We start from the raw sequence: 72,089 nt of genomic DNA, 5'->3' as shown, positions 1-72,089 counted from the left end.
ATGAACCAGAAGGGACAATCTGGGCCAAACCTCTCATTTTACAGATAAATAAAGCAAATCCCAGGTCATCCAGGTAAATGATAACTGGCAGTCTGAGCTTCAAACCCAGGTGTCCCTTGACCCTAAATTCACTTCTCTCCATCCTTACTCCCAGTCAAACGAAGAAGTTAGATTCGATGATCTCTAAGTTTTCAAGCTATAATCTGAAAATGCTGACTGAGCTCCCATTCTCAGCTTGGTCAGATGGCCTTCTTCAAGGGCTTGAAGCAAATCCAGTAGGTGGAGCCAGAGTGCAGGAGCACACCCCCAGCCAGGTACCATTTGCCGAGTAAAGGCTATAGGATGCATTGTAGCCAATCAAAAGATGGGTGCAGTCCATCCATCATCATCAGAGATCCAGGATAAACAGCCCCTTCATTGAGTGCTTATGAAGTCTCTGCTGGAAATGCACTGGCCGCATCCACCCAAAACTGGGAACAGAGAGTGAGGAGGTCTCCCCGGGTCAGCTCTGAGCTCAGAAACTGAGTATACTCAGCTGTGGTTAACAAGCTCTTGGGAACCCACTTTTACCTTTGCCAAACTCCAGGGTCAGAGGTGGATGGAGCCTGCTCGGCTCATGATGCTGACCATGAAATAAAAGAACCTTTTAAAGTGTCTGATTACATCTGGGACCATGGCTCCACAGCTGGAAGGACCCACGTCCGCTATCATGGCCAACCTCCTTATTTTACAGATGAGGAAACTGAGGTCCAGGAAAATGAAGAGACTTGCCCAAGGTCATATAGGCAGTAAGCATCAGAGCCAGGCTCTGCCTTCAAAGACAATGACCTCTCCACTCTACTCTACTGCTTCCCATGGTAAACCTGAAAAGTACTATATCAATGCTAGTAATAAAAATATTGTATATCATATAATAATAATTAATATTATTGTTGTAGCTACTTAACCAACCAGGTGATCAGATCATCATAGAGATTGACATTTTTATAGTACTTTTATGGTTTGCAAAGCACTTTCTATGCATGAGGTCACTTGAAGCTAACCACAGTTCTGCTAGGTAGCTCTCAGAAGCATTGTTATCTCTCATTCCGAAGATGGAGAAGCTGAACCTCAAGGAAAAGGTTAGATCACTTAATAGCCCAGGATCACAAAGCTAGTATCAGTGGCAAGATTTGAACATAGGACTTCTTAGTTCCATCTATGCCATGTTGACGGTATAAATCCCATTCTTACCTCCAAGAATAAAAAGTCTCTACCTTCTTATAAACATGAAGATATCTTGAGTATTTAAGGAGAAAGGAGGGAATCAACTTGCAGCACCCTCAAAAGAATTAATGAGCAAATGCCAAGAGATCTAGGTTCTAATCAATTGATCAAGAAACACTTATTAAGTGCCTACTGTGTTCCAGGCACTGTGCCAAGCAATAAGGACAAAAAATGAAGCAAAAGACAATCCCTGCCCTCAAGGAGCTTATAATCTTTCTTATAAAAATCGTAATAATCCTATCTCTGCTGCTGTGTAACCTTGACCCTAATTCCGACTCTCTGAGCCTCAGTTTACTTATCTTCATAATGAGGGAGAGGGTTAAACCAGATGACCTGTGAGGCCCTTTTCAGGTCTGCGTCTATGATTCCTCTCCAGACCTCAGCTCCTTTTTCAGGATGAAGTTACTGGACCAAATCCATCAAGCAATCCTCATGTCCCCTATAACTAACAAAGGTTTTTGTGTTTTTTGATCTTTGTAATAATAACATCACTCACATTTCTATAACTCTACAAAATATTTTCTTTACAGCAACACTTGAAGGCAATGATTATTATCCCCTGCATTGATTTTGTTTGCTTTTTTGGTGAGGCAATCAGGATTGCCCAGTCACACAGCTAGTAAGGGTCAAATGTCTGAGGCCGGATTTGAACTCAAGTCCTCCTGACTCCAAGGCCAGAGCTCTGACCATTATGCCACCTAGCTGCCCCTCCCTGCATTGATTTTGTATCTACTGATATGAATACCTGTTGTATGTCTTATCTGCCCCGAAAGAATGGGAGCTCCTCGACAGACGGGATTGTTTCATTTTTGTCTTTACATAGTGTCTGGAGCATAGTATATACTTTTTGATTTATTGATTCATGAATGAATGAATGAAGATGAATCAAAAATTTAAAGTCTTGGTGAGGGGGAAGCTGGTGATGCCATCCACAGAAACATGGCAGTTGAGAGGAAGGGCAGGCTAAGAGAAAGACTTTGAGTTGAATTTGAGATGCCGCTGTGGGCCACCCATGTGAAGACATACAACAAACCTTTGGAAATGTGGGACTGGAATTCAGAAGAAGGGAGCAGGCTGCAGAGTCACGAAAGTGGGTAAGATTAGCTACGTTGAGAGTGAAAAGGGAGAAGAAATAGCTAAGGGCATTTATGGAGCACAAAGAAAAAGACGAGCTAGCTCAGGAGGCAGATGAAGACTGTCTGGAAAAGTGCCAGGAAATCCAACATGGAAGAATGCCTGAGAAGCTAAAGCTGGAGGTATGTCCTCAGGATACAAATGCTGCAGCAAGGATGAGAAGAGCAGAAGCTGAGAAAAGGCCACGAGGTCACTGGTGACCTCAAGAGAAGACCATCAACTTAAAGCTGGAAGGGAACTTGGAGGCCATTGAGTCTAATGACTTCAACTTACAGATTAGGAACAGAGGACCCAGAGAGAAGCAGAGTCAGAATTTGAACCCAGGTCCTCATACTTTAAATCCAGGCCTCTGATCTAGTTCTGTCCCTACTGCAATAGCCTTGAGACTGGTCTCCCTGCCTCCGGATGCTCCGCCCTCCGTACAGCCGCAGAGTGATAATCCTACAGCACAGGCCTGATCATTCTCACTCCCCTGCTCCATTAACTCAGACACTCTCTGCTTCCCCTAGGACCAAATACAAATTCTCCTGTTTGCTATTAGAAGCTCTCCAGCACCCATTCTAACCTCTGTTTTCAGGTTCATTCTTCACTAGGCTGAACTCCAGATTCTCCACAGGATTTTGTTGGCCATCCTCCAGAAATCTCTTCATCCTGGAGGCCACCTCCAGTCCTGAAATTCTCTCCCTTTGTGTTCTCTCAAGGGAATGTAAGCAGCTAGGTGCAGCAGGGGATGGAGCACTGGGCCTGGAGTCAGGAAGATGAGACCTCCTGAGCTCAAATCTTGCCTCAGACACTTACTGACTTTCTGGGCAAGTCACTTCACCCTGTTTGGCTTAGTTTCCTCATTTGTAAAATGAGCTGGAGCAGAAAATGGTGGGTGAAAGTCCCACCATTTTCTGCGCCCATCGGGGCCTGGCTCTCTGTCACAGGGCACCTGGCCTGAGTGGGTCCTAGAAGAGTCGTCCTCTCTGGTGGCATGGGCACCATTCTGGGGCCCTTGTGACCAGCTTCCATTCATTCCAACTTGGGTCTGACTCTGGAGAACCAGCTTTCTGCTGTAAGTCATCCCCTTAGCAGCCTCTCTCCTATAAGGCTGACTTTTTTGCATCTAATCCTTCCAGATGAATCACTAGGAGTCAGCACACAGCTTCCACTTGTCCATAAAAGACATTGAGACAATTACGACCATTCGACATGAAATCTCAGAAGTAGCAGTCTGCATTAAACAAGACCGCTCTTAGGAAGCTCTCTCCAAGTTGGGGAACAACTGGGCAGATGAAATCGCCATCCCTTTGTAAGGGGAAAAGTCCAAACCTCCCACCCTCTCTTGTTGCTATGAACTCAAATTTCTCTGTTTCAAAGATAACTTGCAGACTTTGGGCCTGACCAACATTCTTTAAAAATATCGTTTCTAGTTCTATTACCTTGTGTTTTTCAAGGCACTCACTTCCCATTAAGACTCCTAAAACCCATGAAGAAAAGGGAAGGATTAGGGGGACTGTTGTTTGTCTCTGAGTTTCAGAGACCAGACCCACAGCGGCAAGGTTAGGAAAAGATTTAGGGCCCTCACTCAAGTCTGTGTTTACTTTGAATGGACTGAGATTTATATCGCCCTGTACAAAGGACTTCAAAGAAATTATATTCCTCATAACCTTGCCAACCTGTCAAGAGTAGGGGAAGGGCAGGTAGGGGGGAACAAGAGAGGGAAGGGGGAGGAGGGGTTCAGCCCGGCCTGCTAATATCCCACAGTGGAGCTGCACCCTTCCCTATTCACAAAGGGCATACAGCCCCAGAGAGGAGTCAGGCTCATTCAAAGACTACTGGACTTGGACCCATTGGGAGACCTGGGTTCTAGTTTCCGCTCACTCATAGCTTTTGTGCGCTCTCAGGCAAATTACTGCTAACCTCTCAGGACCTGGCTTTGCTCACGTATAGAAGGAATTTATAGGACAGTCTCCAAAAGATCCTTTCTGTGTTTTAAGGTCCCTCCCACTTGACATGATACATTCTAACATCATTCTCAGCTCTGTGTTCTAACCCAGAGGCTCCCTTCTTGTAGCTAAGTGGTACAATGGATACAGCCTCCGGCCTAGAGTCAGAAAGACCTGAATTCAAATCCTGTCTCAGACCCTTACTAGTTTTCTGATCCTGGGGAAGGTACTTAACCTCTGTCTCCCTGTTTCTTCACCTGTAAAATGGTGATAATAATAGCACACACCTCCCAGGGTTGTTGAGAGAATAAAAGGAGATAGCTGTAAGGTGCTTATCAAACCTCAAAGCACTGTATAAATGTTGTTGTTGTTGTTATATTATTATTACTTTCTCTATTCTAAAATCATTGTCATCTCTAACCTTCAATGTTCTAATGTTCTATAGTCCAAGCTCCTTTCCAGTGCTAGCCTTTAACAGTCTAAGGTCACTCTGATCTCTAAACTTCTGGAAGCTTCCTTCTGCCTTCTGATGTTCTATGTTCTATGTTCTGAGATACCCTCCCAGCTCTATCCTTCTAGGTTCTCACAGTGCATATTCTAAAGCTCCATGCTCACATGTCCCGTTCTCTGTTCTAAGGACTCTCCCAGCTCTGATATTCTAAGTTCTAAAGCCCCTTTCAGCTCTAATGGTATACAAATCGGAGACTCATTTTCCTCATCTAAAAAACAGGGATAATAATAGCGATTTCCTCCCAGGGTTTTGAAGATGAAATAAAATCATGTATGTGTAATAGTGGGGGTTACCCACCTCATTCCAATTAACGTAAGCATAGAAGGCACTGGCACTTTCATAGAATCAATCAATCAGCAGCAAAGTAAACTAGGTATTCAGTGCAGTGATATTTTGGCCTCACTCTCAGCAAAGTTGAATACATTTCTTCAGGATTTTAAGGGTATCCCGGAGGCAACTTGTCTCTCCTATATGCTATTGGCTCAAACCTTCATTCTAGTGTTTCCTTCACTTGTTACCTGCAAGTGATTACTGTCCCAGTTCCATGTAACAAATTAACAAATTAGCTTTTATAAAAGGACATGCATTCTTTTTTCCTCTCTCATCTCATTTTTTTTCTCTGTCTCTTTCTCGCTCTCTCTCTCTCTCTCTCTCTCTCTCTCTCTCTCTCTCTTTCTCTCTCTCTCTCCTTCTTTCTAGTTCTCTCCCTCTATCTCTTTCTCTCTCTCCCTCCTCTTTCTATCTCTCTTCCTCTGTGTTTATCTCTTTCTCATTCTCTCTCTCTCCCTCTCTCTCTCCCTACTCTCTCCCTCTTTCTGTCTTTCTCTCTCTCTGTGTTTCTCTTTCTCATTATCTGTCTCTCATTATGTGTCTCTGTGTCTGTCTCTCTCTGTGTGTCTGTGTGTCTCTCCCTCCCTCTTTCCCTTCCTCCCTCCATACCCCACTGACCATGTTATCAGAGAGGTTGGAATGGTGGCAGCCATTGCATCCAGAAGAGACCCCTCAGTGGCAAACATGGACCCAACATGGTCCAGAATAACAGCCCCTGAGGACAGAAGCAGCTTCAAGCTCTCAGGGAGTGTGACCCCTTGTACCAGAAGAGAACTTACGGCTTCAGATTCCAAAAAGTCCTTTTGGGAAGCCAGAAAGTGTGAGTTTGCCCTTTATGAGCTACTTCCTCTCTCCAGCCTCAGTATTCTGATCTACAAAATAAAGGGCTTGGACAACACTGGTTTTGAAGTCAGAACACCTGGATTCAAATCCCAGCCCTGCCATTTGCTGCCTATACAACCCTGGACAAATCATGCCTATGGCCCTCAGCTTCCTTGTCAATGAAAGAAAATAAAAAGGTCCTATTCTGCTCTGAAGCTATGATCCCATGACTAGATGACCTTTAAGGGGTCTCCCAGTGATGACATTTTCAGCCTGCCAAGTGCCTTCGGCAGCTGCCCACCTAGACATATCACCCTCATCTGCTTTGTGCCACCCGACTGACCTCAAGTCTCTTCCCTTTGCCCTTAGATTTGTCCACTGGGGCCCCTTTTTTCCTTGTGATGGACTCCCTAGTTTCCCTGAACTACCAACCTCTGCTTCTATTTGGTTTCTTTCACCCTGGGTTCAGGTAACCTCAGCTCAGGAGCTGCTGGGGCACTCCCAGGTAAGCTTTGCCAAAGGTGGTCTCTGCTGCCCTCTATTGGTCTCGGCTGATAGCCCTGGTTCTTAATATAGGTTCTGGAGACCTGTATTACCCTCAGGTTTAACACAGACCAATCAGGAGAGGGCACTCTGTCGGGTTCTCACCCCGACCCAGCCAAGCTCCTTACACCCTGTGGAACCCAAACCCCTCTCCAGAGTATGAGAACAAAAGTGGTTTCAGATGATGAATAGGTCAACAAGGGCTAACTTTCCAGCATAGATTTCCCTTCCCTGTTATAGATTTTCCTTCTCTTCCTTCTTAATGAGATAGTAAATCAGTTTCTTACAGGGTCTGCTTTATGTTAAGCACGCTTCTTAAAACAGCTTTGAAAAGGAGGTAGGGAATTTGGGAGAATTACTCTCCTCATTTCAAAATAGAGCTATTTTCTGTTACTGATTAGCCTTTTCTACAGATTTGCTGTAGAAGACTTTCTTAAAATCATTGGCCTTTAGGGATGGAAGGAACCTTAGGGCTCATGAGTCCGACATTGGCATTTAAAGAAACCCCAGAGGTGAGAATGCATATGCCTGATCACAGTGAGTGCTTACCTCTAATTCCAAATCTGTGTGTCACACTGCCTCTTGCCTTTCTATTCCCACCTTATCCATAACATGTCTGAAGGATTCATTTCTTTAATTTATCTCGTTTTGGATATGGAGACTGAGATCCTTTCTGGCTCAGACATTGTCTACTCTAAGTTCCCTCCCAGCTCTGGTATTCCCTGTTCTAAGCTCCTTCCCAGCTCTAACATTCTATGTTCCAACATTCTATGCTCTAAGGTCATTCTCAGCCTTAATGTTCTATGTTTGAAATTCTATGTTCTAATATTTTGGGTTCTAAATGTCCTTTGACTCTAAACATTCTAAAGTCTAACATACTATGTTCTAAGATTGCTTCCAGATCTCATATTCTATGTTCTAAGGTCCTTCCTGTCTCTGATATTCTATGTCTAATATTCTATATGCTATGGTCACTTCTATCTGTAATGTTTTGTGATCTACATTCTAATATTTTGTATTCTAAATGACCTTCCAATTCTAATCATTCTAGGAGCCCACATTGTCAGTTGTATTACTTTAAATCAATTAAAAGGGACCTAGAGACAGGACTGTTAGGTGAGAGCTCTTCTTCTTACCCCCACTGCTAAACCAAGCATGTTAAGGTCCTAATGAGCCCTTGAGTTTTCTAATTAAAAAAAAAAAAGAGTTTCCAAAACAGATGGAGTGTACAGAAATCTCAGCCAACTCCAGAAAACTCAATACTTTCCATTTGCCATAGCTAAGTCACACGGCTCAAACCACTACCCTTGTCATGTTGAAATGAGATATTATTAACTCAGCTACCTCATGCAGTATGCCCTCTGCTCTAAGCCTGAGACATTCATTAGGCACACATGAAATCCATCTTTGTTTCATTTCCCCTAAGGAGAAATGTTTAGTTAGAGGCTAGATTTCTATTTCAACTTTGATATTCTTCCTCCTGAATAATAAATGATGAGATAGTTACAGGATTATAGAGCTTAGAGGCAGATCAATCATGTAGCCCAATACTTTCCCCCTCCCATTTTCCAGAGGAGGAAACCAAGGCTCAGAGAAATTGAATGAATTGCCCAGTGTCACACAAAGCAGCCCAGTGCTGGCAAGTGCATGGGATTTGTAATCAGAGGATGTCCATTTGAATCCTGACTCATCTATTTACTTCCTGTGTCATCTAAAAAAAGTCAATTTCCCTCGATGGGCCTCAGTTTCCACATCTATAAAAAGTAGATTTAAACTGGAAGATCTCCAAGGTACTTCTCAGCTCTGAATCCTTTAAGTAACAAAGCTGATATTCAAACTCAGGTCATGCAGTTTCAAATCGGAAGGGATGAGAGATTCCCAGAAATTCACGAGAAATTAAATCCAAGACAGCAGCCAGCAATGAAATGCACAGACTCAAATGTCCCTTTCTCCCTGTCCACAGGGCCACCACTCCAGCCCCCACTTTTATCAACTCCTGGCCGTAACCTCAGGGATGGCCGCTTGCTGAGTGTGTTAGAGCCCAGATTCCTCTCCTATATAGATCTGACTGCATTTACCTTCTGACTGAATTACCTTCAAAGTCTCAAATCTATGATTCTGAGACTTCCTGATCTGTCTGCCTCAGATCTCCCACTCCAATCCATCTTTCCACATGGCTGCTAATATTACTAAGGCACAGGTCTGACCATATCACCCTCTTGCCCAAGAAGTTCTAGTGGCTTTCTCTTATCTCTAGGACAAATATAAACTCTTTTGTTTGGCATTCAAAGGGTGGCATAATCTACCTTTCCAGTTCTATTGTATACTATTACTCTTCTTCACACACTCTGGTTCACCCAAGCCATCCCATTTCAGTGACAATCCATCTCCTGCCTCCAAACCTTTGCCCAGGCTGTGCCTTATACTTGGAATGCATGCCATCCTCATCCTCTCCTCATTGAATCCTTAGCTTCTTTCAAGACACAGATTAGGTCTCACCTCCTACAGAAAGTCTATCCTGATCCACCATACCCATTACTGGGGAGCAGTGTGGTATAGTGGAGCTGGAGCCAAGGAAGACTTGGGTTTGAATCATGCCTCTGGCACTCGCTAACTGTGTGGTCCAGGACAAGTCACTTGACCTCATTCAGGCTCAGCTTCTTCCTCTGCAAGATGGAGATAATAATAGCACTGACCTTATTTTGCCAAGAAGATCAAAAAAGATAATGCAGGTAAGTAGCCCTTTAAACCTTAGAGTGTTACGTAAGTGTGAACTATTGGTATTCATTTTACAGAAAAGGAAACTGAAGCCCAGAGAGATTAAGCCCAGCAAGTCAATGGATTGTTCTCCTGTCTTCCAGCCCTTATGGAGAGGCAGCATGGACTCTCCCTCTTCCATGCCATCTTCCTTTTTTACATCCATATGTGGGTTCCAGATTACTGAAACTCACCTTTAAGCAACAGAATGTTGTTCTTTTCCATTTTAACCAAATTAATGGAAATCTTTCTAAGTTGTATCATACACTTCCCTCTCTTCATGACTCAGGGGCCTCATTAGGAAGACCAATTAGTATATTGTATGGACATGCAGCTCTCTCCTGGGGGCTAGTCGTGACAGACCCTGCTGTTATGGGTGGGAGGGAAATGTTCTAGCAATGCATACTGTCTGTTTAAGGTTGCTTTCTAATTCTAAGTAGGGGTGGGGGTGGATTGTTAACAACCCCTTTAGGATCCAATGATTCTTCTCCTAAGAAGGACAGGAGGGAAAGCTGAGGGTAGCTAAGCTCAGCCAATCCCTGAGAGCAGACTGGTGGCCCAGAGTTCTGTGGCCCTGGGGGACAAGGGTGGAGGGAATCTGTCTTCTCCGCTCAGTCAGGGAAAGGGAAGCTAGGGGCAAGTCATAGAGAATCAAAATTAAAGCATCTCGTTGGGTTAGGAGGAAACTGGAAAGAGTACCTTGAGCAGATCTCTTAACCTCTCTGGGCCTCAGTTTCCTCATCTGTAAAAATGGATGAGTTGAACTTGGTGGCTTGAAGGCCTCTTCCTGCTCGTTGATGAATTTATTAATCTCCTGTTGGGAGGAGCTCGATGAAGGGTCAAGTCCTGTGGTTTTGGCCAGTCATCTGAGAAGGAAAATTAACCGACCCCAAGCAGACCCATCTGCTATAATCCAGAGAGGGGATTACAACAGTCGTCATAACAGGATCATGAGACATAGAGCGGTGAAGAACCTGGGACATGATCTAATCCGATGAGGAAACTGAGGCCCAGAGAAAGGAAGTGATTTGCCCAGAATCACTTAGAGAGCAAAGCCAGAATTGAAACCCATGCTGTATAGCTCCCAATTGAGGGACTCAAGGAAGCAGATTCCAGAAGAATGACCCACCAACAGCTTGGACAAACCGAGTCCACCAGCCAGAGAGGGCAAGAACTGAAGATGCACCCAAGGAGGCACCTGGCTGAAGAGAACCAGTAATGTAATAACAGAAAGAACACCAGACTTGGAGTCTACAGACTCAAGTTCAAGTCTCCCATCTAATTATAGTAATAGCTATTTAGCCATGTGACCTTGGACAAGTCCCTTTCCCTATATTGCTTTAGTATTTGACCTATAAAATAAGAGGCTTGGATTGATGATCTCCAAAGTCCTTTGTAGGCATGTAAGTCTATGAGGAAAGAAGAGTGGGCAAAGAAGAAAAACTAATTCCCTGTAGGTGTTACATAAGACAAGATTTACTCTTTCTTCTTATTACTTTTAGCATTCTTTTCTCTTTAAATGTTGAGTTCCAGATTCTCTTCCTCCTTCCCATCCCTCCCCCACCCACTGAGAAAGCAAACAATGACATGAAGTCGTGCAAAACATATTTCCATATTAGCCATACTGAAAAAAATAAAAAGGAAAGAAAGAAAAAGAAAATTTAAAGCAAGAACATTAAACTTCACTTTGCACTCAGGTTTCACCAGTTCTCTCTCTGAATGTGGATAGCATTTTTTCATTGAGTCTTTGAGACTGTCTTAGATCACTATCTTGATCAGAGTAACCAAGTCTTTAATATTGCTGTTACTGTATACAATGATTTTCAGGTTCTGCTCACTTCATTTGCATCAGTTCAAATAGGTCTTGCCAAGTTTTTTGTATTTTTTTTTGTTTTTCTGAAACAACCCTCCTCATCACTGTTTATAGCATAATAGTATTTTTTTTTTTGGTTTGGTTTAGTTTGGTTTAGTGAGGCAATTGGGGTTTAGTGACTTGTCCAGAGTCACACAGCTAGTGAGTGTTATATGTCTGAGGCCGGATTTGAAATCAGGTCCTCCTGAATCCAGGGCCAGTGCTCTATCCACTGCGCCACCTAGCTGCCCCCACCCCCACAGTAGTATTCTGTTGTTGTTGTTGTTGTTGTTACTTTTAGGCAATTGAGGTTAAGTGACTTGCCCAGGGTCACACAGATAGTAAGTGTCAAGTGTTTGGTCTGAGGCAGGATTTGAACTCAAGACCTCCTGACTTCAGGGCCAGTGCTCTATCCACTGCACCACCTAGCTTCCACTGCACCACCTAGCTGCCCCTGCCCACAGTAGTATTCTATAACAACCATATACCACAACTTGTTCAGCCATTCTCCAATTGATGAGCATCCCTTCAATTTCCAATTCTTTGTCACCACGAAAAGAGTTGCTATAAATATTTTTCTACATATAGGTCTTCTTTTCTTTGATCTCTTCGGGGTACAGATCTAGTAGTGAAATTGCTGGATCAAAGGGTATGCACAGTTTTATAGCCCTTTGGGCATAGTTCCAAATTGTTCTACAGAATGGTTGGACCAGTTTGCTTCTCCACCAATAGTTTATTAGTATACCTATTTTCCCTCATTCCCTCCATAAGTGTGAGGTGGTACCTCAGGGTTGTTCTACCTTGCCTTTCTCTAATCAAGAGTGATTTATAGCATTTTCATATGATTATAGATATCTTTTATTTCTTCTTCTAGAAGTGATCAGTAGTTTCCTTCAGTTTTTATTTTACGCTCTGGATCTAAGGTATCAGGACAGTTTTTTTCTTTATAATTTTTTGAAATATGATGTCTATGATCCTTTTTTGATCATGGTTTTCATGTAGTCCAATCATTTTTAAATTATCTTTCCTAGACCTATTATCCAGGTCAATTATTTTTCCAGTGAGATGTTTCACATTTTCATCTTTTCCCCCTTTATTTTGACTTTGTTGTATTGTTTCTTGAAATCTCATGGAGTCATTAGATTCTACTTGCCCAGTTCCAATTTTTAAGATATTATTTTCTTCAATGAGCTTTTGTACCTCTTTTGCCATTTAACCAATTCTACTTTTAAAGTTCTTTTCTTCGGAGAATTTCATAATTTTCTTGCATCTTTCTCATTTCTTCTCCTAATTTCCCCTCTATCACTCTTATCTCTTTCTTTAACTCTTTTTTTTTTGGCTAGGCAATGGGGTTAAGTGACTTGCCCAGGGTCACACAGCTAGTAAGTGTTATGTGTCTGAGGTTGTATTTGAACTCAGGTCCTCCTGAATCCAGGGCTGGTGCTCTATCCACTACACCACCTAGCTGCCTCTCTTTCTTTAACTCTTCCGGGAATTCTTGCTGGCCTTGGGTACAATTAGTATTTTTTTTTTGTCTTTGCTTTCACACAGTTGTCTTCTAAGTTTATGTCTTGGTCTTCCCTGTAGTCTACTCTTGCTGAGAGCCAAGTCCAGGTAAATAAATTGCAGAGTTCAGATAAGAGTGGCCAGCAATCAGATTTTGCCCTAGAGGACACCACTTTGAGAGCACTGAAAGTTTATAAGTCCCCAGACATAACACAGCTCTCAATGCCACAAGAAACCAGCAACAGGACTAGCTCAGACCTTCCCCCAAAGAAATGTGGCAAAACCCAGTCCTAACAGCAAGTCTGAGGTCAAGGAAGTAGAGTAGAAAAAAGGGCAAAGAATCCCACCATGATGAGTCATCATAATGGCAGGGATACTCAAGACACAGTCAGAAGAAGAAAATTACTCCAAAGTATCTACGAGCAATGCTTCATAGAAAAGCAGAGTTTGGTCACAAACTCAACTAGAATTCCTGGAAGAGATGAAGCAAGAGAGTTTTAAAATGTTCTGTAAATGAAATGAGAACACTTGAGGAAAAAAATTGGAAAAGAAATTAGAGCTATGAAAGAAAGAAATGGAATAGGAAAAGCTTGGTACAAGAAGTACACACCTCAAATTCTCAGGAAATTAGAATGGATCGGATAGAAGCCAATGATGCCATAAGACAACAAGAGCTATTAAAAACAAAGTGAAACGGTGAGAAAAAATAGAAGAAAATATAAGGTATGTTGTAGCAAAAGCAATTGACATGCAAAACAGAGCACAGAGAAACAACTTAAGAGTCACCGGACTATCTGAACGCCAGGACCAAAAAAAAGAAAAGGAAAAAAAAAAGAGAGTGCACGCTGTATATCAAGAAATCTTAAAAGAAAACTGCTCAGATAGATCTCTTAGAACCAGAGGACAAAGTGGAAATACAAAGAATCCGCTGGTCACCTCCTGAAAGAAACTCCAAAATGAAAGTCTCCGGGAACATCATAGACAAAACCAAAAAAAAATACTGTAAGCAGTTAAAAAGAAAGAATTCAAGTACTGAGGACCCACAAGGCAGGATCACATATAGTTTGGCAGCTAGAAAGGAATGGAGAGCTCATAATACTATACTCCAGATAGAAAAAGATATGGGCTTACAGCATTAATAATTTACTTAGCAAAATTGTGTATGAGGCTATAGGGGAATAAATGAAACTTTAATGAAGCAGAGGACTCCCAAACATTCTTGATGAAAGACAAGAGCTGTGTAGAAATTTCGAAGTGCAAACATGGGAGTGAAAAGAAACATAAAAAAGGTAAACAGGAATGAACAGAAATACTTTATAAGTACATGAATATTGAATTAAATATTATGAATATAAAATAATAAAACTTGAGAATTATGGGAACTCTGTTCAACACAATGAATGACCCACTACAGTTCCTGAGGACTCATGATGAGACATGTTGCTGACCTCTTGACAGAGACATTGATTGAGATGTATTTTTTTTTAGACAAGGTTGATGGGAAATTTTGTTTTGCTTGATTATACGTGCTTGTAACAGAGTTTTGCATTTCTTGCTTTCCAGTGGATCAGAGGGAGGGTTGTGAGAAGGAGAGAAGGCTGATCTTTGTTTGAAAATAAAATAATTTTTTTAAAAAAGAAGAAATGCCTATTCAGTTATCCCACTATATACTTTATATTTTAATATTTTAATTATCAACCTCCCAGGAGAGTAGTTATGCTACTACTTCATACTAAAGTCTTTGCCAGTGAGTTCCTCTGAGTTTTTTTGTTTGTTTATTTAAGCTTTTTGTTATATATGCAGAGGGAAATAATTAGTCATTCTATACCTGTGTCATACACTGAATGCCTTTCAACTTCACTTTTTTTTTTAAGAAGACTCTAGATATGAACTGAACTTAGCTGTAAGTGATTCCTTTCAGGAGTTCAGAAAGTTCTACTAAAGCAATATGACCCCTCTCTATAGGGGCCAGGCTCCCTGGGAACAGACCCCTGTCCCTGCAATCAAGTCCAGAGTTAGGAGCTCTTTGAGAGGGACGAGGTAAGCGCATTCAGTTCCTGGGCTACATTGTCACAAAAGTAACACTAGTAGCTCCCTTTTATATAACAGTTTTCTCCCAACCATCTCTATGAAATCATTAAAGGAAGTGTGGTACATTTAAAAGAATCCTGGATCTGAGTTCAAGACCAGTCTGCCGCTTAATAGATGTGTGACCAGAGAAAAGGGAGAGATATTGAAGAAAATAATATAATTTTATGAGTTCAGAACCTGCTGGATCACCAGATTCATAGAGTAATGGTTGTTAATGGTTAATGTCAAACTGCCAGGAGGTCCCCAGTGGAGGGTCCCAGGGATCAGTGCCTGGCCCTGTGCTGTTGAATATTTTTATCAATGACTTGGAGAAAAGCATAGGTGGTGTGTTTATCAACATTTCAGGTAACACAAAGCTGAGAGGGAGGCTAGAACCATGGACTGAATCTAATATGATGAAATCCATCAGGGATAGATGTAAAGTCTTACAGATGTGTTCTAACAAACATAGCTTCACAAGGTGAGAGAGGCATGGTAGGCAGCAGTGTTTCTCAAAAAGATCAGAGGTGTTAGCGGACAGCAAGCTCAATGAATAAGAAGGGAGGTGTTGTAGCCAAAAATAAGCTTGTGTTTCATTGACAGAGGCAAGAAATAAGGCGGTAACAATCCCTCTGTCCTCTTCCCTGATGAGAGCTCAAAAGCTCTTGTGCTTAGGGAAGAGAGATTAGATGTATTCTGCTTGGCCCCCAAAGTCAGAAGCAGGAGCCATGATTGAGAATGGCAAAAGAGGCAATGGTAAGTCTGACAGGGAAAACTTTGGTAACAAGGAGAGCTGACCAGGAGTGGTTGGGAGGTTTAGCTTTGCACACATTTATTTTATATTTATCCTCCAAATTGGAACACCAGAATCCATGCCTGGGAGGAGCTAAGACTTTGTACTCCCTGAGACAAGAAATGGTCATCTTTATCCCTGGCCATTCTCTTGCCAGCCTCCCAAATCTCTTTTTTTCCCTAAGATAGGGATAGAGATGGGGACTGAACCTATAGTCTACTGACTTATGGAACTCCCAGATAAGCTATCTCCCTCTACTAATGCAGATTGGGACTCTCTTAGAGGGTAAAGTGAGTCATCACAGTATACAGCCAATATGTGTTAAAGAGCAGACTTGAACCAGGTCTTCCCAACTCTGAGATCATCTACCATATTCCAAAGCCACTTCTCAGGAGAGGTGTAATCAAATTACCATCACCATTGCTTCTGGAAAGAGTGTGTTAATGGACTTCTCTGTTGAGACAGCTAGGACTCATCTTCCTGAGTTCAAATCTGGCTTCAGACACTTACAAGCTGTGTGACCCTGGGCAAGTCATTTAACCCTGTTTGTCTCAGTTTTCTCATCTGTAAAATGAGCTGGAGAAGGAAATGGCAAACCACTCCAATATCTTTGCCAAGAAAACTCCAAATGAGGTCACAAAGAGTCAGACACAACTGGAAAACCACTAAACAACAATTGTTCCACTCACCATGTTTGTGACTTCTTGGACCATGAATCCCTTCCTGGCTACTACTCCCCATCCATTCCCTGTCACTGAAGGATTTTGAGAAGAGAACAGATAACCGCTTGTCAAATGTCCAGTATAGAAAATTCTCTTTGAGGCTCATTCAATTTAGATGATGACTGAGGTCACATTCAGCTCCAAAAGTTCTGTGACCCTTGGGAAGATCACGAACCTCTCTTGTGCCTCAGTTTCCTCATCTATAAAGTACTCTTTCCAGGATAAATATAAATGCCTCTATTTGGCTTGAAAAGCCCTTCCAAATCTGGCTCTAACTTCTCTTTCCAATCTCATCAGACAGGACTCCTCTTCCCCACACTCTACATTAGGAATGAAATGACCTTCTTTCTGTTTCTCAGTCGTGGCACTCCATTCCTGCCTTAGATCCCCATGCTGGAATGCACTTCCCTCCCCCCACCTCATCTCCACCTATTAGAATCCGTTTTTTCTTTGAAAACTTTGCTGAAAATCCAAAGATCCCAGCTTCTGGGATAAGAACCCACTCTTTGAAAAAGACTGCTGGGAAAACTGGAAAAGGGTATGGCAGAAACTAGGCATAGACCCAAATCTCACACCATATACCAAAATAAAGTCAAAATGGGGTCATGACTTAGATATAAAGGCTGATACCATAAGTAAACTGGGAGAACAAGGAATAGTTTACCTATCAGATCTATGGAGAACAGAAGAATTCATGACCAAACAGGAGACAGAGAACATTATGAAAAGCAAAATAGATAATTTTGATTACATTAAATTGAAAAGTTTTTGCACAAACAAAGCCAATGCAACTAAGATTAGAAGGAAGGCAGAAAATTGGGAAAGAATTTTTACAACCAGTCTCTCTGATAAAGGCCTCATTTCTAAAATATATAGAGAATTAAGACAAATTTATAAGAACACAAGCCATTCCCCAATTGACAAGTGGTCAAAGGATATGAACAGACAGTTCTCAGATTAAGAAATTAAAGCCATCTATAGTCATATGAAAAAATGCTCTAAATCGTTATTGATTAGAGAAATGCAAATCAAAACAACTCTGAGGTACCACATCACACCTATCAGATTGGCCAACATGACAAAACAGGAAAATGATAAATGTTGGAGAAGATGTGGGAAAATTGGAACACTAATACATTGTTGGTGGAGTTGTGAAATGATCCAACCATTTTGGAGAACAATTTGGAACTATGCCCAAAGGGCTACAAAAATGTGCATACCCTTTGATCCAGCAATAGCACTTCTAGGGCTATATCCCAAAGAGATCAAACAAATGGGAAAAGGACCCACATGTACAAAAATATTCATAGCAGCTCTTTTTGTGGTGGCAAAGAATTGGAAATTGAGAGGATGCCCATCAATTGGGGAATGGCTGAGCAAGTTGTGGTATATGAATGTAATGGAATACTATTGTGCTATAAGAAATGATGAACAGGCTGACTTCAGAAAAACCTGGAAAGACTTATATGGTCTGATGCTGAGTGAAGTGAGCAGAACCAAGAGGACTTTGTACACAATAACAGCCACGTTACACAATGACTAAGATTGTTAAACTGAACCCTTCTCAGCATTACGAGGATCTAAGACATCTCCAGAGGCCTCAGGATGGAAAATGCTGTCCACATCCAAAGAAAGAACTATGGAAGTCGAATCGCTATCACTTATTTTTACCTTCTGTTGAGTTTTGTTTCATCTTTCTGATGGTTCCTCCTATTGGTTTTAATTTTTATTTACAACTTCACTAATGTGAAAACATGTTTAATGGGTATGTAAATGTAAAGCCTATATCAGATTGTGCACTGTCTTGGGGAGGGTGGGGGGGAGGAAGGGGGAGAAAAATTTTCAACTCAAAAGCATATGGAAGTGATTGTTGATAAATCAAAATAAATTAATAAAATTTAAAAAAAAACAAAGCAAAAAAAAAGAAAACTTTGCTGAAACAATATGGTGCTCCATCTCCCTGCCTTTTTACTGGCTGGTGTACTTGCTTGGAATGGACTTTCTCACCTTTGCCTCATAGAATTCCTCACTTCCTATAAGGTACATCTCAAGCAAGACTTCTACATGAAGTCTTTCCTGATCCTTCTCATGCCTAGAGCCCTTCCTCTCAAACCACTGTGTAGTGATTTTACACATATTCTGTACATAATTGTATAAAGAAGGCCAACCCATAGCTTGTGCTTAGAGTTACTTTTCTGGGTTTTAGGAACCATGTGGAAGCTCTGGAGACTGCTTCTGGTGTGATTCATTGCTAAAGGCTTGCACTTTGAGATGATGAAGTAATTCCCTCATTGGTGACTGGGCCAGAAGAGCCAAGGATTCATTGGACCTTTTAAAAACAGAAGGTGTCCAGCTCACTCTCTGGCTTTACTTTTCCCACTAATCAATCAATAAACATGTATTAAATACCTATTTTGTATCAGGCACTGTGCTAAACAGTGGGGATACATAAAGAAGCAAAAGATAGTCCTTGCCCTTAAGGAGTTTACAATCTAATGGTAATAAACAGTGCTTATATTCTGTCTTCTCCAGGCGGAGACTAATGGTGGAGGGTAAGGATTAGATATTCTTTTCTTCCCCCACCCTGCTACCATTCCAACTGCCTAGAATGAGGAATGAATTAGGCAAGCTTGATCTCTTTGTCTCCTTTCCTGAGTAGGTGATGGTGATATCAGCCTCACAAAGGGCATGTCCTAGGTAAGAGGTGACCTGGGGAGCTCAAGAAATCCAGAAGTCCTGGGTACAGAGAAGAGAGTCTGGCAGGTAGCAGGGGAAAGCTTCTGCACTGAAGTAGACAGATGCAGAAAAGAGGATTAATGCAATCCTGGTCATTTTGCCAGTCGACAGGAGCTGGGAATTGTTTGGACAGTACAGAGCCAAGGTGATACGTTAAAATGCCTAACCAGCAATCCCACAAACTTCCTTATATATTCAGATGACATTTAAGTATCAATCTCCCAGAAGATTATAACAGTAATTAGAAGTTACTGAATCCTAATTTAAATCTGTGTGCTCTATGTTTAGCATTCCTTTTGTGTGTTGGAAATAAATATTTGTCCCAGATTGATTTATATTGTATAATGAATACAGTTTGATTTTATCTTTTGAGGAAATCCTAGGCAAGAGTCTAAACCTAAGTTCTAAATAATTTGCCTCCAGTATTCCAGGATGGGGGTTCAATGGAAGAAAAAGGATCTTAACCTTACTCATTAGAGGCCAGGCTCCCCCAGGACTGAACCCAGTCAAAATCCTAAGTCTGGATCCAGAGTAGAAGGAGGGGAGGAGAGAATGGCTACAGAACCCTCACCCCAGCAGAAGTTCCTCGATGTTACACTGAGATTCTATACATGGTCTTCCCTGATTAATGCAAGCTCCTTGACACAAGGAATGATTTTTCTTTTTTCTTTTAATGATAACACCTAACACAGTGCCTGGCACAAGATTAATAAATATTAGTTGAGTGATTAATTGATACTAACTTCCTTGGACTATGTAAAACCACTCCATAAATTGCAGCGGTTATTAGAAACCTAGTGAGTGAAGTGCTTTGTAAACCTCAAAGTGCTATAAAAATGTAAATTTTTGATAGCTATCTCCATTCTATAGATGAGTAAACTGGGGCTCAGAGATTAAATGACTTGCCTTGGGTTACACAGAAAATAAATATCAGAGGAGGGCTGTGAACCTCAGCCTTCTCACACCCAGTGCAGCATCTGTGTTAGCCAGATGTTAAAATTATACTTATTTGTGGTGGAGGGCTCCCATATAAACCAGGGGGTTCCTCAGAGTTGGGGGTGGGAGCAGGAGCTAAGGAAGAAAAGAAGAAATGGGATAGAAACCACTTCCTTGGAAATGTTTTCTACATGGAGAGCCCAGATGGAGCAGGCTGGTTTCCTGTCCATAATATCCCAAACTCCTTTCTTGTGAATCACAAACATGACACTCCAGCCCTGGGTCTGACATGGTGGCCACAGAGCAGAAGGTTTCTCTTTCAGAACTGCATACTCTGTAGGTGACAGATCTCTGCTCACGCGGCTCCACAGCCCCTGACCAAACGTGACTTCTGGGGCTCCCTGCTGGGGGCAGGAGGAATGAGGCCAAGGCATCTGCCTCCCTAGGTTGGAGGTGACTCACAGGAAACCCTTCCCTCCTGTCCTTTGTTCAGGACTGGTTGTTGGTGCCAGGGGAGAGAAGGGTTCACAAACCTGGCACGAGCCCACTGTGTAAAGGCGAGTCACGTCCTCTGCGTGTAAACGGCTGGGAAGTGTGTGTGTTGGGGGGTGTGGGGGGAGATGAGGAATGAAGCATCAGCTCGAACCAGTTCTGAGAGAAAGCCAGTCCGCTGCTATTCTGCAGGTCAGAGGGACAGCTGACAGGACCAGGATTTGTCCAGAAGGCAAACACATGCTGTCAGAACCGTGTCTGAGCAATGGACAGATTCGTGGGAGCCACAAATCAGGCTGAGCCCAGGGAGTCTTGAGCTTGAGGGTAACATCTGACCAGCTCAGCACTGTGGACCTCATTAAAGGATTAACTCCTCCTGAAGTTTAAGGCTTCCTTTAACCCTTGGGAGACACCAGGCAGAGCTCAAGGGTGAAGACGTAAGCATGCCAGGCAAGCCTCTGCTTTTATCTTTGCATCAGAGGATTTGGGCTTTGTCAAGGATGGATCAGGGCATCACACAAAGGGGGGGAAAAGGATGCATGGTCCAGAGTAGAAGGCAGAGATCTGGGTTCCAATCCTGCCTCTGATTCTTACTAGCTGTATGACTCCCGTCACTCCAACTCTCTGGGGCTCAGTTTCTTTGTCTGTAAAATGGGGATAAGAATAGCATAGTGCTATTCTGGGGGATACAAAGCTTAAAGCACTGCATAGACATCAAGCATTATTATTACTAAGAGGCACATTATGAAAGGCAGTGTGGTATAGTGGTCAGAGAGGTGGCCTTGGAGTCACAAAACTCTAGTTCAAGTCACACCTCTGACAAGTGCTAGCCATAGGCACAAAATGGTGATAATAACCTCCCTGGTTGTTGTGAGAATCCAGTGAGATGACATTTGTAAAACACTAAGCACATGCCTGGTACATAGTAAGTACTACTTAAATGTTAGCTATCATCACCATCATCACCATCATCATTATTATTATTAAGCACCCCAGGTAATAGTAATAGCAATGACTAGCATTACAGGGCTCTTTAAGGCTTGCAGAACACTTTACATAGTTTCTCCTACTTGATTCTCACAACCAAGTGAGGTGCATGTTATCATTACCCCTGTTTCACAGATGAGAAAACTTGAGGCTTTTCCTCCTAGCACAGAGTAGGTGTTAACATGCCTTGGTAGAAGGAGCTGTCCTCATAGGGAATTCCATACATTACTACATTATTACTACAATATATATTATCTTATATTCCATAAATTACTATACTATATTACTGTATTATAAAATGTCGTGAATGAAGATACTCTCATCTACACTTTTTATAACACTGCCTTCTGCATCTAGCTTTTCATCTTCCTTCTTTCTAAAATTAACCCTTTTGCCAGTATTCACTTCCTCTTGGGGCAGCTAGGTGATGCAGCAGAAAGAGTGCCAGGCCTGGAGTCAGGAGGACCTGAGTTCAAATCTGAACTCAGACACTTACTAGCTGTGTGACCCTGGGCAAGTCACCTAACCTTGTTGGTCTCGGTTTCCTCATCTGTCAAATGAACTGGAGAAGGAAATGGCAAATCACTCCAGTATCTTTGCCAAGAAACCCCAAATGGGATCATGAAGAGTCAGACACAACTGAAAATGATTGAATGACAAAAAGCACAGAACCCAGCACACTCAATAGGTATTGGAAAAATGCTTATGCCCTTCTCCCCCCGTAGGTGAGAACACCAACCGAGGGAACAAGTCGTGGGTTAGCTCCCCCACACCCAGGATATTTCGTAATGACCATTTTAAGGCTGAACTAACTCTTCTCCAGGACCAATCTGTGCAGAGAAGAGTGTTCTTGGTTTGGGATGTTTTGCCTTTCTGTTCTTGCTATCCTTTCTCAGTAAATTTGTCTAATTCTTTGTGAGCCCATTTGGGGTTTTCTTGGCAAACATACTGGAGTGGTTTGCCATTTCCTTCTCCAGCTCAGGAAATGTATCTTTGTAAAAGCCAATTTGGGTTCATTGGTTAAATGATATTGGAGAGATATTAACTGGCAGTTAATACTGGATGAAATATACCTGAAAGGGTTTCATGATTAATAGTACTTAAAAAGGAAAAAAAAATGTCTTTAAGGGTTACCCTTAAAATCACAAAGGGAGATGATGTAACTTAGCTTTTGGGACCTGACCTGCCTATGGAATAGGGGTTGGGAAAGTGGGTCTAGACTCTATGCTGTATGTGTGATATAATCTATCAAAGGGGAAAGAGCCTTGAACTTAGAGTCAACAGACTCAGGGTCCAGTTCTGTCTTAGTCACTTACTAGCTGTGTGACCACAGGTAGGTGTATCCCTTAACCACTCAGCCTCAGTTTCTTCATCTGTAAGATAGAGAGCACAATTATTGGGATCAATTCAATTCAGCATGCAACTACTATGTTCCTGAAGCTAGAGGACAATCACTTTCATCTCGGAAGACTAGAGTTAGAGTATACATGGATACAGATAAATAAATAAAAGGTATTCTAAGGGGAACAGTAATAATTGGAGGAGAGCGAGGAAACTAAGAAAGACTTCATGTAGGTGGTGGCACTTGACCTGTGTTTTTGGGAAAAACACATAAAAAAAATTCTAAAAAATGAAGGAAAGAAGAGTTCATTCCAGGCAGGCTATACAGAGAAGGGAGATAGAGGATTATACTTCCTGAGCACAAGAGGACAGCTCATTGATTTAACAAATTTCCAGTATCTATGGACAAAGCATTGTACTTCTATTCAGTGGGGATCTCAAAGATGTATAAGACATGGGCCCTGCCTCCTAGAAGATGACCTAGGGTTGTTATGAGGAGCTGAAGTGACAGTGAACATGGAAGCATTCTGCACTATGCAAATCTAAAGGATTATTGTCAACACCACCAACACTGCCATTTTAATTATTGATGATGGGAACCTGCTTTGTGTTCCCTTGCCTTCAGTCTTTATTCAGAAATCTCTCCCCACCTCTAACTCCATGGGCAACCTCTGTATCTACAATTTGGGCAAAGGGTAGGAATTTTCACTTGCTGCATGCCTTGCACCACTGCAAGCTTTGCATTACTCATGGAAGTGTTTAATGATGAAAAGAGACTGACAATGAGACATCCAAGTAAGCCAATGCAACCAAAATCAGAAGGAAAGCAGAAAGCTTTTGGAAAGTTTGGGGAGTTTTGGTGGTAGAGCCTGTTAATCTAATTTCAGTTTCAATTCACAGACTATCAGCTCACTCTGGCTTTTTAAAGAAAGGGTTCAACTGAAGGTCTGATCTTTTTTTTAATCTTTTTCAATAGTATTTTATTTTCTCCCCAGTTACACTTCAAGAAAATTTTAGCATTCATCTTCTGAAAATGGTAGGCAGATTGATATAGTTTATACATGTGCTATCATGTAAAAAATATTTCCATATTAGTCACAGTTGTGAAAGAAGAACCAGATCAAAAGGAAAAAAAAAACACGAGAAAGAATAAAGTTAAAAAACATGCTTTCGATCTGCGTTCAGAATCCATCAGTTCTTTATCTGAATATGGAGAGCACTTTCCTTCATGAGTTCTTTGTACTTGTCTTGGATCATTATGTTACTGAGAAGAGCTAAGTCACTCATGGTTTCTTATCACACAATGTTGCTGATACTTGCGTACAATGTTTTCCTGGTTCTGTTCATTTCACTTTGCATCAGTTTGTGCAAGTCTTTTCAAGATTTCCTGAAATCTGCGTGTTCATCATTTCTTATTGCACAATAAGAAATTACATGCACATTGCATTCATATCCCACAGCTTATTCAGCCATTCCCCACTTAATGGGCATCCTCTCAATTTCCAATATTTTGCCACCATGAAAAGGGCTGCTATAAATATTTTTGCACATGTAGGTCCTTTTCCCTTTTTATCATCTCTTTGGGATACAGACCTAACAGTGGTATTGCTGGATCAAAGGATGTGCACCTTTAGGCATAGTTCCAAATTGCTCTCCAGAATGGTTGGATCAGTTCACAACTCCACCAACAATGCATTAGTGTTCCAATTTTCTCATATCCTCTCTAACATTTATGTTTTTCCTTTTCTGCCATTAGCTGATTTGAGAGGTATGAGGTGGTACCTCAGAGTCAAATTAATTTGCATTTCTCTAATCAAAAGTGATTTAGAGTACTTCTTCATATGCTTATATAGACAGCTTTGGTTTCTTCACCTGAAAATTGCCTGTTCATATCTTTCATATCCCCATTTATCAGTTGGGGAATGTCTTGTATTCTTATAAATTTGACTCAGTTCTCTAAATATCTGAGAGACACTTTATCAGAGAAACTTTATCAGAGACACTTGCTGTAAAGATTGCTTCCCAGCTTTCTGCTTTCCTTCTAAAATCTTGGTTGAATTGGTTTTGTTTGTACAAAAGCTTTTTAATTTAATATAATCAAAATTATATATTTTACATTTTGTAATGTTCTCTGTCTCTTGTGTGGTCATGGATTCTTCTCCTCCCCATAAATCCGACAAGTAGACTATTCCTTGCTCCTTCTAATTTGCTTATGGTATCACCCCTTACACCTCACCATACATTCATTTTGATCTTATCTAGGTACATGATGTGAGATGCTGATCTATACCTAGTTTGTGTGCTATTGTTTTCCAGTTTTCCCAGTAGTTTTTGTCAAATAGTGAATTCTTATCCCAAAAGCTGGGGTCTTTGGATTTATCAAACACCAGGTTACTATGGTCATTGACTACCATGTATTGTGTGTCTAATCTATTCCGCTGATCCACCACTCTGTTTCTTATCCAGTACCAGATAGTTTTGGTGATTATTGCTTTATAAAATAGTTTGAGATCTGGTATTGCTAGGCCACCTTCCTTCATATTTTTTTAATTGATTCCCTTGATATTATTGACCTTTTGTTCTTCCAGATGAATTTTGTTGTTATTTTTTCCAGCTCTGCAAAATAATTTTTGGTAGTTTGATTGGTATGGCACTGAATAGGTAAATTAGTTTAGGCAGAATTGTCATTTTGATTATATTGGCTCAGCCTACCCATGAGCAACTGATATTTATCCAATTGTTTAGATCTGACTTCATTTGTGTGAAAAGTGTTTTGTAATCATGTTCATATAGTTCCTGGGTTTGTTTTGGCAGGTAGATACCTTCCTTTGATCTTTTAAAATATATTTTAATGCCCCAACCAAACATATACACCAACATGCTGGATGAGGAACAGGTATTACCTTCTCTGATGCTGAATACAATCTCCTAAGCCTGTAAAAGAACATTCTCTTGAGTTACAGGGGACATACAAGGTCTCCCAGTGACCAACCCTAAAGCGATGAGTTTCCCTTAACTTACTTCAGAGGGATTCAGACAAATAACTCCCCGTATTAAAAAGTCACCATTTTTCAGCACATGCTTGAAATTAACAATTCTACAAACCAGTAATCTTTTGAGTCATTCACAGAAATGCTGTGTCCAGAGATGGTCATCCTTCCCAGGATGCTTCATCCACAGCCAAGGGAATTGTTTCCATGTATTCTTCCCTCATGTAGACAACTGTGCACATTAGCTGATAGTACTTTGGCGGGTGAGTAGGAGACAAGATCACTTGATTGGGTAAAGAAAAGCAGGTTTGGGTTCTCCTCCTGGCTTGACCACTGTAGCTAGCCATACAGCCTAAGAATATCAGAACACTAGAACCTAGAACAAAGAATATCAGTTCTTAAAGGGTACTTATATCAGAGAATGTCACAGCTGGGAGGGACCTCAGAACAGGGGCTATCAGAGCTGGGAAAGTTCCTAGCACACTGAGTGCTAGAGCTGGCTCTTAGAATACAGAATGTCAGAACTAGAAGGGACCTTAAAACATAGAACCTTAGTTATAAAGTATAGAAACCCCTTTTTGACAGGTGAAGAAACTGAGCCCTAGAAGAGGAAAGTGACTTGTGTGGGGTCACATGGTTGATTTGGGGTATTCAAGGAGGACTAGCCCCTTTAGTAGCGGAGCTTGCCGAGCCCTTTTCAGGGCTGTTCATCCCTCTTGGGTGTCTACCTAGTACCTCACTCTCACCGGTGGCTCCAAGAAGCTGTAGCATGCACAGCACCACAATAAACTGGCCTGGAAGACAGGCTAAACCAGGTTGAGGATAACCGACAGGCCATGAACCCATTGGTGAGGTTGGGGGATGTCTACCTCAAGCATGTGAAGACTTCCTGGAGGAATGGGCAGATAAGAACACTTTGTTTCAATGGCCAGGAAAGCAGTAGAAGTAGGTGCTGTGGAGTATTAAAAGCTTGGTCAGACGTCGAAGACACCAAGGTCATCCACCGCATCCCAGGCCCATCACCAGTCATCCCAGTCATCCTCGTCTTGCCGCTGGACTTAGCTGAATTTGGAAGAGAGAGTGAGGCTGATGGCTTTGCATGGCTCTGCCTTACTTAAGTCCAATTCACAAACGGTTCAAGATGTCACCCCATGACATCACTGGTCCTTTTCAAAAACAAAAGACAAACAACAATAAAAAGCAGCCAAGCTGAGATTAGAGGACTTGTCCTCTCAGCACGGTGCTTTTTCCCCCTTTCACATTAGGCCTCTCTGTGCCTCAGTTTCCCCAACAATAAAATGGAGTTGTACTAGATGATTCCCCAAGGTCTCTTTGGACCCTAACATTCTATAAACTAACATTTTTCATTCTCAACTCTCTTCCAGCTCTGACACTGTATTATAATATTCCATAGTCCAATGACCCTTCTTTGTCTGACATTCAATGTTCCCACTTTCTGTAGTCTAACATCCTACATTCTCATCTTCTCTAGTCTGACGATCGATGAATTAATCTTCCCTGTTCTAACAATCTATGGTCTAACCACCTGTAGTCTAATGATCTATGTTCTAGGATCCTGTGTTCCAAAGCTCCTTTTAGCTTTAACATTTGGTGATTCTGTGATTCATTTCCAAAACATGACGTTTGTTTTCCTTCGTTTTTCAGTTTCGTGTTTTCCCCTCTCTTCATTTTGGGGGGGATGAATCCCCCACCCCCTCTCCGTATCTCAGCAACAACATTTCAAGAGTAGAATGCTCTGAAACAGCCCTCAAGTTGTGTGACCTGGCAGCTGGTAATTATTTTGTGTACTCTAATATTATCATTTCAGCATCCTACTCTGCTCTCACTCCTCAGGCCTCCTGCTCATCATGACATGTGAAATTCCACTCCTAACTCGGAGCTGAAAACACAGCCCGATGCCTCCTACTAGAATAAGGCCAAGTTGACATCGGGAGGTTGGCTTCGTGATTTTGAGGGGACAACAGCAGATTGAACACAGCAAAGGAAGGAACATGTTTTTTATAGAAGCGCATGGTTCCAGGTGAGTGTTAAAGAGTGGGTTTGGTCAAATCCTTCACCATACTCCCTCTCTGATGTTTATAGAGTAGAGGTGATTTTGAACTCTATGAGGCTATGCCAGCAGAACATAATCAATGGAGAGAAGTTGCAAAGTGGTGGCTTAAACATTCCTGGCAATAGCCACTGTCAAACATGGAATGGTAGCCACCCTGATAGGTAGTGAGCTCCCTGTCACTGGGAGTATTCAAGTGGAGAAGCATTCACTTCTCAGAGATGTTATGAAAATGATTCCTATTCAGTTTAGATGACATAACAAGTAGGTCTGAGGCCCAACTCTCTCTGTTTATTATCATGGTAGTTTTAAGCTGAATATGACTGGTGAGGCCACCACAGCCACTGAGGCAAACACAGATGACCCAGCATGGCAAGACAGGATGGGGATTTATTGCTCTTTGGCCAGAGTCACGAGTTGGGCCCCACTTTGCTCACTAGCCAATAAAAGCAGAGACCAAGCACAGACTCCTATCTAATATCTCCTTTCCTGTGTTGCACAGAGTTGTTTTCAGTTGTTTTCAGTCATGTCTGATGATTTTTTTGTGACCATTCAGTTTTAGATTTTCTTGGCAAAGACAATGGAGTGGTTTGGCTTTTCCTTCTCCAGCTCACTTTACAGATGAGGAAACTGAGGCAAACAGGGTAAAGTGACTTGCCCAGGGTCACACAGCTAGTAAGTATGTGAGGCCAGAATCAAACTGAAGAAGATGAGTCTTCCTGACTTCAGGCCCGGTGCTCTATCCACTGCACTACCTAGCTGCCCCATTGCATGTAAATGTCTTCCTGGTATATCCCTTCATTCTATGCCCCGAATTTCTTCCCTGTATATCTGACCACAGTCTGGAGACTGCCACTCTTCCCACACAGATATATAGTCTGTGAATTCTGTTCCCTCTAGATTCCACTCTCTCTCTCTCTCTCTCTCTCTGTGTCTCTCTCTCTTTCTCTCTTTCTCTCTTTCCTTCCTCCACCTGGTCTCTGTCTCTATCTCTCTCTGTCTCTGTCTCTCACTCTGTCTCTCTCTTTCTCTTTATCTCTGTCTCTCCCCCCCACCTCCATCTCTGTCTCTTTCTTCTCTCTGTCTCTCTTTCTGTCTCTCTCTTTCTCTCTATCTCTGTCTCTCCCCCCCACCTCTGTCTCTGTCTTTGTCTTCTCTGTCTCTCTTTAAAGCAATAGTTCACCACCATTATTCTTTTCTGATGTCTTCTTTCCCCCTCCCCTACACCAAAGCCACCAATCTTCCCAGCCCTAGTTAAACAGACATTGTAGGGTGGGCCTGACTCAGGATCATGTGGTTGTTCAAGTCCAAGATTGGAAGAAAGTGAGCCTCCCTAGACAATTTAGCAGCTAATAAAATGAAGTTTGTTTAGCCATCACAAGGGAAAGCTATTCAGCAGAGATACAGCGTTGATTCAGTTGGGCCACTGGGTTGTCGGTACTGGTTTGCTAGTCAGTCATGATGTAAGAGTTGCTGGTTCCTTATGTACTGACTTTCAGGGGCAGGGGACAGCAAGTAAAGACCAGAGCCTAGCTTTGTAATGTCTGTGGTTGATTACAGTTAATCAGATCCCACTAGGGGTGTGTGTGTGTGTGTGCTCTGTGTGTGTGTGTGTGTGTGTGTATGTGTGTGTGTGTGTGTGTGTGTTGGCAAAACGCATTTGAGGCTTTAATAAAAATGTTACAAAACTAAATTTCCCCCTCAAAAAAACTATTAAAACAACCACCTGCAGTTTTTACTGATGGTTGGATTCCAAGATATGGCTGGTGTTTTTAAAAAGAAAACCTTTATCCAGTGGCTCGGATCAACACCACTTCTCCTGAGTGATTACTGGGGCCTAGGATTACAGAACCAGGGCATCTCAGACCTAGAAGGGAGCTCAGATACCTTCGAGGGAGACCAGGGCTTACCTGAGCGAAAACCCCCTGTTCATCATCAGTCAGTAACAAGCACGCATTAAATGGTTACTGTGGGTCAGACACTGTGCTGGGTGCTGGGGCTACAAAGCCAAAAATAAAACAGTCCTGCCCTCAAGGAGCTTACATACATCCCGTCGACCGCAACAAGTAGTCAAAGCGGTCTTCGCTTGAAGACCTCCAGACTGCCCCCAAAATGAAAGTCATTGTGCTTCCTGATAGCGATCATTGTTAGGAAGTTCTAGCTGCCATCCAGCTGAAATCTGCCCCTCTGCATCTTGCCCACCCTCACCCTGTTAGTCCTAGTTGTCAAGGGTCTTCCACAGAACAGTCCTTTCAAACCCTGAAGCCGGCCATCGACCAGAGCCCTGGCCTCTCCAGGCTAACTACTTTGTAACCACAAAGGATCATAGACTTGGGGCCGGAAAGGACCTTCAAGGCCATCTTGTCCACCCCCCTCGTTGTATGGGTGAGGGAGCCCAGGGTGGAAGAAGTGACCCCCCCCATACTCACAAAGCCACCCAGTGCTGGTAGCAGATCCATCATAAGAGCTCTTTACTCCTGACTCCCCCATCAGCTTCTGAAGATAAGCTTCCAGCAACGGGCCAGGAAGCCGCAGGAGGCAGTAGGAGTGGAGATGAACTTGGGATCAGAGGACCCCAGCTCAAAACCCAGGTCTGCCACCTGGTAGCCCTGTGGCCTCAGCCAAGTAATTCCACTTTTCTAAACCTCAGTTTCCTCCTGTGGAAAATGAAGCAGTTGTATGAGAGAGCCTCAAACATTCCTTCCAGCTAAATCTAAGATGGCCCATGACCCTCCCCAGGGACTTGATTCTGGGAGGGAAGGAGGGGAAGGGGAAGTCCATCATGATGAAAGAAAGCAGGAGCCATTCTTCCTGCTGATGCCCCATAGTCAGTAACTTTAAATCAGATTTATGAAGATGATTTCAGCTCTCCTCTCTGAGACCAAAGAAAACTCAGCAGACTTTAGGTCACCTGCCTGCTGGTGCCTGAAATTCATCTGACAAGTGGGCAGGGCTTTCGTGTTTGTAAAGCCCGGACAGCGGTGCATAGAATATCATAGGCACCATTTCAGCCTTGTTAGGATCATCCATTATTTCATCCCCATAGGTACTCCCCTCCCCACAAATTGGAGCCTGTGACATGGCCCAGTTGACAGCCTTCATGAGTTGCTATAAAAGGCCTCCTGGTTGAGGCCTGCTCACCTTTCACCTGGACTGCAGAGAAGCCATTCCTCATTCCTGGCTCCTGTTCTTTCTCCTCTCCTTTCCGCCACCCAACAGCCCCCAGAGCACTTCTGTGCAGTTGGGGCCTGGGTCTGACCATCCTGTCTGTCCTGCAGACTCTTTAGCTCATCTCAGCTCGGGGGCCACCTGCTCTGTGAGGTATTTCTTAGTCATTTCTTGCCCCACAAATTATACATGAATTTGTCCATTTAAATTCTGTTTCCCTGGGAAAATGAAGCATCTTGAAGAGTTTTTTGTTGTTGCTGAGGAGTCTTTTCAACAGTGTCCGATTCTTGGTGAGCCTGTTTGGGGTTTTCTTGGCAAAGATACTAGAGCAGTTTGTCATTTTCTTCTCCAGCTCATTTTGCAGACGAGGAAACTGAGGCAAATAGGGTGAAGCGACGTGCCCAGGGTCACACAGTTAATAAGTGTATGAGGCTAGATTTGAACTCAATAAGGTAAGTCTTCCTGACTCCAGGTCCTTCACTCTATCCACTGGGACATCTAGAAGAGTAGAGATTGGCTTTTCCCCCCATTTCTTCTCGTCTTTGTATCCCTAGCACTCATAATAGCATCTACTGCTTTTTTTTTTAAGTTTGTTATATTGAATTAAATGGAAAAGAAATGAACTGAAATAAATTTAAGTGAAATGAAATGAATTGAATTGAATGGAAAGGAATTTCATGGAATGGAAAGGAGTGAACCTGATCAGAAATCCCATCACACTTTAGCTGGGCTGATCCTCAGACAAAAGGTACCTGCCTTACACTCATACTGCTCACCAAAGCCCTTCTAGCTTGGAAGAAGGGGTCAAAGCTTAGGTTTCCCACCCCAATCCATAGGGATCACAAGAGGTGGATAACTACCTGCCAGGTCTATTATAGGGGAATGTTCATTTGTCTGTTTTCCAATTACAGATTAGACAAAATGGCCTTTGGGGTCCCTTCCAATGCTAAGATTCTAGGAGTATGTTTGATCCTCACAAGCAAATTCTGTACGCAAATTAGCCCATGTGACAGAAGATGAAACAGGGTTGAAAGGTTACATCATTTGTGTAACCTAATACAGATTATATGAGGAAAACCCTGAATTTGAACCCAGGTCTTCTGAATGCAAGTTCAGAGTCCTTCCTACCACATTTCTTAAGCAGAAAGGATGAAGTCATCAGCTGAATCTGCACTCTCCAGCTTTCCTGTAGCATGCCATGTGCACAGTCTGGTATTTCTTCTTGGCACTTTCAAAGGGTCACAGTTAACAATATTACTTGAAAGGGAGTGTGATATAGTGGATACTGTACTTGGAGTCAGGAAGACCTGAATTCAAATCTCACTGCAGGTACTTCGCAGCTGGGAGCTCTAGGGCAGATCTCTCCCCACTCTGTGGCAACCTTCTCGTCTATAAAATGAAAGGTTAGCCTGGCTTCTAAGGTCCCTTCCGGCTCTCCTACAACCTTTTTTGCTAGAAAGACCAAGGCTTAGTGGGCCAGGCTTATCCTATTGGATTTGATTTAAAATCCCCTTATTAAGTGCCTGTTACATGCCAGACAGTGTGAGCCCATGAAATAGAGGAGCCAGAGAGGCCACACTTCTGACCAATACTGGCTGTCTGACACTGAAGAGTGACAAACTCTCAGTACTCCAAGCAGCTCTCTCTGACTGGTAGAGTACCTGTATTGGTGGATGGAGTTCTCCCCGGGAGTTCCTCATTCCAATGAAATCATAGATTTAGATTTTATCCCTTGTCCCTATGTGCCTGGTACTGTGCTACCCCTGAGGATACAAAAAAAAAAAACAGTTCCTGCCCTCAGATACATTACAGTCTACTGTAGAGAAACATGTGCACGTATAAGCTGAAGGAGCCAGCTTGTACCGGCTCACAAAAGTCACTTGTTAAATTTTCATTGTGAAAATTTCATACTTCAGAAATTGGGCAAACATTACAAACAAGGGCTTGATTTATTGTTGATTTCTAGACTTAAGAGAGTGAAGGAGAAAATGCTAATAATGCAGATTAAACTTAAAAGTTTGTTGTGGATACATTTTTCCTGGAGAGTTGATTGTTAAACATTTACCAGCATATGATTGAACTACTTTGTTGTTGTTCAGTCATTTCAGTTGTGTCTGACTCTTCATGACCCCATTTGGAGTTTTCTTGGCAGAGATACTGAAGTGGTTGGCCATTTCCTTCTCCAGCTCATTTTACAGATGAGGAAACTGAGGCAAACAAGTTTAAGTGACTTGCCCAGCATCACATAGCTAGTCACGTCTGAGGCTAAATTTGAACTGAGGAAGATGAGTCTTCCTGACTACAGGCTGAGTGCGCCTTCTACTGCACCACCCGGCTGCCCAAGACTATAAGTAAAAAAAAAAATGCCTAAATTGAATTCAGAGTGAATTTTAGTGGTTTTAGGGGAAGAGAACTAACAAATAGAAGGCTCAGTGAAGACCCCATTTGGAAGGTGTTATTAAGCTGAACTAAGAGATTCCAGGAGTTGGAGCTGACACAGGGAAGTCTGGTAGGCAGAAAGGAAGCCTGGGCAGAGGCACAAAGGTGGAGATGAGATTCTATGACTCCTAGTCGGTTAGCTAAGGCAGTAAACACCTCCTTTTGGGTGCTATGGGGGCTCTTAGGGCTGACCTAGTCCAATATCTCTGATGGGCAGAAACTCATCCTTAGCATCCCAGCGGGTCATTCTAGTCCTCCACAACAACATTCACTGTCTCAAGAAGGGGAAGGGTTGTTTTTGTTGTTTTTTTTTTGCTTAGCTCTCATTGTAAGGGGGTTGTCTTTGAATTCTGTCTTCTGGTAACTATCATGCATTGGTCCTGCTTCAATTCAGCTCAACAAGAACTTTTTTTTAAGGCAATTGGGGTTAAGTGACTGGCCCAGGGTCACACAGCTAGTAAGTGTCAAGTGTTTGGTCTGAAGCTGGATTTGAACTCAGGTTCTCCTGACTTCAGGGCCAGTGCTCTATCCACTGTACCACCTAGCTGCCCCAACAAGAACTTATTAAACACCTTCTATGTACAAGGCACAGAGGCAGCATGGCATGGTGGAGAGGGAGCTGGGCTCCAAGTCAGGGATAACAAGGTTTAAGGCCCACCTCCAAGCCATCCTGGATCAGTGACCCTGGGCAAGTCATTTTACTTTCTCAGCACTCCCAGATGGACACACTGGTCTTCATTCATAGAGGGGGTTTCCTCAATAGGGGTTCTCCACCCTGATGAAATCACAGGTTGGGTACAAAATAAAATGTGCAAGGAGGTCAGCTGGGCTCTGGGGACACAGAGACAAAAGTGAAAAACATGCCCTATCCTCAAAGCGCTTATATCCTACAGAGATTAGTTCTGCCTCTGGAGCCAAGCAGAGCTTAATCTGGAACCTCAAAATCTATGATCTCGGGGCCTAAATCTAAACACTTTCCGACATGGCAACTCTGCAAATATGACCAGCCTTGCTGGATTGCTAGGGGGAAAGGAATGTGCAAACCTCAAAATAGTCACTATGTGTGAGTGCACAAAAGCTGTAGGGCCGCTAGGTGGCGCCATGGTGCATAGAGCGCGGGGGGGGGGGGGGACTTCAGTTAGGAAGACTGAGGGCAAATCAAGCTTCAGACATGTACTAACTGTGTGACTCTGGGCAAGTCACTTAATCCTGTTTGCCTCGGTTCCCTTAGCTGTAAAATGAGCTGGAGAGGAAAACGACCACTCCAGTATCTTTGCCAAGATAACCACAAACAGGATCAGGAAGAATAGAGTGCTGCTGAAATTTCTCAGCAACATGAAATCTAATCCTTGAAGGCAGCTGTCATATGTCCCCCTGAGCCTTCTCTTTTCCACTCTAAACATCCCCAGTTCCAGTAATAACAATAACTAGAATTTGTATAATGCTTCCTATGTGCCAGACGTTGTGCCAAGTGCTTTATAATTATCTGATCCTCACAACAATCCTGGAAGGTAGGTGCTGTTGTTTTCTTCATTTTACAGATGAGGAAACTGAGGCAAACAGGTGAAATGACTTTCTCAGGGTCAAATATCAAGTGAGTTTCTGAAGCCGGATTTAAATTCTAGTCTTCCTAACTCCCATCCCAGATCTCTCCCAACTCTACCACCCAGCTTCCTCTCCCTAATCCTCACAGGACAAGAACTCAAGGCTTTTTACCATCCCAGGCATTTTTTTCTGGGCATGTTCTCAGTTGTTAAGCTCCCTCCAAAAAATGTGGCACCTAAAACTGAACACAATACTCAAATGTTGTTCCATCAGCACCCTCCATTCCACCCTGTGAGAAGTGGAAAAAAGAATGACTCCAGGCAGAAAATGACTGCTTGTATTTAGGAACGTGAATAGAAAATGGATGATGGCATCAAAATGAGGATCAGAGCCTAAGATAAGCCACGCTCTGGTGCTGGTTTCTTCCATTTCAATATAGTACCATTAGATTATAAGCTCCTTGAGGGTAGAGACTCTCTTTCGTCTCTTTTTGTACCCCTACCTTCTTAGTACAATGGCTAGCATATAGGAGGAGCTTAATAAATTTTGACTGATTGATTGATTACCAGCACATTTGAGTGATACTTGGCCCTACCTACTCTGCATTTCCTAAAATGAATTCATGCCTTAACCTATGGATGGCCAACTCTACACACCATGGAGGCATTTGACCAAAAAAGGTTCTTTGAAAGAACTGAGCAGCTCCAGTCTCCTTCCCTTCCCCTGGCTCCATCCCCTCCCACCCCTTCAGATTTGACACTCTCCCCAGGAAACCAATTTAGAGTAAATTGCAAGGGAGTTTTATTTATCCTGTCGAAAGAATGTGGAAGCAGCTGTTTTTATTAGTGCCACAGCTGGTTCTTCAGTCATTGGAGAAAAACAATTATTGGTCTTCACACAGCTGAACAAAGAAAGTCATGGCCCCATTATTGATTCTGGGGAGAAGCAGAGTTTTATGAGCCCAGAAAAAAATGCAAAGAGTGCCCCTTCATCAAGGGAGGCAATTGGAGCTTCCAGGAAGGACCTCACCATCACCCACAGAGCAAGGCTTTGGTTACATAATTGGGGGAGCTGGCATTCACTGGAGAACCAAGAGGTTCTTTCTCTTTCCAACTTAATCATTAATGGAATCCAAGAAGCTTTGAGCACAGCCTGTCAGACTGGGGCATGAATGGCAAAGAGAAACCAGGAGCAAGAACGCAGCTAGGATGGGGGAGCTTGGCAGGAGCTTTCTCCTGGGTCTCCAATGCTTGCCCTTCTGATGGTCCTGATGGACCCCCAAGGTCCCTTCAGGATTCGGCTGTAATGCCACCTCCTCATCTCCCAGTTCTTAGAACTTCTAACCTCCTTCTATGAAAAAAAATTATTTTGTATTTTCTTTGTCTCAATATATTTTGATTTTTGTACATTTGTATGTATTGTATATTTGTGTATGGTTTTTATATATTTACTATTTTTGTGTATTTGTAGTGTATGTCTTGGATTGATTTAGCTGTATTCACACTATTTCCCCATACGGAGAAGGGAAGGGAACCACAATTTGTTAAATGCCTGTTATGCGCTAGGCACTGTGCTAAGCACTTCACAAACGCCTCATTTTATCTTCTCAACCTTTAGGGGCAGGCGCAACAATTATCCCCATTTTCCAGTTGAGGAAACTGACAGAAGAGAAGAGACTTTTCCAAGGTCATACAGCTAGGAAGTATCTGAGGTTGGATTTGAACTCAGGTCTTCTTGCCTCCAGTCCCACCTAGCTGCCTTACGACAACACAGAATGCAGGCTGGAGGGCTTCAAACAGAAGGGTGGAGACCGCTTTGGGCCAGGCTACACAGGGGATTCTTGTTGAGATGTGGATCTCTGACGTCTTCTCCAAATGTCAGTTGCTGTGATTGTGTCTCTATCACTCCTCTTCCACAACCTTCCGAATTGACTGGAGGAAGCCTGAATCGGTGGAATGGAGGCTGAATTTGGATTCCTCACCTGGGGTTCTCTGCTACCTGTATGACCTCACTTAATCCATCTGGGCCTAGTTCATCATTTGTAAAATGAGGGACTGGACCAGATAGCCTCTGAGGACCCTTCAAGCTCCAAATCTAGGGTGGGAGGCAGCCTAGACAATTATTCCCATCTCACCAAAAATAAATAAGATGCTATGACAATCTACAGCAAACAGATCTTTACTGCTGACTACTTTAATAGGGGAAGCTAGGTGGCACAGTGGATAGAGTGCTGGGCCTAGAATCAGGAGGACCTGAGTTCAAATCTGACCTCATACACTTTTACCAGCTGTGTAACCCTGGAGAAGTCACTTCACCCAGTTGGCTTCAGTTTCCTTATCTGGAGAAGGAAATGACAAATCACTCCAGTATCCTTGCCAAGAAAACCCCAACTGGGTCACAAAAAGTAGGACACAACTGAAACAGCTGAACAACAACATTTGAATAAAGCCTGGCTATCTCTCTTAATAGGTTAATAGGGAGTCTTCACATTGGCTCAGGGACTTGTTCACATCCTCTGGAACCTGTATAAATTCATTAGGGTAGTTGGAATTGGGAGTAGAGTTCCTGGAAACAGAAAGGAGCTAAATCCTCGAGAAGCAATTGATTGGGAAGGACCAGATCCCAACTCCCCTTGGCTGGAGGCACCTCATGAATTTCCAAGGGTTTGAGGATTTGAGACCATTCCTCAGATTCATGAGCCCAGGACAGACTAGACGCAATGAGGAAAACAATTTCAAGGCTCTACAAAGAGCCCAGCAGAAAAGGAGAATGCCACCCCAGAGGGGAATGCTTTGAGGACTCCAGCAATGACTTCCAAGAGCTGCTAAACTTGAACCCCATTCCCCACCTGGACTCTGTAGGTACAGGTAGAAGAATGTGTCACAGTCTTTGGTTGAGTGGGAGGTAGGGAGAAGGATTTGTTATTGTTCAATTGTTTCGTCATGATCAACTCTTCTTGAACCCATTTGGGGTTTTCTTGGTAAAGATTCTAGAGTGGTTTGCCATTTCCTTCTCTAGCTCATTTTGCAGATGAGGAAACTGAGGCAAATGGGGTTAAGTGAGTTGCTCAGAGTTACACTACTAGTAAGTGGCTAAGGCCAGATTTGGACTCTTGAAGATGAGTCTTTATTATTCCAAGTCCAGTGCTTTATGCACTATGGTGCCCCCTAGCCATCTCTAGATGCCATCTTTGTCAACATCAAACTCTAGTGATAAGCACAGAGTAAGCATTCGTATATAAGGCAGTGGTTGGGTGAACCTTCCCCTACCCCCAACCCCAGTCATCTGCTGGAATGAGATGTGCCCCATGGAGCTAAGACTGAAACTTGACCCCTTCCAATGGGCCCTATGTGCATCCAAGAGAAGCCAGAGCAGGGAGGCCCACCCAAAGAAGCCCGACTCAGTTCCATGGGCAGAGATGGAGGAGGATTCCCTGAGTCTGTTCCATTTGGAGCCTTAAGACCATCCATGGATCAAGAGCTGGAAGGGACCCCAGAAGCCACCTATTTTAAAGCCCCCTTATTCTCAAGTTGAAGAAGCCAAAGCCTAGAAGGGTTCAGTAACTTGCCCAAGATTACTCAGAAAGCAAGTGCCAGAGGTGGGATTTGAGCTCAGGTTCCCAGCTCTAGGGCACCTCGTCTTTCTGCCATAACTAACACTACACAGCTCTTTAAAGACCGCAAAGGATTTGACAAATATTATGCCATTTGAACCTTCTGCCAAGCCTGTGAGGTGGACGCCACAATTAATAATATCGATCACAATCAGAGCCCATTTTACAGATGGGGAAAATAATTCTAAGAGAAGTTAAGTGACTTACCCAAGGTTACATAGTGAGGAACTGTCCAAAGTGGGATATGAATCCAAATTTCCCTGACTCCAAGTTTAACACGCTGCCACCTCCACAGAATTTAGAGCTGGATGGAATCTAGAGAGCACAGTGGAAAGAATGTTGGGCTTGAAGTCAGGAAGACTCATCTTCTTGAGTTCAAATCTGGCCTCAAACTCTTACTAGCTGTGTGACCCTGGACAAGTCACTTAAACTTGTTTGCCTCAGTTTCCTCATCTATAAAAGAACTGGAGAAGGAAATGGCAAACCACTCCAGTATCTCTGCCAAGAAAACCCCAAATGGGGTCACAAAGAGTTGAACATGACTAAAAAATGACTTGAACAACAACTCCCCCATGGAATTTAGAGCTGGAAAGGACCTTTGAGATCATGGATACCAAACCCCATATTTTACAGATGAGGAAACTTGAAGTCCAAAGAGTGGACTTGACTTGGCCAGAATCACATGGTGAATTAGTGGCAGAGCCATAAAGGAATCCATTGCTCCTGACTCTTGGTCTGGTGCTCTGTGCACTGCACCAGACAAAATATTGCTGATTAGTCATCTACTGGTTAGAGAGTCTGAGGTGGGTTTCAAAGGCTTGGATGTGGTCCCAGCATTTCCAGCCTCACTCTGTCACTGTCAACCCCCTTCACCTCTCTGTGTCTCTAGTTCCCCACCTGGTGAAATGAAATTAATATTCTTTCTCTCTGTGTGACTAGTGGTCTGAAGATTAATGAATTTTAAATCCACTGGAGATCCTAGGATAAGTGATCATCCATCTGTCCCCTGGGGTGGTGTCTTTTCTTAAAAAATTAATTTGATAATTACCCCATATTGTTTAAATGGAAACAGATCCATTAAAATTGGCTGCTTAGAAATGATAAATGGAAGGTTTGAGAACTCTCTCATTAATTTAATTAGCCATGACAAAATACAACACTCCACCTTCCCAGGCCCCAAATGGATTCAAAGAAGATTTGGGGGTGAGGGGAGGGTGCTGTCACCGGGAAGAGGGATTAGCTTTGTTCTGCTCGCCCCAGAGGGCAGAGCCAGGAACAATGGAGGAAAGCTGCAAAGAAGCAAATTTAGATTTGAGATTGGGGAAAAAACCTCCTCGCAGTCAGTGGTGTCCCTAAGTGGAGTGGGTTGCCTCGACAGGTGGGGAGTTACGGTGTTCAAGCAAATATGGGAAAACCACTTGGCCAAGGGAGCTCGCATTTGAGTTGGACTAGAGGGAATCTCCAAGCCCTCCTGGTTCTGAATTCAAAATCTAAAACTAACCAGAAAACAAGGAGAGTCTTTACCATCACTGAGGCTGATGGGGTACCTGTTGGGTACACATTCATCCTTCACCTGTTACCTGGCCACAATGGCCATAGTGGTACTCAGGAGGCAGCTCCCGTGTCAGCAGAACTTAAGGCAATGCCACGTGGAACAGGGGAAAGAAAAATGGCTCTGGAGTCAGAGAATAGGATGGGGATAGGACCAGACCTGTGATGTCATCACTATAGGGAACTCCCAGGTGGAGAAATTCCCTCTACCAAAGCAGATTAGCACCTTTTCTACAACTTTACAATCTTGCCTGGAGCCCTGAGAAGTTGTGTCTTACCCAGGGTCACACACCAGTATGTGTCAGAGGTACCCAGCTCTTCCTGGCTTCTAGGGCATCTTTCTAGTAACTGTGCCATAAGAGTCCAAGGACCGGGGTTCAAATCTCATCTCTGGTGCTAACCGCATGATCTTCCTTAAATCAATGATCTCCCTGGGCCTCCATTTCCTTATTTTTAAAATGTGTGTGTGTGTGTGTGTGTGTGTGTGTGTGTGTGTGTGTGTGTGTGTGTGTGTGTTGTGTGTGCCTGGACTGCCTCAAATCTCCCTTCCAGTCCTAGCTCTACGAGTCTATGTTTCTTTACTCACATCTCCATATGTGGTCATGGGGGTTCTCTGAAGCTGCCTAGCACATCGGTTCATTGTGGTCAAAGTGCCTCACAGGTCCACAAAAAAACAAAGGACACTGTCGTCGTAGCTCTGGTGACTGGTCCTCTCTCCCCTTGGTGGTGCGGAATTTGAACAGGACTCCTCCAGAGTCTGGACTTCTATTCACTGTCTCAGAATAGGGCTGACTAACGCTTAAAATGAGAGCATGTCTTGTGGGGCCCAGCAGATTCAAGCAGACTATTTGGGGATGATGGGGTTATGTCCATTCCCAACTGTCCTCGGCTGAGAATGAGGACAGCAGGAAAGATACACCAAGTCTTTTTTAAGTCTTATAAATATAAAGACTCAGAACACAAGGCATTGATCAAAAGGGTAAAACCAAAACCATGCACTCAATAAGCAGGGATGCTAAAGGCGATGATGGAGATTTTGTTAGAATACAAAGTGTCTTCAGATAAGGTAGGAAACAATGTTTAAATGCATACAACCAGTAAAACTCTGCTTCCTCAAAGAGTGTTACTTTTTGAACAAGAGGAAGTGATTTCTGATTGGCTGAGAGAATACCAAAATAAGGTATTGCAAGAAGGAAGAAGGTTTAACTTGTTGAACACTCTTAAAGAGGAGGCTTCTAGAGAGACCAGACACAGATTTTTAAATGACAGACTAGAGCCTTGGCATCATAGATTTTTAGAGGAAGCCAACCCTCCATCACGTCTTAACTTCCAGCGCCTGTAGCCGCCATCCCCTCTCCCCATCCCCCAGCCTTCTCTTCTCCAAGCTAAAAATGCCCGGGTCTTTCCCCTAATCCACACGTGACCCAGACTCCAGGTCCGTCACCACCCTGTTTCTCTCCTCTGGAAGCTCTCCAGCTTAACGACATCCTTCCTAAAATACTCATAACTCATGGTGTAGATTTTGTGAGCTCCGAAGAATTTTATGACTGGAAAACGGAACCAAATGAAATCCATTAACGTATTTGGGGTTGGAAGAGGAGGAAAAGGAAAAAATGGAGGAAAGGGAGGAGTGTGGTGTGGTGTGGTTGCTGAAAACCAAAGAGTAAATAGGGAAAGAAAATAAACATCAAAATTTTGGATTCAGAGTCAGGAGTCTGAGTTTCTTACTTCAATAATAACAACAATAATATATGACTTTATATAGCATTGTAAAGTTTACAATTCTTCAAAGATCCATTATTTTACTCATAACTTCCTCTACCAAGATTGGTGGTGATGCCGCAGTAGAAAAAGCAGTGCATTTGGAGTCTAGAGTTGTCGCTGTTCGGTCATTTCAGTAACATCTAACTCTCTGTGACCCTATGTGGGGTTTTCTTGGCAGAGATACTGGAGTGGTTTGCCATTTCCTTCTCCAGTTCTTTTATAGATGAGGAAACTGAGGGAAAAAGGGTGAAGTGACTTGCCCAGGGTCACACAGCTAATAAGTGTCTGAGGCCACATTTGAATTCAGACCTTCCTGACTCCAGGCTCTATCCACTCTATCCACTGTGACACCTAGCAGCTCTTGGAGCACAAAGACCCAAGTTAAAATACAGATCTATGTGATTTTGAACAAGTCACTTCTGTCCTGTTTCCTGAGGTTAGAAGAAATGTTTTCTAGGCTCTTTTATTACTGAATTCTACATGCTGAAGAGCCCTCTGTGCCTCAAGAAATGCTTCTCTGGGTCTCAGTTTCCCTCGGTTTCTCAGCTCAATGAGAAAAAAAAAAATCCTCCCCTAGTTGCCAAGCCTCTGGTAGTCAGCCTCTTGACATTCAGCAAGGCTGCAACCTATCTTACTTTTTAGGGAATTGCAGGCAAAATTGCTGAGATCTTCACTCTAAGGTTGTTGGAAGGTAGGGGATCTTTGGCTTCACTTGGAGGTGCTGCTCATGGCCACTCTGGATCAGAAACTCTGGCCTATCATCGATAGAAAATTATTCCTGCCCATGTAATACATATTAACTGATTAATACTAGTAGCTCACACTTCCATATAGTGCTTTAAGATTCCTGGAATATTTTACACACATTTTCTCAGGGTTCTAAACCCAAGGTCTGTGATTTCAGGGCATTCTAGGGGGAAAGGGAATAATACATACAAAAATACTTATTTTGTGGTGGCAAAGAACTAGAAACTAGTGAGGTTGGATGTCCATCAATTGGACAATAGCCGGATGTAATGGAATACTATTTGGGCTGTAAAAAATTAGGAAAGGAATGGTTTCAGAGAAACCTGATTAACTGATGAAGAGTGAAGTGAACAGAAACAGAGGCACACTTTATATAATAACAGTATCAGAAAAACAATTTTGAAAAGACTTAATAACTCCAATCAACACAGTGACCAACCATGATTCCAGAAGAATCATGATGGAACATGCTACCCACTTCCTGATAGAGAAATGATAGATTCAGAGTGAAGATTGAGACATATGTTTTTTGGGTACAGGAATTTGTTTTCCTTGACTACGCATTTTGATTAGATTTTTTATTGTGCCTTTTTTTCAATGGGGAAAGGAAATAGGTAGGAAAGAAAATACATTTTTATTGATTGAAAAAATTTTATTTAATTAAAAAAAATTATGCAGTGCTCTTAACAATCCTTTAAACAAATACACTCTTCCAGGATGCCGCATGTTTATACATTTTGGATTCTTCTTTGAAGAATCAAAACAGTGGCTGACCCAGAATGCAATGGAGAAATGCACCTAGGGGGCTCAAACAGTTTAAGTGAAGTTTCAGTTATGGCCTGTGCTCAAGTTGTAGCACACATCTTATCAACAAGAACTTGGAGGCTGAGAAGGGGACAGAAAGGTGTGAAGGATGAGAAATGGAGGGCTTCACTGGAACCCACAAAATTAAACAATGTGAAAAAGTAGATGAAGACCTCCGTCCCATTGACTGGATATTCTGAGAAGCAGAGGAGAAACAAGGCTTACAGTGGCGGAGACGGTAAGACTGGGCTCCCTTGGACACTGACGGCCATAGAACACTCCTGTGTGGAAGTCTAGTGCACAAAGCACTAGAAATCCAAAGGTCCTTATAGCTCAGACCCTGCTCTCAAGAAGCTTACAATCTTATCTCCCCTTGTATCTGCTCCCGAGCCAGCCCAAGGGTCTGTGCACAGTGGGCATTTTACACGAGTTTATTGCTTTGGCTGAACGGGAATGAATAGCAAAGAGTAGTTCTGATGCCTCCTTCGGGAGGGTGGGCGGCTGTGCAGAGAAACAGTGACCTCTGCTGGCGATTCTGGCAAAAGGAGGTTTTCGGAAGGGAGAATCACAAATTTCAATTACACCCAGATCTATACTTGAAGAGGAATCCGTAGTACAACATCTCCCTTCTACAAGTAATCATCCAGCCATTTCTGGAAGAGTGCCAATGAGAGGGAAACCCCCGGCCACTCCCCCCAGGCAGCCCATTCCACTTTGGGACAGCTCTCCTTGGTGTGATGTTTTCCTGGACATCCCGCTGAAATCTGCCGCCTTAGCTTCCTCTGATTCCTTCTGGCTCTTCCCTCTGAGAATGTTTAAGATAATTAAGCATTTACAAAATAAGAGTTTGCTTTTCTTTGAAATAGAATTGGTAAAGAAAAAATAAATACAGTTTAAAGATAAGTGGTGATAGACGGATGGAGGGATGGATGGATGGACGGATGGAGATAGAGATGGATGGATAGATAGATAGATAGATAATAGATATAGACAGGCAGATAGTCTGATATATGCTACACAGCAACTGAGGATTCAAAAGCACATTTATTTCTCATTTTTTCCACGGCAGAAGCCATGGTGGAGAGATTAGGTACTAACTAGTAGCTTACTATGAGAAGTGTATATATTTGGTTTCCTTTAAAATCTAGTGTGTTTTATTTTAGGTATTTAAAAATATTACTTTATTATGGGGTCCATAGGATTCACCAGAACAACTGTCCAAGAGGGTCCAGGATATGAAAAAACATTTAAGAACCCCCATGCTAAAAGACAATTAATATTTAGTGGCATAATAGAAAGAGCCCTAATCAGGAAGTCAATCAATCAATGCACATTTATTAAGTGCCTACTATATGCCAGGCACTGTGCTAAACACTGGATTCTAATCCAAGCTCTTCTGCTAACTAATTCACTATATTATGTAAGGCAATCAACTGTCATTAAGCATTTATTAAGCACCTATTCTGTGCCAGCCACCGTGCTTGGTGCCAGAATACAAAAACACACATTAAATTGCCCTCAAGGAACTTACAATCTATTTGGGAAAAATTATAGAAATATGTGTACATACATACATATAAACATATTATACTCAAAATCATTTTTTGTGCCAAGAAGACACTAGGAGCTGGGGGAGTCAGAAAAGGCTTCATGTAAAAGGTGACACAAGGGGCAAGTCACTTAACCCTGATCGCCTCACCAAATAAATAAACAGATAAATAAATAAACAGTGACACAACCTAAACTTGAAAGGAAATAGGTGATTCCAAGAGGCAGAGGTGAGGAGGGAGGGCATTCTAGGTGTGGCGCACAGCCTGGGCAAAGGTACAGAGAATGGAGATGGAGCACAATTTTTTTTTTTTTGGTTAGGCAATGGGGTTAAGTGACTTGCCCAGGGTCACACAGCTAGTAAGTGTTATGTGTCTGAGGCCGGATTTGAACTTAGGTCCTCCTGAATCCAGGGCTGGTGCTCTATCCACTACACCATCTAGCTGCCCCTAGATGGAGTATAATTTGAGAGAAACAGCAAAGTTCTCTTTCTTGTCTGGGCCTTATTTTCCTCATCTATAAAACAGAGAGATTGGGCTAGAGGATCTCTAAGGTTTCTGCTTCTAGCTCTGACATCCGATGACCTGGGTTCTACTCCTCTATTTTCTAAGATCTTTTTCAATTTATGGTCTGCATTCTAAACTTCTATTTTTCTACATTTTACATTCTGTGTTCTCTTTTGAACTAGAGATCACAAGACCATGGTTAAAGAAGTGGGAGGAACAGCACCAGAATGCCTATGAAGATCTGAGGGAGAGACGGAGACAGAGTGTTATGGTATCATGGAGGGGCTTGACTCCCCTATTTCCATGGATCGAAATGATTAGGTTTTTTAAGCGGCTAAACAAGGTACCCTGTGACCCTTTCCTCGGGCTCCAAATCCTCTACCATTGGATCTAGAAGGAAACCGATTAGTTAATCAAACAATCTAACCGCACACCCGATGGCTTTAAATAGCGGGACTCCTACTAGGGGAGTTCAGTCAAGGGGTGGACAAGGCCAGCAGTGAAGGGTCTACAGGTTGAGACTGCTGGGGCTCAGGGGGGGAATTCTCTCCTACCCCATCGATTGAAGACGTCACCTGAGAGAAGGAACCAGCGGGAGACAAGGCATCCAGCCAACAGCAGAGAGGGACATCCTGAGCACAAACACAAAGCAAGATGGAGATAGAAGGATGGTCGGCCGCCCAATGAGAAATCAGCTTCATAGAGAAGGACTCTGCACTGGAGAGGAGAGAACTCAAAGGCACTGACTGACTGAGCCCAGCAGAGAGCTACACCTCAGGGGAATTTCATGGAGACTCTACGAAGGGAGGAAAGGCTCCCCAGTCACCAGGAGCTGGGAGATAACCCTTTGCCACATTTGTTCTGTAAATGTTGGCCTTTGCACTTTAATTATCAGCCCACTTTCCTCAGAGACATTGTGTGTTTAAAACATTACTCCAATTTGGGGGATAACTTTTTTTTTAATTACTACTGCTATATCTTCTTGGTAAATACATTTTTTAAAAGATCATTTTCTGTCCATTGGAAGCACATTGGTGGAGACTCATGAGCAGCACTACTAGAAACCTAGCCCTTTGGGGTTACCCCTAAAAGCCTGAGGTTCAGCCACTTTCTAGGGACCTGGCTACCAATGCAAATGCATTGGGGGGGCTGGGGGAGTAACCCTGGAGGGGGCATTTGGGTATCATGAAAAGATCATTGACACCAGCACAGCCCTAGCACAGGTGTTCATCACCCTTAGCCTGGACTCGGGAAACAGTCTCCTCATCAGGTTCTAGGCTTCTTGTTTCTTCCCATTCCATTCTGTCCTCCACACAGCTGCCAAAATGTCCTTCCTAAAGCACAAAGCTGACCCTGTCACCCCCTCTACTTTCAGTGTCTTTTTGTTTTCTCTCAGGTAAAACACACACTCCTGTGTTTGGGATTTAAAGCCTTTCCCAATCCAACTCTAACCTAATTTCCAGGCTTATTGCACATTACTTATTTGCTGTGTCCCAAACTCAGCATCCCCTCTGCCATCCATGAGCCTTTGCCCAGGTCATGCCCAGGGCTGGAACACACTTCTCTTTGTCTCCACTCCTTGGAACACCCGGCTTCCTTCAAGACTTGGTTCATGGGCCACCTCCTATCGGGGAAGTCTGAAACTTGGACTCCCCAGTCTGCCCGCTGGGAAAAGCCAGAATGATTCTGATCCCTCTTCCACATGACAGCTCTTCAAACCTTAATGCATCATTTAAATGTCAGCTGCTATTTTAATTATTATTTGTTAAGTTTATCAATAATTATTTGTTTATGAATAGTTTATGGTTATTTAATTATTATTTAAATTATTCTAATAAGGATTGGAACTAGCCCTGTGATTCCACTGGTATAGGGAATTTCCAGATAGGAATAAATTCTCTCTTATCAATGAAGATTAGAGGCAGTTGGTGACATAGCAGATAAAGAGATGGACCTGGAGTCAGGAAGAGTTGAGTTCAAATTTGACCTCAGATACTTACTAGCTGAGTGGCGCTAGGTAAGTCACTTAATCTTTCTTGGCCTCTGTTTCCTCATCTATAAAATGGAAATAATAATCGCACCCCCCTCCCAGGGTCATTGTTTTGATCAAATGAGATATTTATAAAGCTTTCTGCAAACTTTAAAGCAGTATATAGAGTCTTACAGAATTTCACTGAGAGTTTAAGCGAATTGCCTGGAGTCATAAAGCCAATGTGTCAGAAGCCCAACTCGAAATAGGTCTTCCTGCCCTTGAGGCCATCTCTCTCAACACTGCCTCTCATATTAATGATTACTATTATTAAAATGGAAATGGCAAGCCTGGACTCCCTCAGAGGGCTACTGTGAAGATCAAACGAGCCGCAGCCACCTCTCCCATCAGCTCTCTTCTGCCTCTAGTTATGCACTTGGACTTTTGGTCAAGTTCTTGATCCTTCTCAGGGGACTAGAAAGAAGCAGGAAGTGGAGCAAAGCCCTGCACTGAATAGCATGCATCTTGTTAATAAGTATTTTGTTTCATGCATATAGAGTATTTGGATAAATTAGAGTCCTTTTCTGTACTGGCTAGTTTTCAGAAATTTTCCTAACAGGGACTAATGTCCTTCCAAGTCTAAAAGTTTAGAATATATAGAGCACCTGGATTCCCTCCCACACTTGTTCCCTTCCCCACCCCACACCCTCCTCCCCAAAAAAGCTAAGCCAGGTTCAAAATACTTTGTGGGTAAGAATGTCTCCAAACCATAGCTTATGCTCCCCTGCCCAAGCGTTTACTTTCACTAGTCAGCCAGAGGACACACTTAGCTCAAAGCAAAGGCATTTAATGAATTAGCATAGTAGAAAAAAATACAACAGAACATACCTCTCATAAACTTTGGGCTCATTTTCCCACAAATATATATATCCTCAACAGAAAGAATATATATGCATAGATATCATGAGTCAGTCATACATACTTGGTACATATACATTCATTGCCTAGGCACATATACAGAGAGGTGAATTATACCTCCAATGTTGATGGCTACTGATATCTTCTGGTGGCCCTACTTCCCACCAGGCATCACATATCTTCTGCTTTTAGTTGGCGTGCAGCTAACCAGCTCTCTTCAATGTCACTTAACACACTGTCCACCATCTACTGGGATGCTATGACTGTCAAGCCCATCCCATTCAGGAGATGCACTACAGGTCTCTCTCTTTTTTTGGCTAGACAATGGGGTTAAGTGACTTGCCCAAGGTCACTCAGCTAGTAAGTGTCAAGTGTCTGGTCTGAGACTGGATTTGAACTCAAGTCCTCCTGACTCCAGGGCCGATGCTCTATCCACTGCGCCACATAGCACCATGGGTCTTTCAATCAATAGCATTAGAAAAATTTCCCCTCAGCCAGACTACTCACAGAAGGTATCAGATTACCAGGTTAAGATCATGCCTGTTTTTTGAACTTCTCTCTCCTCAATTCCCTCAGTTCAACTATCTTCTGACTTATGATCAGAAACCTACTTTATTTCTTAGTTCTTAATATATACTCCCTGGCTGAGGCAAGCATTCCTAGGACTCTACTCTCTCAAATGAAAAAGAAAAGGTGTTGAGTGAAATCGGTGAGGAAACTGATTTTAGTTCCCCTTCTTTCCACCCCCTCCCCATTATGCTCCTCTGTTCTATTCACATCATACCGGCTTGGAAAAGCCATCATAATGGTTGGAAAAGACTGAAAAGGCTGATGGTATTTGTTCCACTTTCCCCCAGCAACAAATCACAGCCTGGTTTTTCTCTCTTCTACCAATGCAAAAACGTTAGAGCATGTATTAGGTTTTTTTTTTGTCTAATTTTTAAATTATTTCAAGTGCTTTGTAACCATAAAACACCACATAAATGTAAATTGTTCTTACTCTAGCCCTGAAGTCCTGCAAGTCTATGATATAGAAGCATTAACACCACATAAATGTAAATTGTTCTTACTCTAGCCCTGAAGTCCTGCAAGTCTATGATATAGAAGCATTAACTCAAAACTCTTTTTCCTATCTTGCCAGCACTCAGGAACAAATGTTATATTTCAGGGCTGGGGACTTCAGGGGGCAGCTGGAGGTGATTGATACTGTTTCCCTCTATTCAGTTCATGGCTAGCAGGTGAAGCTTCAGCTCTTGATGAGAGACTGCTTTGCCATTTTAAATGCATTGTGGAGATCATATTGTGCTCACCAGCAGACAGGGCAACAGATGTACCAATTAATTTCGCTTTTGGCCCTTCCTACCCTGTTTTGACAGGAGCTCAGAAAAGATGTTGACAAAGGGATGAATGCTTTCACTTACCCCAGATGTCGGGGGGTGTGGGAGGAATGTAGGCTGGGCACTAGTCAGAGTCAGAGACTAGAAACAGAGAAGTTGCTAGGACTGGTTCTGCTTCTCTGGAGGAGTGTATTCTGGGCTGTTTCAACAATCCCTTTGTGCACGGAGAGCCACAAGGCCACCCTAGGGAGCACAAGGCTATCCCAAGAGGGCCTAGGATGACAACTTGGTAGGGAGGGATTCGAGATCCAAAGATGCCTTGGGAAAGGAGTTGAAAGTACAATACTTCTGTCCATAAGGGGTGTGGGCCCCAGAGGATGTGGGAGCCAGGGCTCTTTCTAGGAATTGTGTGGACTGAAGAGAGTTGTAACAAAAAATAGCAAAGGAGCAGGAAAGATGCACTTCCTCGCTCCCTCCCTTCTTCCTTCCACAACCCCTTGTCCTGTGCCTTATGGTCCAAGGGCCTGCATTCTTCGAGGATTGGGAGAGGTCAGCCCAAAAAGAGAGTGAGGGAATGGGGTCATGGCCTGGCTCAGGACAGGGGAAAAGGTCAGGGTCCTTTGCATATGCGCCTACAAGCACTGGTCCTTGGCACCACAGTCATCAAGCCCCTCCCCAAATGTTTTTATTTATCAATGAATCAATCTATCTGTATTGTCCCAATTTAAAAATCAACATAGTCCCAGTTTCAAAAGTTTCTAATTCTGGCTCAGAAGTGTCCCTAAAAAGTTCAAGGATGGCCCTTACTAAGGCATGTGGGGTCTCAGAGTAAAATAATCCTCCGTGGACTCCACCTCAACATTTCTATGCAGGTAAAATGAAGTTAAAATGTATTCAGTAACAGCTTTAAAGGGGAGGAAGCTGTGGAACCCCAGGTTTGGGGTACTTGTGTGACCTAGAACAAGTCATATGACTTCTTGGTGACTTGCTTTCCCCAACTGTAAAATGAATGGGTTGGACTGGATGACTTTTGAGGGTCCTTCCTGGCTGAGTTCACATCCTAAGATGCTACGACGGCAGGAAAGAAGTCACCAAGGATTGGCCTAAGGAGACTTCTGGAAGTCCATTCGTCATAGAACCTTAGAATCTCAGAGTTCAAAGGGACCACAAAGGTCATCTAGTCCAATCCGTATGTGAATAGCAATCCTTGACAATGGTCATCCACCATCTGCTTGAAAACCTCTTCCTCCCACCCCAACCCTAGATGCACATATAGGCATATGACCCTCACTCACAGAGTATGTGGTAAGAATTAGAAATACAAAAGATTAAAGGGCACCCTAGGTCCCACCAAATGACTGGCAAACTGAAAACTGACAAACATTGACAAACAGATCAAAGAGAAGACCCTGACTTTCCAAGCCCTCCCTCTACCATTGCCCATCCTCAGGGGTCTGGGACTATGACAATGTTCTATTAGCTTAATGTTTCAGGTCAATAGATGGCCACTCAGCATAGAATCAATGAAATTCAGAAGCACAAGGGACCAAAAAACCCTGTTAAGTCCAACCCCTTCATTTTACAGATGAGCAAAAGGAGACTCAGAGAGACGTATTACCTATTATCACCCAGAAAACCCACAGTAGAGCCAGGAGTCCGTGGAATTCTTGACTTTTTGTCCAATGTTCTTTCCACAACACCATGTCCCTTCCTTTGGAACATGAAGAGACCTTAGAATGTAGACCATCTCAGCTGAAGCAAGAACAAAAGGGCCAGATGGAGCCAAGAGAGCTGGGGACATCCACCGCCCCACCCCCATCCACTGTTCTGCCTTCCTCTCTTTGCTATGCATTCTTCCCAGCAACAAAATCACTAGTCTCCCTATAAATACTGAAAACAATCTGAAGAGAACATTAGGTCTACTTGATATTTTTCAAATGGTTATCTTTATCCACAGGACATCTGGACTAGTGTTCTATATTTAAGTGTGTGGCAATAGCAGATTACATGTCTACAAACCCATGGCTTCAGTCCTATGGAGCTATCACCCAGGGACAGGGATTGAGACAGCACCTTCACTGGCACTGGGAACTGTCTGCCAATTCAGGCCAGCACTTTCTCCGAAACTTATCGTTTTGCCGAGTTGCCTTGAGAAGAGGCATCAAACACACAGTCCACTGAATTAATGTAGTCCACAACACTCCTGAGCGCAACCCAAACTGAACCAATATATCCCGGTGAAAGGAGGTTGCAGTCATGTGAAGGGAGAGAAGGGGATGGATGTGAGAAATGTCATGGACAATATTTGGCATGATTGGATTTGGGGAGGACAGTGAAGAGTTGAATCCAACTCTTAGCTCATGAAGCTGAGTGATAGAAAGAATGGTGCTGTACTCAGCAGGAATAAGGAAGTTTGGAGAAAGGGAGGTTTAAGGGGGAAAGATAAGGAGTTCTGCTCTGGACATGCAGAGTTTGAGATAACTACAAGACATTCACATGAAGATGTCAAGAAGGAAGTTGGGGCTGTAGGACTAGAGGCTAGGTCCACAGATGCAGAGATGTCCATGGCACGTGCTTAGAATTGATCATTGAATGCACAAGAAATGGCAAGAGATGCTGAATTCTATCTGGAAGATGACAGCATCCTAGAGAAATCATTTTAGAAATAAGACCTCTCTAAAGTACTCACCTGCCAAAATGGTCACATTAGTACTTTCTTGTCTGGCCTCTCTATTTCACAACAGCATTTGTAGAAGGTTTTAGGGTTTGCAAAGCACTTTATATTATCTCATGTGATTCTTACACTAACCCTGAGAGGAGGTAGATGCTATTATTATCAACTTCACTTTAAAGATGAGGACACTGAGGCAGATAGAGGTTAAGTAACTTGCCCAGGGTTATGATCTAGGAAGTGTCTGAGGCTGGTTTTGGACTCGGTTCCACTGCTCTAGGCACTGCCATCTAGCTGCTTCACACAGATAAATATTGTTAAAGGGCATCGAGAGAATATAAGGTGCAATAAGATGATATAGGTTAAGTACTTTGGAAACCTCAAATTGCTACAGGTAGCTAATATGATTAGTCAAAGGAGCTCCCATAATCAGGTCAGATGGCTTTGAATTGATAAGTGGATGAGTTAGATGGGCAGCTTGAGTTACAGTTCTACTTCAACTATTCACCAACTGTGTGACCCTAGGCAAATCACTTTCCCTCTCTGGACCTGTTTCCTCAAGTATAAAATGTCATGGGGTTGGACTAGATGACCTCATAAAGTCCTAAGTCTTGGTCCTAAGTCTATGATCTGTAGTCTCATGACATCCTCTATAAAATGAGGGCATTGCACCATATGGCTTCTAAGATGTATCAGTCATTGCCTCTCCAAAGATACTATTTCAGGAAAGGCCAAATCCTGCTCCTCTTCATTCTCTCTTCTCCATATACCACCTCACCAACCTCTTTTCTGGGACATGGGCACCCTTTCCTCTTCTCTAACCCCAGAGTTCTCAAACCACGAATCACAATCAAATCCATTCTACTATTGTTCATGGATGGGTTGTATCAATCTATTCCCAAAGGGACCCCAGTCACCATCCCTGTAACTATCTGGACCAAAGCACCCCTCCCTTGCCATCACTCTTCCAGGTTTAATTCTGCCTTTAGAACATAAACCTTGGGGCCAAGGTCTTTCTTTGCTTTTACATTTGTATCCCTAGTGCTTAGCATGGTGCTTGGCACAAAGTAAGCACTTAATAAATGCTCTTTCATTTGTTCTCATTTGCTTTTATGAACCTAAGGGAAAACAGGCCAAAGCAGCAGAATTTAGATTCATCAAGTGGGGGCTCCTTAAAGACGATGGATGTCTGGGGCTGCTGTAGGAGGTCCTTTTCATCAAGAGTACTAAGTTGAATAGGTTGATCATATCACTTGAGATCTCTTCTTGGCAATGACCAACCTTTGATGTTCCTGGACATTTTCACTGTGACCTTGACCAGTCTTCTTTCAACTCTAGTTTTCCTTTCACTTGTCCCACTGACCTCAGTTATATCTCCAAGGAATCACGGCTACATTTTGACCTGGCTCACATTTTCAAATTCGGCTACAACCTTGTCTGTTCCTCAGGTCTGACGCCTCATTTCCTACTGGGGTCTTCTCTACAGCCTTCTTTTCCCACTGAACTTCCCACACTGTTTAATGAAAACATCCAATGAAATTGGCTTCTCTGAACTTTAGAGTCCAAACTCCAGGCTCTCACATTAGTAACTAAAAGGCAATTCCAATCAGCCTAGCCTAAGCTATGAATCAAGTTAATTATTCAATCAGCAAGCATTTATTAATTACCACTATATGCCAAGCACTATGCTAGGCACTGAAGATGCAAAGACAAAAATGAAATCATGTTTTTTTAAAAACAAATTTTGATAACTGAGTTTCCATCTCATTGGTTTCCTCTTTAATCCTCTATACTTTATATAATTCCCTCATGGAGCTTATATTCTATTGGGAAAGATAACAAATACATATATGTCTATGAAATATATATATATATATATATATATATATATATATATAAAAATGTATGTCTATACATGTATGTATATGTAAGTTCATTTATGTGTAGAAGGTGATGTTTGAACTGATGGTCTTGAAGGAAACTAGTGATTCCAAAAGGTGGAGATAAAGAGGAAGGTTTCAGACAGAGGTGACAGGGCGAAGGCGTGGAGGTGGAAGATGTCTTACGCAAGCATCAACAAGAAAGCCAGTTTGCCTATGTTGTAGGGGGCATGAAGGGATTTAAATGCTGAACAAATAACATATCTCATCCTAGAGGCAATAGGGAGCCATTGGAGTTTACTGAGTACGGTCATACCTGAACTTTAGGAAAATCACTTTGGCAGGTGTGTAGAAGATGGATTGGGAGGAAGTGAGATTTGAGGCTGGTACACCAATGAGGAGGCTATTGCAGTCACCCAGGATGGTGGACCTGGGGGCAAGAGCTGTCATGTAGGTGAAATCAACAAGATGGGTCAAATGAGCAGAATATTAACTTCCTACCACATTCCATTCGGGCTCAGAAAGCATGTATAAGGGTGGTGATCAGAGCCTTCAACCCAACTGACGTCTCCCAGTTAACCCAGTGGATAGAACACTGGCCTGGAAGTCAGGAAGACCTGCGATTAAATCCTGCATGAGGTTCACACTAGCTTTGTGACTCTGGGCACATTACCTAATTTACTCTTTCTGCCTCAGTTTCTTCATCTGCAAAATGAGGGGATTAGAGTCTGTGATCTCCAAGGTCTCCTCCAGTTTTGATCCTATGATTGCAGGATATGGACCTTTTGCTGAAGGATATATGCCCTGGAGGTAGATTTGTGCTATAGCGGCTTGCAGAGATTTGCCCTGAGAAGAGCTTCCTTACCTTTTGAGGCAGCTTATTCCCCTTTGGGATAGCTCTAACAGGTAGGAAGGTTTTCCTTCAACAGAGCCTATATATTCCTTCCTGCATCTTCCATGCTATGCAACTGGTTCTGCCCTCGAGGGCCAAGCAGAACAAAGCTAATCCTTCTTCCATGTTGTTGTAAAAACTGGCTCTTTTGTTGTTGCTGTTCTGATCTTGGATCCAAGGTGCTAGAAGACAGATTCAAATACTTTAAGACAGCTCACATGTACCCCTTCCCCCATGACTGGCTGGCAGAATTGGCAGATTACTTAGGGTTTGCTAACATAGCTTTCTAGAATTCAAGGTCACCTTCACAAGCCAATATAACATTGGTGGAGAAAATTGGTCAACCGATCGATCGATGGACATCTCCTAAATAATCACTCTGTTCCAGGCACTATGCTAAGTGCCGAGCATACAAAAAGATGCAGAAGACAAGCTCTGTCCTCAAGGAGCTCACGAGGTGAAGACGTATTGAGCACTTTCTGAAGTTGAACCAGAGTGTGCATGATGGGGTGATATGCCGATAGGTACAGTAGGAGTGTCGAGGTGGTTCATTAGAGAGACTGTCAAAGTTGGAGTCAGGAAAAACTGAGTTCAAATCCTGTCTCAGACATTTATTGTGTAACCCTCCCTGGACAAGTCACTTACCCTCTCTACCTCACCTTCCTCAACTAAAAAATGGGGATAATAATAGCACCTACCTCCCAGGGGATGTTGTGTAATTAAATGAGATAATATTTATAAAATGCTTTTCAAAACTAAAAGCTCCATATAAATGTTGGTTATTTTTAGATAGGCTTTTATCATTTCTTCAAATATGACCATATCATTCCACAAAAAAATAAAACCCCAAAAAAACCAAAAAGTCTCTACTGGTTCCCTATTGCCACAAGGATAAAATACAAAATTCTTAGCCTAGCATTCAAATCTCTCCACAATCTGGCTCCCACCAACCTTCAAGTCCCACTTCTTTTTAACCTTCCCTCCCCACCCCCCATTTCATACACTCTCCATTTTAGCCCGACTGGCCTATGAGCCATTCCCCATATATAACACTCTGCTTCCCATCTCCATGTCTTTACATAGGCTGTCCCTCATGCCTAGAATGGGATCCCTCCTCACCACGGCCTCCTGAAATGAATGGCTAGTTTCCTTCAGAGCACAACGCAGATGTCATTGCTGACTCAAAACCTTTCTAGATTCCCTCAGGTGTCCTCTCCCTCTTAAATCACCTTGTGTTAGATGACACGGATTGGGCACACATGTTGTATCCTCCCCACCCCCAGAAGAAGAAACTCCTTGAAACTCATGGGATCTTGGCTCTTGTGTGAAAGGACTTCAGAGGACATTTAATCTAGTCTCATCATTTTACAGATGAGTAAACTATCTGTAGAGTTTAATCCCAGGTAATCAGGAACAGGTAGAATTCCAATGTAAATTCTTTTGGCTCCAACTACAATGCTTTTCCTGTTGTACTATACTGCCTTCCAGACTATTCTATTTTCCTCGTAGTACCCCTGGCCTCTCATCCAGCTCCTGGCATAGAATAGATGTCCAATAAATGTTTGTTGAACTGAACTGGACTGGATTGGATTCATTTGAATGGAATTGAACTGAATGGAATCAGACTGATCAAGGGGAATTGCCTACATGGACCTCTCTCCTCTGCTGCTCATAGTATCTTCCATTTTCTTCAATGTTTCATGAAAGGCAAGTCTTCATAGCGACAGTCACTAAGGGCTTTTGTTGTCATCATGAAAGGTTGCTTACATTACTACCTACATAAAGGGTACCTGAGACTTCCCACTAAAGGGAAGTTGCCACAGATGGGGAGACTTCCCTCCTAACTGGCCAGGCCACCCCAGAAAGCTATCTCCTTGCTTCCCAAATTACTGTGGATCAAACAAAGTACATTTGCCAAATTGATTCCTGGCCTGGCTTTTTTTTTTTAATTTCCTTGTCCTTCTTTTCTAGTTATTCTTTTTTATTTGGTTAGAGTCCTGAACTGTCAAGGATCCAGAGTGAAATATGGCAGCTCTGACAAAGGAGAGCAGATCTGTATTTCTTTCCCCCTGTCTCTGATTATTCCTATTTGAAACTTGACTCTCCGGGACACAGTTGTTCTTGAGACAAGAATCTGTGAAATATCATTGTTCCTTTGATCTTTCCGTCTCAAGCCCCAGCATTGACCGGCCCTTCAATCAGCCTGCAGATGACTTAACCATCTCATGATGTGTTCTTCAACCCACAGCCAGAGCAGTCCTTATGCAGCAGAAGTAATGAAGATGAAGAAGGGGGAGCTGGCAGCAGGCATTAAGGATTCCGATGTTCTCATCAAGAGACTGGTGGACTATGGGATTTTCACACACCAACAAAAGTTGGCTGTGTCCTACTACAAGACACACCTTGAAAAAGTGACCCGTGTCTTGGACATATTAATTTCCCAAGGAGAACATGCTTGCCAAATGTTTTTTTACCCATGTCTGAAACAACTGGAGCCTGACTTGTATCATGTCATAAGGAAATATACCATGGGCACAGAAGAGATCATCCGAGGGGCTGGAAGGCAACTAGTGGGTCCCTTGCTGGATAGGGGCAAAGATAGCCTGGAAATACCTGACAAGCAAGTCTACTGGAAGCAGAGTACAGGGGTCCAGGAAGCTTCACTCAAGCCAAAGACAACTTCTTATGTGGCTGCTAAAATTAGACAGTACCCGCCAACTCAGACTCCTGGGAACAGTCCCGCTCCTCCCATCTGTCCCCTCACTACATCAGGTAAGGGAGATGTACCTGACAAAGAGAATGTTCTAGAAGACAAATACATCAATGAAGTAATGTTCCCAAGAGAAAGCCCACTGGGTATAGCAATGGCCGATGACCTGGCTGAACTCCTCAATTATCCAATGACCAAAGGCTCTAGGGCAAAAGGAAAGGATGGGAAAGAGAAGTCTCTTTTGCAAAGAGCTGCCGAAAGGGCCCATGGGGATGCCGTGAAAGTTCTCCACGGAGGGATGAGCAGCAACTACTTAGAAAGAGACATCAAGATTCCCCTGGGTTTCAGTTTACAAGGTGGCCAGTGCTCCCTTATGAGACAGATGCTGGAAGAAAACACTGAGAACCCTTATCATTTCCAGTACAGGTCAGCTCCCCAAGAAGAGAGCCAAGGGGTGCAGGTGTTCCCAGAAAATGATGATCTCTTGGATGGCAGGGATCCCAGGGAAGACCTAGCTTCAGATTCCTCTGAGATAAATAGTTTGGATGAAGCCATAAAAATATTGTTAACAGCTGGGATTAACGCAGACTCTGGCATTCTCCACAATGCTTTCCACCATGATGACCAAGATGTTATTCGGCTGTTGCTAAAATATTCAGCAACCCTGCCCTCTGAAACCAGGGAGCAGGCACTTTTTGAAGGCATCCGGAAGAATCTTCCTGGAGTTGTGGCCGCCTTGGTAGATAGAGGCACTGACCTAAATGTGCAGAATGATAACCATTATACACCCTTACTCTTGGCGGCTGAGATGGATAGGACTGCATGTGCTGAAGTACTGATCCAAAAGGGGGCCAACCTGGAGGCCAAGACGGCCTCTTTGGAGTCTGCTCTGCACCTGGCGGTTAAGACAGGTGCCATTTATACTGCAGAGCTCCTGTTGGACAGTGGCATGGATCCTAACATCCCAGGGTGGAATGGTCAGACCCCCCTCCATGTTGCAGCCTGGCACAATAAACACGAGATGGTCAGCTTGCTGATCCATGCAGGGGCCCAGATCAATACCCTCACCACCGAGCAGACTGCCCCCCTCCACATCACCAGCGAAAGAAGGAACCTGGACACTGCTGCCCAGCTGATTCAGCACAAAGCAGATACAAATGTGAAAAATAAGCTATCCATGACCCCTTTACACCTGGCTGCCCGGGCAGGTGACAAGTCCATGGTAGAGCTACTACTCTATTCTGGCTCCGACCCCAATATGCCTGACAAAGAAAAGAAGACCCCACTTCATTGGGCAACATCTGGGGGTTATCTTGATGTGGTAAAATCTATGCTGATCCACAAGGTCAGGTTTGGAGCTAGAGACATGGATGGCTTTTCTTCCCTACATTACGCGGCCCTCAAAGGCAACGTGGAGATGGTGAAAGTCTTCCTCGAGGTGGGTAAAAACAAAAACATCAATGAGCGAAACATCTACCGAAAGACCCCGCTGCACTTGGCAGCCGAACAGGGCCACGGGGACTTGGTCAAACTGCTGATGAGCCGTGGGGCTGCTGTGAATGCCTTAGACAACAACAGAGACACCCCGTTACACTGTGCTTGCAAAACTGGGCACTGGAGCTCCGTCACTTCCCTGATAAGCTGTTCTCAGGGAGAGAAACCTGACTTACAGGCAGCCAACAGCCTTGGGAAGACGCCCCTGCAGGTGGCAGAGGGTGCCAATACAGAGAGCCAAGAGCAGATTGTGACCCTGCTGAAAAAAAAAATGCTCCTAACAAGATAGAAGCCTGAGGAAAATGGAGGAGGTTCACTTAGTTATTGTGGAGGCATAGTTATAATTCTAATAAAAAAGATACTTCAATATTTCAAGGATGTGTGAGTCCATTGCTGCAGGAATCACCCCCACCAATGGCCATCCTAATAACTATAATAGCCAATATAGATATTGTACTTTGTGCACCCAACAACTTAGGAAGATCCTTTATTAAAACTTAAGAGTAGGAGGCAGTGTGGCTAATTAGGTAGAGTGTTGAACTTAACAGTCAGGAGAGATGGGTTCAAATCCCACCTTAGGTACTTCCTAACTTAGAGGTTCCTGCAGGAAAACATTTTTAAAAACCAATGGAGGAAAGCCATTGGTAAGATGGCAGGTATCCTGAAGAAGACGACCAAGATAGTGAAGGAGGGACCATATCATCTGAGGATATGGTAAAGACATTAAGTCTGTTTAGAAGTCTGTTTAGACTCTGGGCAGGAAGTGGGGGGGGAATGTCAGGGAGACATGATAGCTGTCTTCTAGTGTTTGAGGGTTTATCATATGAAGGGGAGACCAGCTTTTCCTGCTCAGCCCCAGATAGTAGAACCAGAAACAAGCAATGGAAATTGCAAAGAAGCAAATTGAGACTCGATGTCAGGAAAAAACAATTTCCTGATGATTAGGGCTATCCTTAAGTGGAATGACCTGCATCAAGATGTGGGAAGTGGGGGGCAGCGAGGTGGTGCAGTGGGTAAGAGAACCAGCCCTAGAGGCAGAAGAAAACCTCAGTTCAAATCCAGCCTCAGACACTTGACACTTCCTGGCTGGGTGACCCTGGGCAAGTCACTTAACCCTGATTGCCTAACACACACACACACCACACACACACAAAGATGTGGAAAGTGGGGTAGAGACTTTCACGAAGAGACTAGATGGCCATTATTTTAATGGGGAATTCATTTTCAGATAGAGATTGGACTAGACATTCACTGAGGTTCCTTCCAGTTCTGGGATTCTGCAACCTTAATATGCCCCAGACAAGTAACTTTCCAGAAATTATCTTCTAAGTCATACAGAGGCTATTGATCTGTGACCTTCATTGGCAAAGGGAGTCATCACACTAGGAGTACCCCACCAGTACCATAGCACCACCCTGCAGGTGTTACTAAATCCGTTTTATAGCTAAGGAAACAGAGGCTCCAAGAGATAAAGTGACTTGCTCATGGAGAGATGAAACTGAAATCCACTTCTCTCCTGACTGTAAGCCAAGTTTTCTCCCATACCATGCTACTTATCAATCTTCGTGAACTTTAACCTGGGGTCTTCACGAACGGCTATGAACAAAAAAGTTTGTCCTCAGGAGATTCCATGCACTTACCATAGAAATACAGCCCTGATGCCAGAGGGCACCTTAAAGATCATCTAGTACAGCTCTAGTCCAGCTTGTCTCATTTTACAGCTGAGGAAACTGAGGCCCAGGGAGATGAAGGGATTTGCCCACGGCCATATACCTAGTAAATGGAAGGAGTAGAATCTGCACCTCAGGGCAGCAAGGGCTATTTACAGCAGATACATGGGGGGAGGGGGGCAGAACATGTGCACATAGCCTGAGGAGAGAAGTTCCTGAATTCTAACCTCCAGGGTAGAGAAAGTGTATATGGAATCTCCCAGACAACTTGATCTCAGAATCTAGCCATATATCAAAGAAGGGAGATTGCCTGGATATCGACAGTTTTGAGACTTGACTCTTGGGTAACTATTTAGTTCAAAAATTAGTGAAATTAGACATTTAGGTGCTGGACTTTCTAGAGAGAAGGAAGAAGGTAGACCATCTCATTCCGGAGGAGCGTCCTACCTGGAATACAAAGTCAGTGAGAGATGGACAATATGAGTGTGACAGGAAAGGGTTGGCTCCTTCAATGTCTAGTTATGAAGCATGTTTACCTTTTGGGGGGAGCCAGCCGCAGGGTTAGTAGTCCTGGGAAGAACGTATAGGACTCTCTGGGAAAAGGAAGACGGACGGTTGTGCCAATGGCAATCCCAAGTTCATCTCCTTTCTGGGGAGGAGTGAAGCTCATCCATTTGCTGAGTACTTCATGCTTTTGCATTTGTTCCCATATTGTACACAGAGTATCTTTTTGGTCGAGGACCCTAGGCACAAACTCTACCTGACCTTTATTTTAGAGATATCGTTATTCTGGGGTTCAAACAGAGCCCCAACCCTGCCTTTCTTTGGGGCCAGGTTCCCCAGGCTGTCCTCAGGCCTGTGTCATCTAAGAGTGCCTTTGTTGGAGTTCCCTGGCTGTGGGGTGTATTATTAATCAGGGCATCGGCTGTATCCCTCAGTAACACTAATAACAACTGATGGTTATTTAATATAGTAAAGTCTACAAAGTGCTCTCTCTCCATGAGCTCATTTGGACCTCATACTACTACAGTTACTGCCATTTTACAGATAAACAAAGTGAGGCTTGACAAAGGCAAGTTCCCAAGCAGCTGGTAAGTATGAAAGGTGGGATCTGAACCCAAGTCTTCCTGGCACTCCATTAACTGTGTCATGTAAGTCTCTTGAAGAAGAAATGCAGACTAATGTAAACTCTAGAGTCCGCCTCACCCCTATCAAACTGGCAAAGATGACAAAAAAGGAAAACAATAACTGTTGGAGGGGGTATGGGAAAACACGCAAATTAATGCTGTGGCTGGATCTGTAAGCTGGTCCAGCCATTCTGAACAACTGCCCCAGCATTCACTAAGATGAGCACACCCTTTGACCTAGCTATTTAACACACGCTCAAGGATGGGGAACCTGTGGCCCTCTAGGTCCTCAAGTTCGGCCCTTTGAGTCCAAGTTTTACAGAACAAATCCTTTTATGAAGGGGATTTGTTCTGTGCAGTTTGGATTCAGTCAAAGGTCTGCACTTGAGGACCTCGAGGACCACAGGTGACCTCAAAGCCATAGGTTCCCCACCCCTAGTCTAGGCCTACACTTCAAAGAGATAAAAGAAGGGGGAAAAAACCTCATAGGCAGAAAAATATGTACAGCAGATCTCTTTGTACCGTCAAAGAATCAGAAGTTACAGGGGCATCCATTGACTGGGGAACCAGTTAAACAAATGATTGTTTATATGCTATACTACTGTTGTGCCATAAGAAATGACAAAGGGCGTGGTTTCAGAGAAGCCTGGGAAGATTTGTACAAACTGATGAAGAGTGAAGCAAATCGAACCAGGAAAAGAACAGAGACTATGGCAGCAATAGCATAGGGACAAATCAATGACCAGCTGTGATTTTAGGGGACCGATGAGGAAGCAGATGATCAGATCTCCTGATGGAGAACTGATGGGTTCAACGTACAAAATGAAACACAATGTGAGAATTTATTTTGTTTGATTACTCATATTTGGTACAAAGGTTTGTATTTTCTTTTTTCTTTTTTTGCAAGAAGGGGAGTTCAGAAGGAGAGAAAATAAATGGTTGCTAATTTAAAATAAGTTTTAAAAAACTTGAGGACAGTGCTTTTCATTTATGTTTTAGCCTCCCCATCACTTAGTGCAAAGTCTGGCAAATGCCAGGTGCTTAGGAAAAATGCTAATTGAATTAAATTGAGATAATTTTTAATTAAAGAGAGATGGGAAAACTGCATAAGAAAGGTGTAGCTTTATTTTGTAACAGTACAAAACAAATAAATTATAACTGACATTTATACAGCATTTTAAAATCTGAATAAATGAAAAAGCTTTCAGTGAGTGCTTACTTTGTGCCAGGCACTGTGCTAAGCAATGAGGATGCAAAGACAAAAGGGAGATAGTGAAAACCCTACGCCTGGGGACGCAGGGGCTAAGGAAGGGAATTTTAGTCTAGGGAGTCACAAGGAAAGAGAGTGGAAACAGGACAATCTATTGACACACACTTTTCAAAAGCAGTGGCAAAGTTGCTCTCACTGCCGTTTTCAGAACAAGAGATAGAAAGCAGATGGGCTGTGCCTGCTGTGGCGGTGTGACTATGAAAGGCACTGAGATGCCCAGGGAGATGCCCAGGGTGGATAGAGGTGAGGCCCAGTCTGAGACTAACTGCATCTAGTCATTGGGCCTCACACCAACCCTGGGTGGGTCCATTTTGTCATCCTCACTCTATAGATGAAGGAAGAGAGTCTCGGAGAGGTGACCAAGCCACCAGCAGCTTCATTGTGTAACAGCCGCCACAGATGATGAGTGGAGATGGGCTGAACAGAAGATGGCATCTTAATGTCATGGAACATTGTCTGCTGTGTCTACTGACAAGTGAGAAGAATATGAGGAAATGTGGAAAACCCATAGGGAGTGAAGAAAGCAAGAGCAGCAGACCAGAGCAGTCTATAGAGTGACTATGATGAAGCGGGCTTTGGGTGGGTTGGTAAGCCGTTTTTCAGAAGAAAAAACAAAGCCCAAGATAATGGTGGGGATTTCAGGTGGACCTAGAAAGGGAAGCAGAGCCCTGTATGGGGTTTTTCCCCAATTAGTTGGTTTCACATTGTTAAATGCAAATGCTGTACATCACTCCTTATTCTGATGCTTACTGGACTACTTTGTCTTTGCAGATAGATTTTTGCCTACATTTTTGTAAGTATTATGCATGGTCCAGGGAGGGAAAGATCAGGGAAACTGTACGGAGGAGGTAGCATCTGAAGCAGCATTTACAGGAAGGACAGAATCAGATCCTCTTTCTCTAAACCTGCACGGTTTCTATTTGTGAAACAATCTGAAGTCTTAAGCTGAGATAGGGAACAGGAGCAAAATGTTAATAACCATAATACTAATGAAAGGGACTAGTCCTAAAATTTTAAAGGTAAAGGGGACTCCCGGGTGAGAAAACTCCCTCTACCAATGCAGGTCTGCACATTCTTTAAAGCTTACACTCAAAATTTCATGGAGCATTGAGAGGTTAAGCAACTTACCAGAGTCACAGAGTGAGTGTATGTTAGAGACAAGACTCTAATCCAGGTCTTCCTGGCTCCAAAGCTGCCTCTATAATAATAGTAATAATAAACCCCATAGGCCGACGGGTGATTGTGTGAGGAGACAGAGAGAGAGAGAGGAAGGCGGGGGAAGAGACAGAGAGGAAGGAAGAAAGAAAGAGAGAGGAAAAGGGAAAGGAAGAGAAAGAGGGAGAGAGAAAGGAAGAGCGAGAAAGGGACATAAGGAGAGAGAGGGGGAGAGAGAGAGAGAGACAGACAGAGAGAGAGAGAGAGAGAGAGAGAGAGAGAGAGAGAGGAGACAGAGAGAGAGAGAGAGAGAGAAAGAGAGAGAGAGAGAGAGAGAGAGAGAGAGAGAGAGAGGAGAGAGAGAGAGAGAGAGAGAGAGAGAGAGAGAGAGAGAGAGAGAGAGAGAGAGAGAGAGAGAGAGAGAGATCAAGTGGTGGGGAAAGCTGGGCCCCCATGAAAGGCTCAGCAGTAATCCCTGCTCTGGCTTGAAATGAACTGCACCCACAACGGCACAGATGCTAAAGTCCTCCAAGGTCTCCATTCCCTTTCAAGACAGACCCAAGCAAAGGATGAAGAATCCTCATGGTCCTCTGGTATTTTTGGTGGCTTAGCTGGGATCAGTTAGAAAAATGTGCTGTGATTTCCATTAAGGCTGCCGAGTTTGTTTCCAAGGCAAAGGGCTTAAAAGCCAAAAGCTCTTCAGAAGCCCAGCAGGGCTACATAGTGGAGTGAAGTCAAGATAAGTTCAAGGTGTCGGGGCTGGGATAGAAGCAAGCCTCAGTGAGCGTGAAATTAAATCAAACAAAACCAAGGAAAACCTTGGAAATCTCTTCCTCTCTTAAATGAAAACCACAGAAAATGTGTATGAAGGATTCCAGAATGTCCAGATTCCCTTCCAAAGTAAATCTCTTTAAAGACTCCAAAGTCCATGTGTTCATCCCCACACCCCACCTCACATGTAAACAATTAATGCAGCACCTATACTGGAAAATGGATTTGTTTTCTTCCACGTGCGGTGAAACAATGAATTTTTTTTTGAAGGAACAAATCAAAACGCCTTTTGTTTTCTCTGTGAGTGTGATATAATTCATGGGGTGAAGAAAAACACATGTAAACCACTTGGTAACAACTGACTTGAAAGGTCTTGCTATGACAATTAAGTCTTGGAGTTGTTCTGAGCTATAAAAAGATAAAATACAAAGATGCAATGGGAAGATGATATGTTGCTGGCAGCTGGATGTCAATTTGCACATTTCATCCTATTTTTCCAACCTGTATTTGCTGGCCTCATTGGCTACCCTTCACCCTCATGTGTTCTGGGCTCCGGCCAGAGTAGACTCCTTATTGGCTGTTCCCCCAAACACATTCCACAATTTCCCACCATTGCATCTTTGTTTAATGCTGTCCCCTATGCCCAGCATGTCTGCCCCCAACCCTGGCCCTTATATCTTTGCTGGATGAAATCATACCCAGTTCCAGTCCTCCATGTATACTTCTCTGATCCCCTGACCCCCCACAAACATACACCAGGATCTTGCAGAGTACTTTGGATCTCTCATGCATAGAACACACAATTTTGTGTTGTATTGATTTGCCTTATCTCCCCTCCCAAGTTCTGAGATCCATGAGGGCCATGATTACATCATGGCATCCAGAACTGAACACAATCTTCCACATGAGGTCTGACGAGATTGTACAGTGGGATTATCACCTCTCCATTCCTACAGCCACTCCCCTCTTAATGCAGACAAAAAATGAATTAGCTTTTTTTTTGGCTGCTACATCACACAGCAGATTCTACTAAGTTTGCAATCCACCAAAGTCCCCATGTTTTTTTCACACATTACAGTGACTTGATTAGAATCACACAGTCAAGTGATATCAGTGTCGACTTGAGCCCCGTTCTGTGTGACTGAGGCCAGATTTCTAAGGACCATTATCAGGCCCCCTTCCTTTTCTGGCAATGCCTCCCTCTACCTTCCTTCTTCAATCCCTTAAAAACTCTCTGTGTCTACACCTATCAACCAGTAGAGCAAAGGAGCCAAAGGGGTCCCTAACCCAAAAAAGAGTTAAGAACTTCTGCACTTGACAAAGAGCCTGGGACTGTCAGATAACCGGGTTCACCTCCTGACCATCCAGTGGCCTGGAGTCATTTTCTTCATCCCTCTGGGCATCAAGTTCCTCTGCCAGATGAAAGCTTGGACTAAATGAATCCTCAGCTGTGCAGCCAACCCTAAATCCCATGGTCCTTCCCTCCAGTCTCAGGAAGAGGTGGCCATCCCATCAATTGTCCCCATTCATCATCACTCTTGGTCCTCTTCCCTCCTGCCTCTTCTGGGGCATTGGATGTGGACCATCCTCTTCCCTTGACAGAATCACAAACTTTGAGAGCTGGAAGAGATCTCAGGGGCCATATCCAAAAGGAATGTCCACTATAACATTGCCCACAAGTGGGCATCGAGTCTCTGCTTGAAGACCTCCAAGAAGGGGGAACTCATTACCTCCACAGGCAGCTCATACCATGCGGGGACAGCTCTTGTCTATTCAGCATTTGTAGTCACTTGTCTACTATATTTTCCCCTTTGCAGCTCCCACCAGAACAAGCCTTTTATTCCCCGAGTCTTGTCTTCCTAGGATAAACATCCCTGGTTCCTTCAACTTGGAAATATTTTCAATATCTGTTTTCTCATTAGACTGCAAACATACTCAATGCTTCCCTGTCTCAAAACACAGACACACAGACACAGACACACACACACACACACACACACACACACACACACACACACACACACACACACACACTCTTCTCTCCATCCTGTTAGCCACTCCAGCCATCGTCCTATCTCTCATCCCCTTTTCACTGCCAAACTTCTGGAAAGGGTATTCTATGGCCCACTTGTACTTCCTCCCCCGGCTGTCTCCACTTCCTCAACAGTTAATCTGTCTTCTGTCTCCAAAGTGCAGGCTGGGGGCGGAAAAGTCTGCAAGAGGCAGCAGGCCTACACCGAGGCCAAGGAGAACATTGGCATGGCCAGCAATGTTCATGCCTTCAGAAAGAAAGAACTAAGCCCCTGGCAGCTGCATGAGGTCTGGCAATGCCCACCATGCTTTTCAGGGAGTTAGTTTTGGGTGTATTCCCTTGTCTTTGAACCCCAAGTGGCAACATGCCTTGGCCCATTGGATATCAGCACTCAGTGGCCATCCTCCCAACAGACTGGCTTCTGGATTCAGTTTATCTCTTCCAGGCTTGATCGCTGCCTCACTCTACATCCATTGAGGACCACACTTTCTAGAGTGAGCCTGGAGTTTCCTAATTCTGGGCACAGGCTGTTTCTGCTTTTGGCACTGCATGCCCACACCAAGTTACTAAATCCAGGGGTTCTTAACCTCTGTTGTGTCCTGGTCCCTTCAGGCTCTCTGGCGAACATTGGACCCTTTCTCAGAAGCATGTTTTCATATGCATAAAATAAAATGGATAAAATTGCAAAGGAATCCAGTTATATTGAAATATAGTTACATATATATATAGTGTATTTATACATATATATATATATATATGCATGTATACATGTATGTATATACAGATATAGTTGCAGCTAAGTGGTACAGTGGATAGAGTACCACATCTGGAGTCAGGAAGACTTCTTGAGTTCAAATCCAGCCTCATATACTTACTAGCTGTGTGACCCTGGGCAAGTCATTTAACCCTATTTGCCTCAGTTTCCTCATCTGTGAAATGAGCTGGAGAAGGAAATGACCCATTGCTCCAGTATCTCTGCCAAGAAAACCCCATGTGGGTCACAAAGAGTTGGACAAGACTGAAAATGACTAAAACTATAATATAGACATACATCTATCTATAACATAAATATTTTAAAAGCAAATTCACAAACACCAGGTTAAGAACCCCTGATTTAAACTGTATTCTCCCCGATCATTAATGACTTTACTATTACCAATCTCTTGATCAGACTAAAGCACCAGCCATCACTGGTTTTTTTTAATTTAACTTTATTAATCCAGAAAATATTCCTGCTCTTCTTTCTACCCCTTTGCCCTTTCCCCAACTTAAAAACTATGAAAAATATGTATAGTCAAGCAAAACAAATTCCTAAGTTGGCCATGTCCAACACATACATGTCTCAGTCTGCCCGCTGAGACCTTCACTTCTCTGTCAGAAGGTGGGGAGCAAGTTTCATCGTGAGTCCCCTAGAATCATGGCTGGTCCTTGAATTGTTCAACGTTCCTGAGTCTTTCAATGTTATTTGTATTTATAATATTTTTATTGTAAAAAAACTTCTCCTGGTTCTGCTCACTTCACTCTACATCAGTTCATACAAGTCTTCCAAGGTTTCTTTGAAACTATGTCCTTCATCATTTCTGACAGCACAATGACATTCCATTACATTCATGTACCATTATTTGTCTAGTCAGGGCTGGGTAGCCTGCAGCCTCAACGCTACGTGTGGCCCTCTAGGTCCTTAGGTGAGGCCTTTTGACTGAGGCCAAGTTTTACAGAACAAATCTTTTTCTTAAGGGGATTTGTTCTTCACAGTTTAGATTCAGTCAAAGGGCCACACTTGAGGACCTAGAGGGCCACATATATACTCAAGGCCACAAGTTCCCCACTCCTGGACTCTAGCCATTTCCCAGTTGATGAGTACTCCCTCAGTTTCCAATTCTTTGTCACAGCAGAAAGAGCAGCTATAAATATTTTTTGTACATATGCTTCCTTTTCCCTCTTTCCTCAATCTCTTTCACTCCTTCTTTCTTGATACCCTCTTCATCCTTGGCTTTTGTGACACAGCTATGTCCAGGCCCTCCTCTTTGACCGCTTCATCTCCAACTCCTTTGTTGGCTCAAAACCATGAAATCTCAGCCATGGAAGGGCCTTCACAGGCCATCGATTCCAATTTGTATCTGATCAGACATACAATGTTCTTCAAAAATAGTTATCTAGCCTCTGCCTAAAGACCTCAACAGAAAGGGAAATTGATCCCTGTAGGCAGTCAAATGACCTGTGGGCAGCCCTAGCTATTAGTGGGGTTTTCCTCATCCCCAGGACTGTCCCCACAAAAGTGCCAGCACCCATTGCCAACATTTTTAGGTCCAACATTTCACAGAGGTTGTCTAGTGAGACAGTAGTTGCCATCTATTTCCAGCCTAAGGGCCCTTTTGTGTGTAGTCTCACTGACACAGAGAATTTCCACCGATAAAACTCCCCCTACCAATGTAGATATCTCTAGGTAGTTGCCTAGGGTACTTAGAGATTAAGTGACTTACCCAAGGTCATACATCTAGTAGGCATCTTCAGGCCTAGAACTTAGGTCTCCTTCATGCCAAGGTTGGCTCCTTCTTCATTACAATAAGTGATCACACATTGATATTGTAATAAAAAAATATATCAAACTTTCTTCCCACATGATGATAATTGTCCTTGTAGACTGAAAAAATGGATTGAAAAAATACACAGTGGCAAAAACATACTGTGAATTCAGTAACGCTTTTAAATGAATTTGCATTTTATTCACAAAATCTCAGTATGGGAGGGTTCCCCTCAAAGCATTTGGTCTAACCCAAACCTGAAAAATAATCTTTCCCCCAACTTGCCCCCACGCATTCTCTCGCCCACATGCTTTTCAGCCCCTTCTGATGCCTTGCCTTCTCCCACTGGCACGTAATCGCCTCATGGGAAACGACTGTTTTTCCGTCTGCTTGTACTTGTATCCCCAGCTTTTAACCCAGTGTCTGGTATACAGTAGGCACTTAAATGTTTGTTACCTTTCTTCCTGTACCTTCCTGTACCTGGCAAACCACCCCAGTATCTTTGCCAAGAAAACCCCAAATGGGGTCACAAAGAGTTGGAGACAACTGAAAAATGACTGAACAACAATAAATCTACCTACTTACCTACAAATAAAAAGCTATCAATTGCTATTGACGCTGAACCATTAAAACAATCCTTTGAGTCTAGCACCCAACCAGTTTTGAATCCATATCTCTCCATATTCTCTATTTGAATAATAATATGATACTTTATGAAAAACTTTGCTAAAACCTAGGTAAACTAAATCCAGAATACTTCCCTCTTCTATTAACTTAGCAATCCTGTCAAAAAAGCAAATGGGTGAGGCTGACATGATCCATTCTCAATGAAGCCCCATTGGCCCTTTGGAATCATTACTTCCCCATCCATAGATGTACCAATAACTTCTATGATCCACTCTAGAATTTTCTCAGGAATCAAAACCAATCTCACCTGCCTCTAGTTTCTAGATTCTGTTGTGTTATGCGCATGTGTGTGTTTTTAACTAATCACACTGAGCCTAAGCTTGCCTGTCGGTATAACAAGGTTATTGGACTAGCTCTTCTCTGAGGAATCTCCCAGTTCTAGCTCTACATACCTACATTTTACGAGGTGTCAAGGATACAAAACGTAGCAGATACACTCTGAGCTCACTATCCCAAAGGCAGGCTGCTAAGTCTCAGGGTTCTAAGGGCATCTTCCCCAATGCTTGAGCCTCCACTCTTCAGTATGTTCACCTCAGAATTTGCTGTCAGCTACTGACTAACACTCAATTTCCATTTAACCACTTAACACCAATTAACTTCTAAAAATTGATATTTACTTCAAAGACATAGCAAGAAAAGAACTATAAATATTCCCCCCCCCCGCCCCAAAACATCAGGGGCCCTTCCTCTATATTGCCTCAGTCTCTGGGGAAAGTATGCTCAGACAGCACAATTCCCATGTAGCGTTAGTCCCACCAGGTTCACTTCCAAAAGTAGCATGGATGCTGGATTAGTCCTCATCTCAGCTCCCTCTGGGCTGTATCACTAAAGTCTTTGATCCTCAGGGCATTGACGTTGGTCTGGCTGAAACATTAGGCGTGGACTTACCTCCCAGACTCCCTGGATGCCCTTGCATGGAGACTTTTGACCTTATGGAAGTTCACTCTCTTGGTTTTTTTTAAATTCCCAGATTTGGAGAGTCAAGGTTGATCTTTTTTACTTAAAAAGGAAAGAATGAAGTCTAAGGCAGGCATAGAATTGAGGCCAGTATTCAAGGCCATGTGTGGGCCTTGCAGGGAGAGGCCCAAAGGAGTCAAACTCCTTATTAAATGATGGCTATTGTCATTAAGCCCAGAAAGAAAAGACAAGCAAATGAAATGTATCTTGAAGGAAAGAAAGAAAAGTTTCCACATGGAAAAAAAAAAGAAGAAAAAAAGCATCTGAAAATGCAAAAAGGGAAATCCAGTGTCTTCATGACTGGGGAGGGCTTTGCCCCAGAGCTAGACACGTAAAAGGACGTGCTGTCTTAAGGAAGAAAGGTGGTGGGCTCAGAGACTGGAGGCTGGGTAGAGCAGATGACGAGCTGATGGAAGGGCCAGCCAGAGGGACTCCTGCTCCAGCTTGGGGAGCAATCGATGACTTTCCTTGGGCAATGGGGGAGAGAAGACAGAGGTGGCACGTGTTGAACCTGAACTCTGACCTCGCCTGGGGACGGGTAGGGTAGGC

General features: G+C 43.2%; 1 protein-coding gene across 1 annotated transcript; it reads left to right on the top strand.

The window, feature by feature from the left end:
• Positions 1 to 56,966: 56,966 nt before the first annotated feature.
• On the top strand, positions 56,967 to 59,698 carry LOC110212949 (CARD- and ANK-domain containing inflammasome adapter protein-like). Its single transcript, XM_020993126.1, has one exon. The coding sequence runs from the start codon at positions 57,368 to 57,370 to the stop codon at positions 59,633 to 59,635; it is 2,268 nt and encodes a 755-aa protein (XP_020848785.1). The 5' UTR covers positions 56,967 to 57,367; the 3' UTR covers positions 59,636 to 59,698.
• The last annotated feature ends 12,391 nt before the right edge of the window (positions 59,699 to 72,089 follow it).

The sequence above is a fragment of the Phascolarctos cinereus genome, unplaced genomic scaffold (genome assembly GCF_003287225.1).
Source record: "Phascolarctos cinereus isolate Bilbo 61053 unplaced genomic scaffold, phaCin_HiC Scaffold_5;HRSCAF=322, whole genome shotgun sequence".
Classification (NCBI taxonomy): domain Eukaryota; kingdom Metazoa; phylum Chordata; class Mammalia; order Diprotodontia; family Phascolarctidae; genus Phascolarctos; species Phascolarctos cinereus.
Note: the sequence above shows the minus strand (reverse complement) of the source record. Positions and strands in the feature narration are given on the sequence as shown.

Bases quoted from the DNA above. Each gene is read 5' to 3' on its own strand.
- LOC110212949 (XM_020993126.1), top strand. From the start codon at position 57,368: ATGATGTGTTCTTCAACCCACAGCCAGAGCAGTCCTTATGCAGCAGAA.